General features: G+C 32.6%; 6 protein-coding genes, 2 long non-coding RNA genes and 1 pseudogene across 12 annotated transcripts; 7 read left to right on the top strand and 2 right to left on the bottom strand.

Moving 5' to 3' along the window:
* LOC122593519 overlaps positions 1-885 on the bottom strand; it is a 2,156-nt pseudogene extending 1,271 nt beyond the window's left edge.
* Positions 886-2,019: 1,134 nt separating this feature from the next.
* LOC122584819 lies at positions 2,020-7,070 on the top strand. Of its 3 annotated transcripts, none has more exons than XM_043756881.1 (6): positions 2,028-2,232; positions 2,613-4,254; positions 4,642-4,786; positions 4,880-5,024; positions 5,259-5,498; positions 6,477-7,070. In XM_043756881.1, exons 2-6 carry the CDS (start codon positions 2,619-2,621, stop codon positions 6,756-6,758), a joined length of 2,448 nt encoding a protein of 815 aa, XP_043612816.1. In that variant the 5' UTR covers positions 2,028-2,232; positions 2,613-2,618; the 3' UTR covers positions 6,759-7,070. The 3 variants fall into 3 exon arrangements, with proteins under 3 accessions (XP_043612817.1, XP_043612816.1, XP_043612815.1); XM_043756880.1 differs by having other exon boundaries at positions 2,608-4,254; XM_043756882.1 differs by lacking the exons at positions 5,259-5,498; positions 6,477-7,070 and having other exon boundaries at positions 2,020-2,232; positions 2,608-4,254; positions 4,642-4,964.
* Positions 7,071-10,001: 2,931 nt separating this feature from the next.
* Positions 10,002-15,855, top strand: LOC122606042 (BUD13 homolog). Its single transcript, XM_043779010.1, has 9 exons — positions 10,002-10,102; positions 11,064-11,278; positions 11,891-12,623; positions 12,731-12,798; positions 12,898-12,956; positions 14,008-14,111; positions 14,606-14,678; positions 14,783-14,963; positions 15,530-15,855. Exons 2-9 carry the CDS (start codon positions 11,080-11,082, stop codon positions 15,613-15,615), a joined length of 1,503 nt encoding a protein of 500 aa, XP_043634945.1. The 5' UTR covers positions 10,002-10,102; positions 11,064-11,079; the 3' UTR covers positions 15,616-15,855.
* Positions 15,856-17,889: 2,034 nt separating this feature from the next.
* LOC122593508 lies at positions 17,890-18,942 on the bottom strand. Its single transcript, XM_043765930.1, has one exon. The coding sequence runs from the start codon at positions 18,940-18,942 to the stop codon at positions 17,890-17,892; it is 1,053 nt and encodes a 350-aa protein (XP_043621865.1).
* Positions 18,943-20,927: 1,985 nt separating this feature from the next.
* Positions 20,928-27,740, top strand: LOC122579534. 2 transcript variants are annotated; one of them, XM_043751723.1, is made up of 7 exons: positions 20,928-21,135; positions 22,905-23,037; positions 23,463-23,539; positions 23,641-23,722; positions 23,809-23,918; positions 25,067-25,131; positions 27,532-27,740. In XM_043751723.1, exons 1-7 carry the CDS (start codon positions 21,022-21,024, stop codon positions 27,623-27,625), a joined length of 675 nt encoding a protein of 224 aa, XP_043607658.1. In that variant the 5' UTR covers positions 20,928-21,021; the 3' UTR covers positions 27,626-27,740. The 2 variants fall into 2 exon arrangements, with proteins under 2 accessions (XP_043607658.1, XP_043607665.1); XM_043751730.1 differs by having other exon boundaries at positions 20,930-21,135; positions 23,644-23,722.
* Positions 27,741-38,504: 10,764 nt separating this feature from the next.
* Positions 38,505-44,131, top strand: LOC122608511 (protein phosphatase 2C 29-like). The gene is made up of 4 exons (XM_043781618.1): positions 38,505-40,340; positions 41,117-41,230; positions 42,416-42,680; positions 43,706-44,131. The coding sequence occupies exons 1-4, from the start codon at positions 38,676-38,678 to the stop codon at positions 43,828-43,830; spliced, it is 2,169 nt and encodes a 722-aa protein (XP_043637553.1). The 5' UTR covers positions 38,505-38,675; the 3' UTR covers positions 43,831-44,131.
* A 2,079-nt stretch (positions 44,132-46,210) lies between these two features.
* On the top strand, positions 46,211-49,465 carry LOC122585640. 2 transcript variants are annotated; one of them, XR_006321747.1, is made up of 5 exons: positions 46,211-46,375; positions 46,686-46,739; positions 46,837-46,951; positions 48,893-48,942; positions 49,067-49,465. It is a non-coding gene; the product is annotated as an uncharacterized LOC122585640 (long non-coding RNA). The 2 variants fall into 2 exon arrangements; XR_006321746.1 differs by having other exon boundaries at positions 46,676-46,739.
* A 270-nt stretch (positions 49,466-49,735) lies between these two features.
* LOC122585641 lies at positions 49,736-64,417 on the top strand. Its single transcript, XR_006321748.1, has 3 exons — positions 49,736-49,912; positions 49,995-50,129; positions 64,395-64,417. It is a non-coding gene; the product is annotated as an uncharacterized LOC122585641 (long non-coding RNA).
* Positions 64,418-69,101: 4,684 nt separating this feature from the next.
* On the top strand, positions 69,102-71,469 carry LOC122585639 (NAC domain-containing protein 71-like). Its single transcript, XM_043757767.1, has 4 exons — positions 69,102-69,671; positions 69,833-70,110; positions 70,213-70,470; positions 70,923-71,469. Exons 1-4 carry the CDS (start codon positions 69,515-69,517, stop codon positions 71,187-71,189), a joined length of 960 nt encoding a protein of 319 aa, XP_043613702.1. The 5' UTR covers positions 69,102-69,514; the 3' UTR covers positions 71,190-71,469.
* Positions 71,470-71,510: the final 41 nt, after the last annotated feature.

The following is a 71,510-nucleotide window of genomic DNA, read 5'->3' as shown; positions in this document are numbered from 1 at the left end:
CATTATTTTTAATCTAAAGAAAAGTCAAAGACCCGATTTCATTGAGTAACTATCCAAAGGTTGGTGATTTTCCTTTAAACACCAAATGCTTGTTTACACACCCTAAAGACCACATTGAGTTTACAAGAATTACATGAACCATTGTACGGTCCCGCAAACATACATATTTATCTCTAGTAAATATAGAACAAGAAAGAAGAAATTTACGAGAGACTGAGAGAAAAAAAAAGCACAATTACGGTAGTTTTATTAGTCAACTATGCAATAATTGATCATCACTTTAATTTACATATTTTCCCAAATAAACAGTTATATTGAGACGGTTAAAAAAATTTTACTCTATATTTATTGATTAAAAAACTATAACCTACGAATAGTTTTCAAAAAGGGATTAGTATTTGTGTATATAACTAATTATGGATAAATGTCTATAGTGTGAAAAAACTAAAGTTGTGTTTATTGTATTCAATAACTTTCAAATCTTGTCTATTGTATGTATCTGACCAATAAAAAACTTACAAGTGACCGCTTATATGGTTGCCACATATTTCAAAATACATATAATATACAAGATTTGAAAGTTATTTCGTACAATAAACACAACTTTAATTTTTTGTGAGAATTTCACATATGCCACCATGAAGCTTCTTTCATATTTATCCAATTAATTTTTGAAATATCAAATTTGATTACTAAGGTTTAAAAATATCATAATTATCCAAATCATTATATTTAATCAATATAAAACATTATAATCCTTAATATATCAAATGACATTTCCAATTTACAATTTTACCTTATTTTATTTTATCCCCGATTACATAGCTAAAATCCCTAATTGCACAAGAAAGATCATCTTTACTTCGGGTCCCGAATTCTCGCCATTTTCTTCCTTCAATATCGATTAGATTGTTTGATGAAGATGTATTTATTTATGAGCAACCCTACTCTTGATCATATTGAATCACTACTCTTTTTTTCTCTAAAAATCCATATGATTCGGTAATTTTATATATAAATATATCGATCTCCTTTTATTGTTATTTATGATGGATTCCCAAATTCAGTTCATACTATACTTGGTAATGTTGATTTAATTTATTTCTGATGATAATTCCTTCTAGCTAGTTTTAATTGATGGAATTCTATTGATACGACTTTTGGTAAAGAAACACCCATGTTAATGTTATGCTAAATACTAATTCAATGTTACCACAAGCATGTATATGCTGATAACGCATAGTCACACAACATGATATGTTTTTTCATTACTATTTTTTCATGTTGGTTATTATGTCCATTCTTGAGTTGACCTTTATTCATTATTCATGAGTGTTAGTCATTGTTTTTGTTTCTGTTTTGAATATGGAATGACTATCTTTCTTTGTAAAAATGGTAACATGTCTATTTGAAAAATAACATATTAGACTTGGTTTGACAGTGTAAAAGACACTTAATGTACTATTACAAGATCAACCATTTTAATTTGTTTTATATTGCAGAAGTTGTTAAAAAGTATATCATAGAAGATGGACAATGGTATAGATACGGTTGAATCATGTAAGCCAAAATGGAAAAATATGACAGTTTGATATACATATATCCTTTTTTTCAAACATGATATACATATATCTTAACATGTTCTTTTGTAAAGTCTTTTCATTGTGAAAATGAAAGTTGAGAATTAAATAAAAAAAAGTCTTTTCATTTAATAATTTTAACGATTTTAATGTTTTATATTGATTAAATCTAATGATTTGAGTAATCATGATATTTTTAAACCTTAATGATGGCAAATTTAATATATCAAAAATTAATTGGATAAATATGATATCTTGAAACTAAATAGTGATACATATGAAATTTTTCCTTATTTTTTCATACTATAGAGATTATTTATATCCACAGATACTACTAAACCCTTTTAAAAAATATAAAGAAACATATGGTGTTTGGTCTTAGTTGGTGTTTATTCTTTGCAACTCACGAGTAAAAGGTTGTTACGTATTTATTTTCTTTAGTCAAACAAACCAGTTGGAGAGTAAACAAAAAAAGGAAAAAAATAAAAATCGGAAATTATCTGTAGACCTGGCGATAAAAAATAAAAATAGGAATGGGTTTGGGGAATTCCATTCCAAAGCCTCCCTATTCCTTTCCAAATCGTTAGTTACTTAGAGTGTTTTCTGGAGCAGTTCTTGATTTCAACTTGGATACCTTCGAAGGAAAAAAGAGGTATAAATTTCATCCCTTTTATCCAAAGTTTTTACTATACGTTTGTGTTTTAATCAATAATAGTTATTGCACTCCATCTGTTTGATCAAATGCCTCTTCAAGTTTTTATCCAATTTATCTTTGTTTTTTTCGGTTTGCACACACCGGTCCGCAATCTCGAACACTCTCTCTGAGTGTCTTTACTGATATCTTTTTACTTGTTAGATTAAATGCTGTTACTTTGAACTAATTAGGAACCAACTACGCAAATATTTATGCAATAGTTTTGCCACAAAATTGTACTGATAGATGACAGACAATGTGAAAACTTATAATCCGTTCCATTCGTGTTTTACCTTTATGCGTCAATCAAAGTTGACCTTTCCCGTCATATAGTGTAGGTAAATATGGCGAAGCAAGCTCAAACGTTCTTTCTTGAAGAATGGCTGAAAACAAATAGCGGTGCTATACGCAGTACAAACGCTGCCCTTTCTACTACTCAATCAGCCCGAGCCATCATCCAAGCATGGGCCGATCTTAGGGAATCACTTCATCTAAAATCATTTACTCAACACCATCACCGATCTTTGCAGACCCTCTTAAACTCCGGAATCTCTCTTTATGTTGCAGACCCACAAGTTAAGCTCATAATCTCTATTCTATCAGCACCTTTCCTATCTCTACCTTCCGAATCATATCCGCTTTTTATTAGACTTCTGTATGTATGGGTTAGAAAGTCATCAAAGCCGTCTCCTATGTTAATTAACTCTTCAATAAACGTATTGTTACAACTATTTTCGTCTCAATCTATTGGCAATAAAAGTGCTTTGTTCTTCACCGAAGGTATTCTTCTCTTGGGTGCTTATACTTTTGTGCCCTCTGTAACCGAAGAAACGAGAACACAATGCCTGGAGTTGTTTTGTAAATTATTGGATGAAGAATACAAGTTGGTCTCTTTGTTTGATGATCTTGTTCCCAATGTACTGGCTGGGATTGGCTATGCTCTGTCTTCTTGTGGGCACATTCACTTTCTTCGAATTCTTGATTCATTATTTGGAATTTGGAATAAAGAAGGGGGGCCTTCTATTAATTTAGTGCATGGTCTAATGGTACTGCATCTTGTTGAATGGGTTCTCTATAACTGTATCCAATCACAGTCATCTGAGAAAATTAAGACTTTCTCACGGGAGATTCTAGAAGCTCCCAATACAGAATATGCAGCGTTTTCTATCGTCATGGGTGCAGCAGGAGCTTTGAGAGCCTCTAATAGGTCGATATCTGCCGGTCTCATGCAATTGAGAAGTGCTGCTGAGAAACGACTTGAAATCATTGCAAGCGACTTCATTTCTAAATTTGGAACCAACTGGAACAAGCAGCGTAAAGATAGTGTTCTTTTGCAATGTATATCATTAGCTTTAGCTAGAAGTGGTGCTGTTTCCTCCAGAGAATCTCTTCTTTTATGCCTTGCTTCTGCAATATTGACTGAAGTTTTCCCTTTAAGTCGTTTTTATGCAAACATTCTTCGGGTTTCGGTAAATTCTAGTAACAGGGGGTTTCATGAAGTTAAAGAACATCTGAACAGTGTAGTTTTTAAGGAGGCAGGAGTGATAACCGGTGTTTTCTGCAAACAATATGCCGAAGCCAATGAAGGAAGTAAGGGTAAAGTGGAGAATCTCATATGGGATTTTTGTCAAGATGTTTACATGTCACATTGCCAGGTGGCTCTGATGCTTCAAGGGAAAAATGAAGAATTGATCCAAGATTTAGAAAAGATTACGGAATCTGCGTTTCTTATGGTTGTCTTCTTTGCTTTGGCTGTCACTAAACAGAAATTAGTCCCTAATATCCCTAAGGAGATTCAGCTGGATATTTCAGTTAAGATATTAGTTTCTTTTTCTTGTTTGGAGTATTTTCGGAGAATGCGATTGTCGGAATATATGGATACTATCAGGGCAGTTGCGGGAAGTGTGCAAGAAGATGAGACAGCTTGTGTCTCTTTTATCGAATCCATACCTTCGTATGCTGACCTGACAAAAGTTCATGGTATTACATGTTTATGATAGCAAATAACGTACCAAGAGGGGCCATACTTTGGTCAAATTTCTATTCAAATAACCAACTATATTATCCCCTAAATCCTATCAAAGTTTATAAAAACTGGAGTTATGATCAGTATCTTTTATAACTGGTTTTCTGGCGCTACGTTAACCTATTTATTATTCCTTTTACTGTTAAGTTTGAAAGCTGGTTGCCTTAAACTAAATACTCTGCCTTTTGAAACTTAATGTTTTCTTTTGGCCTAAAAGCTGGTTATGTAGGGCTAAAATTAGATCAAGGTTGTTACCATCTTATACATTATCTCATTACGATACATGATTGCCTTGTGTTTCTAAAGTAATTATTGAATACTGTTACCCCCCTGCCTTGTAGTGTCATCGAACAAAATGGAGTTTACATGGTCTAAAGATGAAATGCAGACATCAAGGATCTTGTTTTATCTGCGTGTGATCCCGACTTGTGCAGAACGAATACCTGCTGCAGTATTCAGAAAGACTGTTGCTCCCATCCTATTTTTGTATCCTGTAGTTGAACTCTGATAAAGTGCAATCTTAAAAAAATATCATTATGTATTCATATTTAAAAAGTAACACCACTTAACACATGCTAGATACATGGGACATCCAAATGGGAAAGTAACTCGAGCTTCACATTCAACATTTGTAGCTTTCATCTCTTCCGGGAATGAAGATGATAATGATAGAGTTACATTGAAGGAACAGCTTGTTTATTATTACATGCAGAGATCATTAGAGGTATTAAAGGGTTTTTTCAAATTTGTGTTTTGGGATTAGTTATTTGATTTTGCGATGTGATTATCTATTTCATGAGCTGCAACAGAACTGATTAACTCAAGCATCTGTAATTATCTGATCATTGCAATTTTAAACAGCCGAAGCACATCCACTCACCCCCTAAAAATTGACTGAGCACTGCTGAATAGTGCTGATTATGTTCTTCTTTTGATTATTATTTTCTGGAAATTGCAGGGATACCCTGCTGTGACCCCATTTGAAGGTATGGCTTCTGGAGTTGCTGCATTGGTTCGATATCTTCCTGCAGGAAGTCCTTCTATCTTCTATTGTGTACATTGTCTCGTAGAGAAAGCTACTAGCCTCTGCAGTGAAGTCCCCACTGAGCCTGGATCATGGAACGAGTATGACGAGTTAGAGCCGTGTAAGAAACTTCTGGATTTACTACTTCGACTTCTCTCCCTGGTCGATATACAGGTAGCCCTTCTGAAGTATCTCAGTTTTCCACTTTCTAACTGATACTATTATTTTTACTAGAGGTGGCAATATTGACCCATTCACTTATTAGTTATGAGTGTGATGATTGGGTTATGGATCATCACTAATGGGTCAAATCGGAAAAAAGCAGCCAAACAGGTTAAAAATTCCGAAGTTGTAGTTTTAATGCCTACAGTATTCTCATTCGTTTTGATATTAAAGATTAGATATATATATATAGGGGAAAGATAATTTGAGACCAACTAAAAAAAGTCCAAAAAAGGACCATTGATTTTCGTAAGTTACACACCACCATCATGATCTACTACGATATACAAGACTTTTTTGTAAAAACACTAAGACTTTCCGGCGACGGGCCCACCAGAAAATCATGTGTAAGTTAAGTTACACATATGTAAGTTACTTACACATGTGTAAGTTAACTTACACATGATTTTTTCTGTGAGCCCGTCGCCGGAAAGTCTTAGTGTTTTTCCAAAAAAGTCTTGTATATCGTAGTAGATCATGATGGTGTACAAAAATCAATGGTCCTAGTTGGTCCTAAAATAAGAGGTGGTCTCAAAATATCTCACCCCTATATATATATATATATATATATATAAGAATAATGTAGCCTTCAGAATATGCAGTCATTCATTATCAATTTGGACAAAAATGCTTCGGTCAACACAATCTTGCCTGTATGGAAAAAAAACTGTTCTGACCCCGGTGTGTTTTTGACACATTACTTCCCCATTTTTCCACCTCTAGATTCTACATAGATCTTCTCATCCGTAATTATATAAAATGTTATCTTTTTTAACCAAAGTGTATTAACTTTAATGTCTTTTAAAAGTTACTAGTACTGCTCATTTGATCGTGAGCCTCGTCTTTCCGGAGAAGAAAGTTACTAGTCTTGTCCATTTAGTTGTTAACTCTGAACCATGCTTAAAATCTTGTTGTACGTCTAATTTTTAGGTATTGCCGAGTTTGATGAAGCTGTTAGCACAACTGGTTGTGCACCTCCCCGAAGATGGTCAAAACATGGTTCTAAACGACTTATATGCTCAAGTCGCTGATTCAGATGATGTTACACGGAAACCAGCACTCGTGTCTTGGGTGCAGTCTTTATCTTATCTATCTTCTCAAGCTACAATCAGTAGAGCACCCAAAGAAGACCGCCAACATAGAAAATCTGGTGCAAGATCTTGGAATAAGGGCAGGCTGGCTGGCTTGAACAGGATCTTTGCACGAATTTAGTACACCGAGGGTTCATCTTTCAGAAATTTTTTTCACCACCCTGTAACTGCAGGTAAAGTTATTGTGATAGGAAAAGTTTTGTACTTTTGTTTCTATAGTTATGTTGTTGTGGCTTTCTGAATATTTGATATCACGCTGTGTATCATGCTGGTGGATGATAGCTTTACATATAGTTGGAAAAATTGCTAAAAATAATATTATGTCATAGTTTACACTTTACACGTTCAATTTTATAGCATATGAAGTGTAAAGAATCTTGTATAGTTTGGATATATGTATTCCTTTTGTACAACTTTTGTGCATTTATATTTATTGGTGTATGTTGGCTCAACAATCACTCCTGTAAACACAATTTCCTGTTTATACCCGTAGTAACATGTGGTCATTGCGATTACTTTTGTAACACCTCCCATTGTCAAACTTTAATCCAAATTATGATTCTACATGAAGAAGCAGGGCCAAGTATGGGAAACACCCTGAGGCGCTGATCAACTTTGTCTTGGGTGACCATGTTAAGTTATTAACAATAGCCGAGGATTACCAACCGGGTATTCACAACCAACTTAACCAGAGAAATAGAGAATGAAACAGCCGTTTTAAACTTTTGGAAAGCGGTTGGATGAAGAGAGGTAGAAGGGGACATTTTTCAATTATACACTCTTTGTTCTCTTGTCATTTTTGAGTACTTTTGGCTAAATATTACAGCATACGACTTATCCAGGAGTTTATCTAAAATGTAATATCCGTTTAGTTCGGTTCAATTCAATCAAATAAAAATTTCTTTTGAGCTCTAATACGTAAGAAGGTGGTGTTTATAAGTTTTTAGTCCGAATTCGAGACAACTATACAAGCTCTCATTATAATGTCGTTCATATCCATATTTTCACTAAAATCTAGAGCGTGTTTCAAATTGCTTATTTATAAGCTTTAATCTGTCAGGAGAAAAACAAACAGGTAGTTACTTGCTTATGGAAACTCGTTTAGTTCTTATATATAAAATAAGCAAATAAGAAAATTACTAATAGTAATATTATAATAGTTCCACCTCAACACCACAACATAAAAATACTATTTTTATAAGGGGAGTGATAAATCCACAACAAGTTTTTGCCATCTACAACAATGTACGCTTTGTACAGTTGTACACTCTGTAGTATAATATGTACGTTTATTGTAGATGGCAAAAAATTGATGTAGATTTATCATTCCCTTTTTTATAACAATAACTTAAAAAATTATACCCCACAATATCTCAATATCATAAAAAGAAAAAGAAAAAAAAACCCATTTTAACGCTTCCACACCACCACAACGTCGGCCCACCTAATAGTCTGTCTTGACGATCCCGGAGTGGTTGCCTTCCAAGTTCCATCTAAAAATTCGATTAACAAGAAAAAATGACACATAAGAAGAATTTGATATGGCAAGCAAAGACTAATACCTAACCTCAAAAGTATCATATATCTTGTATCTTAATTATATAAAGAGATTTGGTTTAGTTTTATAAGGTAGGGTTCATGTGAGAACTATTCATATCTGAACATTAATAGTTATAAGTATAAGTTGATAGTTCATATGTGAACAAATACGTTCAAATATACCATTCACATGTGAACATCAAGTTATAATATAAAAGTTCTCATGTTTTTTTTCAATTCATATGGTTCTCACATAAACCTTTTCTGTTTTTATAATTAGTTTTTTCATATAAGTTTTTCAAAAAAAAATACAAAAGAAAACCATTGGTTATTTTGGTTGGGATAATTCAATTTACATGATTTTTTTCCATTTTTAATTTGGTAATTCTCTTACCCGCTATCAATATATGCACACCTTTAATCAACAAGAATATGACCCGTCATTAGTCTTCATATACAATTTTACGAAACAACATTTTTTCTAATTTCACATGTAAATTATTTTTACTTACTGAAAAACAAGTTAACTCAAAAGGATCTAACACTGCATTTTTGAGTTTTTTTAGAGAGGGATAAAGAAAGACAAAATAGGAAAAAGCTATCTTTTTCATTCTCGAGTTTTTTTACCCAAGAAAAGAAAAAGAATGATAAGAAAACTCAAAGGATTTTTGTTCCAAAGTTTTCCAGCCAAATCTGATCTGATTTGGATGGAAAAGTTTGCATCTAAGAAAAAAGTACTAATCTAACCTTTCAATTTCTTGCTACCGCAACTGCTTGAGCATGGTAGGGGATTGGCTTTCTTTGTAGACAACCGTGGAATTTAAAAGGCGGAGGAGCAGAGTAGGTAGTGAAGTTTTTTAATCTTTTTGAAGGATAATACTGATAGTAGTTATTTTAATTTAATTATTATTGATGGAATCAATGATTCAATGGATAGGAATAGTGGCCGCATGGATCTCTTTTTATGAGATGGAATTTTCTCAATGCCAATTTTATCATTTCATCCAATCTTTAATATTAGTTAGACAAAATGGATCGGTATTTTTTTTTTCAAGTGTATGAATTATAATATGAGGGTATAATTGTAAATTATATATGTTTATCTTTTCTTTTCTTATCTATTCTATTTAACTCAAGAATGTCTTTTTTTAATGTAATTTTTTTTTATCATTTCTTCTTTTATCCAATCTTCTCTTTTTTTTAAAAAAAAAAAAATTCAAGAATGCAGTGTAAGTATAGTGTTGGAAAGTCGGTTTCTTTCTTTAATAAATCCAACATATCCTCATCCATAGTTGTCGACTCGTAACTTTTGACTCGACTCGAAAACCTGATTTCTGACTCGTGACTCGACTCGTAAGAGTCCGGACATTTGTATATACTACATAATAGTGTATAATTATATATATATGTGACGTATTTATAAACAAATTCTAAGTGGATTACTTTAATACATTACCAAAATATTACATATTTGATACTTTTAAGTCATAAACTTACAGTTTATCTCCAAATTCGTACTAAAAGAATAAAAAATACATATATAACATACAAAATAATGTAACCATAAATATGATATATAATATATAACCATATTATCAAACTACAACAATGATAAATTTGCGACTTGTAGTGACTCGTTTCAAATTCACATCGCGACTCGTAAGAGTCAGGAGAAAAATGAGTCACACAACGAGTCGCCTCGTTTTCGGTCCAAATCGACTCGACTCGTGAGAGAGTCGACTCGCGACTCGTAAGAGTCAAACAAATATGTCCTCACCCCCTCCATGTTTCATCTTTTTATATAAAATTCCCCTCACATCCGTTTTCTTTGAGTACTTTGTTTTCTTCCCCCCAATTCATCGCCGTTCGATTCCATCATCACAAACAATCTCAATCTTCATCTCTTTAGATTCCTCGACTTCTCAAGTAAGTTTTATTTATTTATTTATAATCCTTCTTCAATTTCAATCTTTTTTAATCCTCTTCGTTTCGATTCTAGGGTTTATTTTTTCCCCCATCCTTTTTAATTAATCTACCGGCTTTCCCTTTTTTTTTTTTATTGTAGCTTTAATTAAAACTTAACAATTCCATAACATTATCGATTAGAAATACATAAACCCCGAATACGATAAAATCAAGTAAGATGTTTACATAGATATATACACTTTTGAATAACTATAATGCAGCCTAGGCCCTAGTGTGACTTTATTCAACACATAGATTCTTCGGTGACTTTACGGCATTTGTCTCTAAAGTGTTCGTGACTTAACGTATGCGATTATATGGAAGTATTAATACAGGTTTATGTTACATGAAATTATTGTATGTAAATCGTTAAGAATCGGTCGTGTTACTTGTGCGTACATTGTTTAGGACATGCCTCAGTTAACGTAAGCACAGCCCCATTTCTGTACTTGTTTACCTTATTATGTGTTTTAAAAGGCATGCTGCATTTCTTGTAGAGCTGCCAAATACAAACTTATTTTATAAAAAAATAACTTCAAAGCTAAGTGCTACTTCAATAAGTCGAGCTGTCAAACACTCAAGGTAGAGAGCGAAGACCTAAAAAATTAAAGAAATTTGATTTAGAAGAGGTAAACGATATTAATGCACCATTTGAAATCATGGATTGATTGTATACGTTCTAGGCTTGTGATTATAAACTTCTTATTACTTGTGAATGAATAGATATAATGGGTGTTGGGTCTTATTTTTCTTCTATCGTCATATATAGTATATGAATCAGAATTCGTATTTAAAACTCCAGGACGTTTAACAATCCTAATTTTGTCCTCGATCTTAAGTTTATGTTTGATACTTTGTGTTCATATGATTTAACCTTTATTGTGTGCAAATATTTAAGTAAGTAATGCTTCTGTTAAAACAGGTGTGTAACAAGGACCATGGTTGCTCCATCATCAGGATCTAACTCTCTCAAGGAGTATTTAAAAAGATATGAAAGTAATGTAGACGAAGAGAAAAAGAAGAAGAAAAAGAGAAAGAAGACCGAAACTAAGTCGGATGTCAATAATGTTCTCATTGTTGACGAGCCGGTTTGGCAAAAGCCGGTTCAGGTTGAAGTAGAAGACGATGAGTCACAAGGTATGCCACTAAATTCTCTATATATTGTAGTTAATAGTTGATAGTTTTAGTACAATTTTCTGGGCCATTGCACAGAAACGTACTTATTAGTGGTGCTTATCAAGTCTTAGTTCACTGTCAAACTGGGTTCAATTGACTTTTTTTCTTTTCATTTTTGTAATTTCCTTTTTAATATTCTCTTTTTATTGCCGCGTCTTGCAGCTGTTTATGGCATTGAGGTGTACTCTATTTGAATGAACCTGCTGTTCTAAAAATTCCTGGTAAAATTTAATGGTGTGGCCATTGAGGTCGTAATTGTTTGACCATTTTGGTTATTTCTTCTTTCTTTTTTTCTTCATGCCATGCTACAAGGTTTGAAGATCACCTTAAATCAATATTTGGAAGTTGGCTGCCTTTTCAGGGGTCAAAACAATTGGTTACCCAAAACCGAACTAACAAAACTATGCTATTACATTATGCAATAACCCCTTGAGACCCAGACTTCAGTTCTGAGATTTTTAAACTTAAAAAATTTAGATGAAAGAAGGTTAAAATAAAAAACTTGAATTAGATACACCATTGAATCAGACCAAACTGTGAATTAACCCCTGGATTGCAATCTTCTGATTACAGATGAAGAGAAGCCTCAAGTTAATGAAGATATAGAAGTTAAAAGAATTAAACGATTAGAAGAGCGGAAAAACCGACGCCCATTTGGGGCTATTTCAGAAGATGGAAGTGGTTGGGTTCCAGTCTCTGAAAATGCTAATAGTTTGAACTCAGATGACCCTAATTCTGATATCTCTCCCCCACGTAAACGTAGAGCTCGCAACGATACACCTTCTCCAGGACATGAGCTAGATCCTTCTAGAACTGTACTAAATTCTGATATATCTCCACCCCATAAACAAAGGAACCAGAATGATACACCTTCCCCAGAGCCACATGCGCATGATATGTCTCCACCTAGAAAACGAAGGGCACGTTTCGATACACCATCCCCAGAACCTAACTCAGATCCTGATCTTTCTCCTCCCCGCAAGGGTCGGACTCGCGAGTCGCTAAACTCAGATATTTCTCCTCCTCGAAACAGCCGGACACGAGATTCGGTAAACTCTGATCTTTCTCCTCCACGGCGTGGTCAACGTCGATCCTCAAATAAAAGTCACCCACATGCATCTGTAGTGGAAGATCTTTCGCCCCCAAGGAAAAAGAGTGGAAATGGACATCAACAATCAATTCCAGCTACTGACCTTTCTCCACCAAGAAGGACTGCGAAGGAATCTGAGAGGCCAAAAACTGGTTTAGTTAGTGGTAAATATATGAAGGAAGAGATTGCAAAAACAAAGAAGGCAGACTTTTTGAGGTAATCATTTATGTTCTTTGTTTTGCTTTATTTAATTTATCAGTAGTGAACTGCTTGTAGGTAGTCAATATTGCCACCATCCTCTCACTGAATTGAGTTGCTTGTAGGTTTCAAAATATGGATCCTTCTATAAGTGGTCGAGGTGCTGAAGGCGTACGCCGTGACAAGAGAACAGGTTGGTATTGAAGTTTTCAATTGCTTTTGATGTTTGTCTTAAGGTTGACTATTTCTGGTTGAATAAATTTAGATTAAACTCATCTTGGAACCTTTGCAGGGCAACGCATGACAAAGGAGCAGATCGAATCTCTTCAAAAGAAAGATGAGAAGCCAAAGGTATCTGACCTACTTATTTTCATATATTCTATTATTCTGTGTGTTAACTCTCTAAAAGTATCAAGTTATGCATTATACAAGTTCTCGAATACTTTACTGTCATCATTATTAATTTATTATATCATCTCGGGTTTCCTGCTTTCACTGTTTCATATGAATTGATTCTAGATAAACCTTGCATCCTTCGCTAGGCCAGGTGTGCAGTATATATGCTACTTTTGGTCAAAAGTTTTGGTGTATTAAAATTGTATGTGGGAAAAGTTGAATACTTCACTGGATTATATATGTTAGGTTAATATAGATGAAAAGCCGACACCCTTGTGTGGGTGACTCATTTCACCTATTGCGCCTCTCGTCCATTTTGCGTTGTAGGAAGGGAAGTCAGCAAACCATTTTTTCATGTGGTATCAGTGATCAAATTAAAAAGGTGACAAGGATGTGGGCATATGCTGAACTTCATCAGGATTGACTAGGTTGAGAGAGTGACCTGATTGATTTTGGTTTTGGTGGTCTATAGGTTTTAGTCAAGTTTGAAGTCTTCTGGCTTTTATTATATTTAGTAGTTTTCTTGTTAGATTATTATTAGTATCAATCTTGATCAGGAAAGTAGCTTTAATTATTCAATTTGTTTACTAGCTAGAGTATAACTAGTCTAATTAGTCTGCTACTATAAAAAAGGGTATAACGAGTTTGATGATGTGTTGTTTTTGATTAGTTAGTTGTATAAACGAGTTGAGCAAGTTCTCTCAACCTTTTGGTGTTCTTATCTGGTCTAGTATATGATATACACTTGATAGTTCTCTAGTTGTTTGACGATACATATGTTTTCTAGTATTATAGCTTCTTGCTATGCCACACTACTTGAAATAATTGTAATGTTAAATGTTATTTGAATCCACAACAGTTGGGGTGTACACTCTTTGTCTTTTATTGAAAAAAATACGACATTATCTCAAAAATGATGCTATTGAATAACTTACTTTCAAGTTTAATATTTTGATCCTTGTGAAATGTTACTCATGGTAAAGTGTTAAATATTGTTTTGAATTAGGAAATAAAATTGGAATGGGGAAAGGGTCTAGCTCAAAAGCGGGAGGCGGAAGAAAGATGGCAAGAGTTGGAACTTGAGAAGTCCAAACCATTTGCAAGGACAAGGTAATTTTACACCTTTCAGTTTTAAGGGCCAAGACTTGTCTTCCTTTAATAGTTGTCTTTTAAAGTCTAATGGTGACATATCAATGATCATTACTATGCCTATTATGAAATAGCTTGTTTTATTTTCTGTAGAACATGTTAAAATTCCTTATTTAATTTTTCCACACATTTGAACTTAAGGTGGCAACTTCAACCCCTATACGCAAGAACAGGTTGGGTTGTGTTTAATCTCAAACTGGTCTAATTAAAATACTACCTACATAGGGAACCTGGCAAACGAGTTGTCAGTGGCTTAATTTCTATTTTTAATACATTAAACTTTCTGAATTCTTTTATACTATGCAAAAGTTACTTGTTTAAACCTGACCTTATTATGACCTTCAAGTCTTTAACTACCCACCCATCTTACCACCTTTACTTCTGACCATAATACATCCAGTGAATTTAAACATCTGGAAGATTTAGTGTTTTCTTTATCTTGCATGTGGCTGCAGAGATGATCCCGATCTTGACAAAATGCTGAAGGACACACTGAGATGGGGTGACCCAATGGCACATTTAGTTAAGGTAGTCACTTTAACCAAAAATCTTGGTTATTAAAATGCATATATATGTGTGTGTGTGTGTGTGTAATATGTATACTGTGTCCCTTAATAATTTCAATTCTTCAGAAGAAGCATTCTGAGCTGGTTCTTCCAGACATGGGAGATAATGAAAGGATGAAAGAATCTGGATTTATAGTTCCTCAGGAAGTTCCCAAACACAGCTGGTTGAAGAGGCGGTTAGACGCTGCACCAAACCGCTATGGTATTACACCGGGACGACACTGGGATGGTGTTGATCGTAGCAACGGTTAGTCTATTTGTATCCTTGCTCATTCACTTACCCAACATTATAACCTAGAATTGGCAAAAGATGGGTGGGTTAGAATTTGTGAGTTAAGAACATGAACTTTTTGATGTCTGAAAATATGTATAAAGTAATTAATTATTAGAAAAAAAACAATTTTGTTGGTTTTGTTAATATAAATCAACTGCATGATAATGTTTAGGAGGTTGTTTGCTTTGAACGTAGACTTTGCTTTCACCCGTTATATATCACAAAACAACCCATATTAACGCTGTCATGATTAAATGGGTCGAAATATTTGCTAACAAATTTTGAAGTCTTGACCCCAAAAATCACTGCAAATATTTATTTGATTTCCTTTGAGAGCTAGTTACCTTATTTGTGTTCCTATTTTTTGCTTCTAAAAGTTACAAGCTGGGTTAGTTCCTTGTTGATTAGCATCTCTTAAATACATTGGTGATGTTTTGTTCAGCAGGATTACCGATTATACATTTATCTTGAATGGATGAATGCAACATTTATAATTGAAAACTGTGATCAACTTATAATGCTTTTTCTTCATCGTGCAGGTTTTGAGAAACAAATGTTTAATAGGAAAAATGAGAAACAAGCGACAGAAAGAGAAGCTTACTTATGGTCGGTAGCAGATATGTAAAGTTTGGCGAAACGCAAAAGTTTGATGCTTGTACCCGCACTTAAGACCGAAATTTGTAATTTGATAGCAGACGTGTTGCATTTTGCTAAGCAAGCTTGCAAATATAATGAATGCCTAAAATGGTTGTGGGCTTAATTATATAGTTGTAATCTATATAACTATATAATGGTGGAGTTTAAAAAAACCATTTGTATATTTACATTGCATATTACTTTCTCTAATAAATGCTTAATAAATGAAGTATTATTTATTATATTATCTAAAAAAAATGTATTGATTATGAAAAATAATCAAATAAATCATGTATTGACAATTTGACTTCAGCTTAAATCTAACAATTACCATCATAAATTGCTACACAATATCAACTGAATATATATAGGGACTATGTTTAGAATGGGAAGTGATATCATATTGATATATTAACACGACTATCATAATCATAATATAATAAAATACATGTATGGTAAATAAAGCAAATACTATGGTATTAATATCATTTTCCTTCTAAAATGAGAAACAATGTTAGTATCATTACATTTAGTTAGCATAGTTGTATATTACTCGCTTGTATAATTTGTTGTAAGATCTGTATAATTTGATAAGAGTAATGATAAGTAGACCTAATAATATGCCTAAAAGTATACTTAATACATTTAAGTTTTGACACATGGATTTTACATCTTTTTTTTTTATAATCTTTATTATTGAATTTGTCATGTGTCGATCTCCCAGACATATTTTTAGGCCTATTTTTTAGACACATTAATCAATTTTCATTAAATAAATGTATCAAAAAAATATATCAAGAAGGTGATAAATTCACGACAAATTTTTGTCATCCACAATAATGTATACCTTACATAGTTTATAGTACAATTATAATATAATATCTATAAACACTTGTAAAGAGAATAAGGTTTAAAACTTTAAACATTTTTTACAATATCCCTAAACTAGCTAGTTAACCCCGGTTTAACCCAGACATATCAATCAAAGTTTTATAAAATCGCATTTTCGCCACCGAAGTTGCGATAGTCTAAGAGCACTCGTCTCCTCAAAATAGTATATCTTATAAGTTATAATTAGTTTATTAACTCGCATAATATGTGAATAATTAAAAATATGTTATGATAAAATTATTTAGACGATGAAACTTATAAGACAATGTATAACTTATTAGAGTTTTTTTCTTTAAAAATTAAAAAATATATATCTCTAAAAAACTTTTTATAAAATAACAAAAACAAAAATGTAATAAATTTTTAGAATAAGAGTGTTTATGACATCATAAGTAAATTAAAAAAAACAAACTTAATATTAAGAAATAATTTGGATGTGACAAATAAGCAATATTTATGGAATGATGATGTCACAACAATCATTTTTTATTTAATATATAAAGATAAAGATTACCCCTAACCCTAAAATAAGTAACACACGTTCAATTCACACCACTTCTTTGTCTTTCTTTCTTTCATACTATCACTTCCAAGTGTGACAATTTTCATCATCACCGACATCCCAACCATCACCTTCCGTATCTATCATCACCACACTTAAATATCGTTTTTTAAATGGTACCGCTGCAACGCACGGGCACCCATCTAGTAATACTAATACTAATTTATATTTGTTGTGGATGGTTATGGCCCAATTTATCAAATTTGACGAGTTTTTTCTAAAAATGGGGTACTTTAACAAATGTTTTGTAAAATTAGGCTACTTTTATTTTCTTTTGTAAATATGGGTTTGTCTGACAAAGAGTATAATATTAAAATTTTCATTTACACCCTTTTATTTAGTATATATGTTTTTATTTTACATTTTATATTAGCTGAAAGTTTCATGACAAATGGGTTATATACTTATATGGCCACTGAGTAATACCAATGTATGAGAGAAAAACTATCAAAATTGATCAAGTTCCAAATAATCTTACTCTCCAACCAAACATTAATATAATCTTAACCCATTCAAACATTAGCTAAATAATATATACAGCGTAGCAACATACCAAGTTATAATAAAAGTTCATAAATATAAAAGTCATATCTTTCATAATAAATAAAATAGGATTAATAGCTTCTACCTGAAATAATAGATTAGTTAAAAAAAACCTTACATCTTTTACATCTCGTTGAATCTTGGTTGAGAGTTCGAACAAGCATTCCTTTTATGGCCAGGACGACGAACGTCCATTTCATTACGAATTCGGTTTGTACACTTCCTTCCTCGACCAATCGAAACTTTTGAGTTATCTCCTTTAATCTTCTAGGTTGCAAGCAACCAATAATCAGGATGAGGAAGTGGTATAAAATTTGATTGATATTGTTGTCTGTAGGTTGTAGTAGTATACACACTGTTGATGATGGTGAAAGGGTTATCTCCTCTGTGTCGACAAACAGCTAGAGCATGTGAACACGGAAACCTTTCCATTTGCCACTTACCACATGTACATGCTTGTTGAAAATAATGGACGGTGTGTGTATTTCCACCTGTACCATTTGTCCGTAACTTGGTGATGATTCTGTACACACCTTCAGTGTACTTAAACTCTGAAAATTGATGGCTTTGTGCACGGGTGTCATGATTATTAAAAACGCGCCACATGCGAGATGGTAACGGTGTATTGCAGTTCATTGCAATCTCACTATGTTTTCTAAAAAGTTGCACAGTTCTGTTGAAGGTAAGGTTGATACAAGCCTTAATTGGTAACTGCCTGGCCCCTCGTAATGCATTGTTAATACTCTCAGATATATTTGTAGTGAGGCAACCCCATCGATGATTTTCATCGAATAAAAGACACCACTTGCTTTTATCAATCTGTTCAAGGTAATGCCAAGCTTCAATATTGATTTCTTTTATTTGTCTCTTGTATCCAAGAAACTTCCTTTCTTGGGTGGTGCTGCCAATAGCCCAACAAAACCTTTTGAGGCTCAAGTTCTCGTACCTTTTTATAAAATTACTTCTTACATGCCTGAGACAAAAACAATGGTATGCTAAAGTCTCTTTCCACTCATCAAGATTCGTCATTGCATGAGCTATTCCTTTGTGTCTATCAGAAATCACACATAGTTGTCTATCGCGTGCAACAAAAAGTCTGAAATTATAGAGAAACCAACACCAACTGTGTGAAGTTTCCTCGTCAACAATCACATAAGCAATTGGCAGTATATTGTTGTTAGCATCTTTTGTAACAGCAATAAGCAATTTCCCCATATAAGAACCTTTCAAATGAGCACCATCTATAGAAATGATAGGCGGGCATAAATGGAACGCGTTGATAGCAGGTCCAAATGCCCAAAACACATATTTAAACGTCATAACATATTTAAACGCGTTGAAGAGCTCTTTGGATCATGAAACCACTTCACAATTGTTGTAGGATTAGATGCCTCTAAAGCTGCTATATATTTAGGAAGTTCGGAAAAATTACTTTCTCAAGTTCCATAAAGAGTCTCTATTGATTTGTGTCTGCCGTGCCATGCCTTCCAGTAAGAAACATCAACATTCAAACTATTTTTGATATCTGCTTGAATATTTTTACCGGGTAATCGACATCCTTTTCAATCGAGTGAAGGATGTATGAAGAAATAGTTGCAGAGTTCAAGTTTCTATTGTTATTGCCGATACACACTCCAAAGCAGTTGTGCGTATCCACCCAACGCGTAATCTCCCACATCTCGTGAGTCTTCCTTTTTATTGCACGAACATACCATTCACATATTGGCGCATACTGAACGTTATCAGAACTTTCTGGTATATCTCTTTTGACACTCTTACATTGTGCTACCCATAACCTATCTTTACTTTCAAGAACTCTATATTCTCTATTTTTAGCTATCGACCAAAGTGTAACTGCCCTTTTGACTTGTTTTTTGCTTTCAAATTGCATCCCTTGTCGAATTTCATTTCTAGAATCGCTCCAAATATCAACACGAACATTATCTTCAAATACTTCAGTGTTATCGTCTCTTACATTGCCAACATCATTCATGAATTCCGTTACTCCTTGAGAGTACGGTTGAATCGGAACTTCACTGGCATCATCGGAGTCAGCCTCGATATCCCTCCCTGACTGACTACTATTTTCACTTTGTTGTGGGCATTTTCATCAAATCCAACATCATTTTTTTCATCAAATGTATGATTGTGAGGTAAAAAAGATGGGTCATTTAAGGTGTGGGGTTTGAAACTACAAAGGAGATCAACAAAGTTAGTATTTGATGAATGCATTTTTTTTTAAAAAAAAAATTCACTATCATCAAAATAAATAAGAAAAAGAACTAAAAGGTTAAAAATCATGAAAGTTGAAAGACATTTTAAGTCTGGATATGATAACCATGGAATTTTTTTCCGTGAAATGTAAAAGCAGATTCAAGAAAAAGAGTATTGAAAATTTGCTTATTAAAAAATGTGATATTGATAGCACTTGAATCAGTCTAAAATGAGTTGATGATAAAATTTAATTGTAATAAAGATGGTTGGTGGATTTGAAAATGTAAATACTTAATTAGTCAAGGGGTATACATGAAAAACTTGTTAAATAGAAACGTTTCCTGGAAAAAAAAAAAGGGTATATATGAAACATGTGGTATTGCATGTGGGGCACCTTTTGTCAGACAAACCTATTTTTGCAAAAGTAAAAAGAAGTATCCTAGTTTTACAAAGCATTTGTGAAAAGAACCTATTTTTACAAAAAACTCCAAATTTGACTTTAAAATCTAAGAGGTGCCTATTTGATATACTTCAAGACACCAAGGAAGTCAAACTAAAATTAACTAATCATGATCTATGTAGCACCGAAACAGATACGGCAAAGCGGCACGGGAACGATACGGGAACGGGGAACGACAAAACTAAAAAATTTAGGATACGGGTACGGCAAAGATACGGCAATAAAAAAATTTTAAAAAATAAAATATATTGATTTTATATAGAGAGAGACTTGAGACTTCAGAGATTATATAAAATTATATATGTATAATTTTATAATATATGTTTGATGGTGATAGGTGATCACGGATTAAATTTTTAATAATCATTTTTGGAACAGAAAAAGTCTAATGGTGATCTTAATTGTATAATTTAGTTGGTTTGTGTTTGGGAGTACGCATAGTCGCAAGATGGAAGTCGTTTTTAGAATACAAAAAACTCATTGAAACCCTAATATTAATTAGATATGGTATGGAAACTTCACAGAAACGTTTCGGTATATATGGAAACTTCAAGGAAACGTTTCGTACGCGTTTCATACGAGTTTCCGTTCCCATGAAGTTTCTGAAGGTGCATCATTGATCATGATCATCTACATAGAAATTAAAAATAAACAAATAACAGAACCAAATTTCTGATCGGCTCCGGTAGCTAGTAACCGCGGATATAAACCGCTGACGCTGAACGATGAGTACAGTTAAGTCAAATTCCGGCACCGGAAATGAAAATATGGTACGGATAACAATCAGAATGATCGGTCCTTCACCTCCATCTTCCTTAGACGTCCATTCTCCGATCAAAGTAACAATTCTGTTTATATTTTCATATGCATAAAGTTTTATTCCTTTTAATTTTCTACTCTTTTTTCTTAATTATATTTAATTCTTGTCTCCTCAGTGATTTTCATTATAAACAATAGCAAATTATGTACTATTATGAAGGATTGAATATACAATGTTTGCACTTCAGTTACCGAGCAATATATATATATGGTTATATCTAGATTTCTGTAAAATTTTTTGCTATTTGTAGTATTCGTAGATTTTTGAAGTTATTTTCACCTGACACTAAGTTGAGACTGTAGATATCAGATTAGGTCATTAGATTAAAGAATGAGATCTATCGGAACGGAAACTAACAAGAGGACCATCTTGACAATGATGATAATGTATAAATTAGATGTTAGAATTTTGAATAGATTGTGTGTAGAGTTGGTTATCGATCAAAATCGATATCGTTTATATTCAGAATTTAGCGGAAATTTTTTCTGTTTGCAGTATTCATGCTTATAGGAAGTTATTTGTAGCAGAAACTAAGTTGAGAAATGAGGATGTAGATGTTAGGTTAAGGAGTTGAATGAATGTTTATTGGAATTTGGAAAGGACGAAAGGTAACTAATGAGAGAATTAAATATTTCTGAACTTGAAATGAGATCGAGAATTAGCTCAATTAGGTTGGTTAGTGGCTCGGTTGTAAAGGATTTCACCCATCCTTTCCTTCATGGAGAATCTGTTGAGAAATAGATGGTGTATCTAATAGTTATACTTATTGTGTTATGTGAATCATCTAGAACTCATAAGCATAATAATGTGATGAAAACTTTTAGGTTCATTCATGTAGTCCAAATCATTAGGATAATTGCAGATGCTGCGATGATACTAGATGTCTTCTGAATAGTTTTACAGCCCTAACAGATAAAATGGTATACTCCAAGTAGAATATTTGCCGGACTCCATATTATCTTGGGCTTCATGTCCAATTGTTTATGGAGGGGGAATCTTGAACTTCTACCCATTCAGAATTTACTTACTTGATCTCATCTTCTGTATTTGGATCAATCATGTTGAACCTCCACTTGGAGTAATCTTAATAGTGTGCTTATTAGCAGCTGTATTTTGGTGTTATTTGCTTTGTTGGAACCCCAGTCAGGGAATCGCCCTTTAGGCATCTATATCTATCTCCAAAATTTGTAATTTCTGATCTACTTGTGATACTCAAAATTTACTCAGTGATGCATTACAACATATATAATGCACATGATTTTTCCATAGTATTATTAAGTGGTCATCTAATTGAGAGAATCAAACTTGTTATTTTTCAGATTTCAACAGTTAAGTTACAAGTTTAAGAGAGATTAAATAAATATTTTAGCGGCTACCATTTTATCATCCTTACATTCTTCTACTTTTTATTTTATTTTCTTATATTTTATTATTATTATTAATATTATATTAATTATTATTATTATTATTATTATTATTATTATTATTATTATTTTTTATTATTATTATTATTATATCAAAGCTTCTTCTTACTATTATTATTAGGGTTTTGCTAGTCTGTACTCCTTTGGTCAATGTTCACAATCAATTACCATTTTATCTGAACACACATGAGAAAGGAGGATTGATAAAACTGTGATATGGATGCCGACAAGTTATTCTATTGTAGAGATCCTTGATAAAATTTAATATTCCTTTAGATTAAAACTCTGCAACTTCTTCAAAGGTGAATCACTACTATCTTATGAAATATCCTGATATACTTGTTCCTTTGAAAAATGTCCATAGGTGTGTGATTTAAGAAATCTGATTGCGGGGAATGGTCGTTTGCCTTTGGAACGTTTGAGTCTTGTTTTACAAGGAAATGTGTTACATGACAGCAAATATGGCGAGGATTCAACAGTGGTTTTCAACAATGGAGGTATAAATACGTCAATTACTATTTCAATTTGGAAATGTAGGAACTCTTGTACATAAGTTCCTGTAGAGCAAGTTGTTACTACACTAACCATAAATTTTCTCTGCATACATGACGTTAGTTAAAAAAAACTATTACTTAACCATAAAGAACAACCACATTACAAGGTTTCTTACAGTGACTGGAGCACTGGATAATCCTTGTTGCTTTTGTCCTGACTAATATTTGTCAGTAATATACCTATGGTATTTGGTATACACTACTGGTTTAACTGGTTATGCTATAAGAGTCCAAATTAACATAGTGTTTAAGTTCATAATTTGAAAATGTCTTTCTAGCCATTTTTTTTCTTTGATATTCTAATACGCTTTATGAAATCTTTGATTTGATGCTGTTGTTCTTACTGCAAGTCTTCTTATATTTTCCAGATACTCTTATTGTTGCTGTTAAACCAAAAGCTCCAGCCATTCAGAATGGGTTTGAGGATGATGAAGACGAGGAATTGGTAAGAATCGAATGATTCTTTGATTTGATAGCCTTGCATGATTTTTTTTTTTGGCTATTTTTGCCACCGAGTTCTTACTGTTATTTTTTTTTTAAAAAAAGCAGAAGTTTCAACTCCCACAATTAAATAGCAGATGGAAGAGGAGGCTATTTATCCTTCTACATGATAAGTTGAGGATACCTGGTAAGCCTTTGTTTCAATGATTATTCATGCTTACAAGTTATAAATAACTAATCAGTCCTGATTATTTGTCTTTATATGTTCATTAGATATGCTTCTGGTTGCAATCTTCTCTCTCAGACTAAAGGTGTGGGCTATAATCATCATGTGGTTTATATTGGCCCCTATTGCACACAAATGGGATGTAGGACCTTTATACGTAAGTAAATCAGCTCCTTTTTTCCTGGTATATGAAGATCTATTTATTTGGTTTTTTGGTTACCTCTGGGAATCTATAGGTGGCAAAATGGGTAGGTTAGGGGAGCTGGGTAACGTGTCAAAACGGGTAATCTTAATCCAATTTTAAGCTGTATAAATCATTGGTATTCACTCATTGGTGTTCCTTATTTTTCTTACCATTCTCTATTGGACTATAACTTCTATAGGAGCTCTATATTTATAGGTGTAGGGAACACCATCCAACTAGATTTGATTTTCCACGTGTGCATTGTGTAGTAATCGAAAGGGTATAATTGGTAGCCTAAGCATAGTAAGATGACAAAACCCTATATGATATTATGAGTGCACTTGGACGTTAGGGGTATTCTTGTAAAAAGTTGTGTTTGGCTTTTATATCTCTATGTCAGTGAAATGCCTGATTTACATCACTCAAGCTGACAATTCCGAGATGCCTTAGTTCAGCTGTTAGACCCATGCATATTTTGTAGTATTGTAGATAAATCTGGTTTATATTTTATTAGATTAAGTATTTAGATTATTTGTCTTCAGTTAGGATCAATGTTAGTATATATTTCAAGTTAGGATAGCTTGTAGGGACTTAAGTTACTAGTGGTTAGGAGAATTGTACTATTATGCTTGATTTAGGGTATGTTTGGCACAAAAGCTTAGAGTTGGGGTTGTGGTCGGGGGCTTTGAGCTGGAGCTTAGAAATGGGGCTAGGGGCTGGGGCTTCTATTTCAACCTTCTTCCACTAACTTTTATTTTAAAGACCTTTCAGGGCTTTTTGGGGCTAGGGCTTTAATTTAAAATGTATATCCAAACAGAGCTGCATAATAAATGGAGCTTCTTTTTAAAAGCTTGGGGCTTTTAAGCTCCTAAAAGCCCTCAAAAGCCCCCTACCAAACAGACACTTAGTAAATTGATTTGATATTTAATTACTTTGCGTGCCATCGGATAGAGTCTGTCTCTCCGGAAAGTAGATTGTATATTTCACGGAGATACTTGTTTGTCAAGTTCTTTTTTATTGGTTTTGCTTTGTTACAGTCCAGTATGACGTGAATTCTTTGCATATTAGAAGATTGTTATAGTCTATCTCTCATTGATCATATTTTACCCCCATATGTGTAGATACTTGGAACCGGTTTTGCCATCATCTTTCTTAATCTTGGGCAACGGAAACATGGTGATATGAGGTATGTATCAATGTATCATATACATGGATTGATCATAACTGTGACTGTCTACATCATACCTCTCCCATACCCTGCACACAGTAGGATTGGGTATTGTTGTTGATCGTAATAACATGATGCACCAAAAGGTTAATTTCACACTTTTGTTCTCCACAAGTCGTACATCTTACCAGCTAATGGTAGAAATCTGGGGTGGGGGATGGCTTTGAACTAACCATTCTTGACAAAGGCCAAAACTGCCCACGTCGAATTCATGCAACTGTTTTTCTATTATTAGAAACTTTGTAGATCTTAATATGCTACGGATTAGATGATCCATTGAAATGGAGGGTCTCGATTGGGTCAAAATACAAATGGGTCGAATTTATAACTTCTATGGACATTACCAATCGACCCTTGGCCAATTGGCATCAAGGTGGCCCTACATCCTAGAAGTGGCTTCAAGTCCCCAATGGCAGAAATGTGTACAAAGCTGGTGATGGGTGTGACTGTGTGAGAGTGTGAGATTATTCCTTGCAATAAAATTGAAAAGATGAAATAAATAATTGTCATTTGTCATGAACTGTAATTCTTTTTAAATGGTTTAATACTTGTTGAGCTGTTTCTGTTGGATATTCAGGCCCCAAATATACACTCACACACTCACTATTATATTATATATATGTATATATGCAGAGCAATTAGAGAGAAAATACTTGCTGTGTTTCTTTCTAAATGAGGGTACAAAATAAACTTACAGACTACCCTATTTATACTAATAAACTTAACATGCTTTAGTAAAACTACAACTCCTACTTTCTAGCAATCATCCCACGTTCACATAACTTCTCCATGAAACTCGGTCAAACTTGACTTCTTCACCTTCATGCACGTTTCCTTATTCCTAATTTTACTATCAAAATCACACTTAATTAAAACATGACTAATACTTACTAAATAACTAACTAAAAATCAAGATTAAATCCTACATTGACCCCCTTAATCTTGATTACTTTCTTGCTTGATTCGAACTTTTCCTTGCTTGCTGCTTTCGAACCTTCTTGTTTGTTGACTTGCTTCAATGAACAGGCTACTTGCTACCCGATTCATTCTTGCTATAAACTTGCTATTCGAACCTTCATTCTTGCTATCTTGCTTGGTTCGGTTTCTTGCTTCTTGCTACGCAAACCATACGGTCCGGTCTTGCTACTTGCTACGAGTCACACATGACCCGGTTCTTGCTATACGAACTACATGAGTCCAATTACTTGCTCATTATCTTGCTGATTTCTTGCTGTTATTTTTATTACCATAAACTTGTTAACATACTCTTGCTATTATTCGGTTCCATTACCTCTATCTTTCTTTTTCATCCTTCTAATTGTTGCACACCTTCCTTGCAGTTAATCACAAAAACAAGATTAACTTATCCTACTTATTTCCTTTTCATGACCGGTCACCACAGTCACAAAAGCTCTGCTCTTTCCTTCTTCTCATCACTTGCTGTCATGTATTTCTCGAACTACTGATCACAAACGACAGCAGCACGACTGCTTGCTTACACATCCTTGGGCTGCATACTCACATGAGATGTGATATGCCGATCACACCACCTTCATCTTCCTTTCTTGATGGTTTCATTCTAACAGCTTCTTTCGTTGAAACTTTCTTAATTACCCGCTGACCAATTAAGACCCGCCTTTCTGTTTTCTTGCTGCTGTCTTTCTTACCTTGTTGATCACAACGTGATCAGACTCCTTGCTTTCTATCTGCCGTTATTTTTCTGCCCTTTCTTTTTCTTACTGCTGATCACAAAACAATCAGCCTTTCTGCTTGCCTTATTCTTCTACAGCTTTCTTCAATCTGTGATAAAAACATCACAGAAGTCTTACAGCAAAACCCGCTTCACTGCTGTTGCTTTTGCCCCGCAGCATGGGCTACACCCCTTCTTGCCACCTGCTCTCAAAACGGCCTTCTTTCTTCACCCAACGAGCCCTAAGCTCTGATACCAAAATGTTGGATATTCAGGCCCCAAATATACACTCACACACTCACTTTTATATATATGTATATATGCAGAGCAATTAGAGAGAAAATACTTGCTGTGTTTCTTTCTAAATGAGAGTACAAAATTAACTTACAGTTACAGACTACCCTATTTATACTAATAAACTATGCTTTAGTAAAACTACGACTCCTACTTTCTAGCAATCATCCCGCGTTCACATACCTTCTCCATGAAACTCGGTCAAACTTGATTTCTTCACCTCCATGCATGTTTCCTTATTCCTAATTTTACTATCAAAATCACACTTAATTAAAACATGACTAATACTTACTAAATAACTAATTAAAATCATGATTAAATTCTACAGTTTCTCAGCTAATGAAAGGCTTATTCTCTTTCTTGAACATCTACAGTGCCTATTCCATCTTCAACGAAAATTTCAGAGAACTCCCCGGGACCTTCAATGCAGATCGAGTCGATAGAGATATCCGAGCAGGTCAGTTGTAGTTAGGTGTTCATATTCCAGATCACGCTAAATTTTTGTTGTATCATACTTGTGTACAAAAGATCAATGTGCAAATCTTGGTATAGAATAAATTTAATTCCCGTTTGGTTCCAGTTATTTGTTAGAGTTCTATTCTTTCACCAACTAAACTCATCTTGGTTTGAAACCCGCAATTTTCTTTATTATAACTATTGAGAGCTTAATGAGGTGTTCTTTAAGCTAGAAAACCATCTATGACCATAGGTTATAGCAGAAAGACAAATGGTCGATTATTAAAATCCTTGTAGCATATGCATAGTATGCAGTAGCTTGGAATCTTAGATGTAATTTTGACCTCTTGATTTTTGAATGGTTCGATGTGGGTTATGTATCATCTCTAATGGGCCAAATCGGGAACTAAAGAGCATAGCGTCAAAGAAGGTGGGTCGAAACTTGAAAGTCTTCGGTTGCCTAATGTTAACGCGAAAAACCTCCAATATCATTTTATATAAAATGTCAGATTATTAGTAATCACATTTGATTCACTATCTAGGAAAAGTTGGATAATTTTGGACAATAAATGGTTCGGAGTCAACGTCAACCCAACCCAACCTAACCAGGGTCGGCATTTAAAATGCAAGTTTTTGACCCAAACCAGAATTGATCCTCCATTTAGCCGTCTGTTGTGCATGGACCACATATGTGTTACCAGTTATGAAGGTCACCCAATAATATAAATTCGGGTATGTAGACAGATACAAGTTGACAGTAACTGGGAATCAATTTGAGCTAATGGCCGAGGGCAGTGGTAACCCTTTTGGTCAATTGGCTGGTAGTTGCAGTTTTAAAGGTGAGAAAGTGATGTTAAGTGTTGTACGTATTTTAACTTGTAACTCTCACATTGACTTGCATACTATTTGAAGGAAATACATCACTGACATGTTTCCTTTTATTTATCCTCTCATTCATACATGTCTGTTTTTTTTTTTTTTTTGGTTTTGCTTGGATAAGTAGTCATTATGGTTTCTTTATTCACTTTTGTTATTGGTTAGGGTTCGCGTTTGAATATTCTGATAAAAGATTTTAGGTTCGAAACTTCTTGGGTAACATCTTTAGGGTGGCTACTGGCTAGAGAAAAAGTTTTTCACTGGCTATCCCTGTTAGGAAGAATACATCTGAATTAAAGACCAATTGTCAATGATAACATAAACAGAGTAACCCTCTAAAAAAATATTTACACAAGAACATTGTTTCTCTTAGCATTTTAAGGGGATAAAAACTTAAACGACTAGTTTGGGATAGCAGATTAGCAGGGCATGGGCTGCAATTTGATCTAATGAATAATGTAGTTAATAATAATTAATATGTTGATATGATAGCGTTCTTTTTATTTTTTTGGTTGCCACATGGGTAATAATGTAACATTAACTATTAACAAAAGTGTATGTTCGTGATTCTGTACAAAAAAGAATTCACGGTATTTGACTTGATACATCATACTATCGTAGTATCATACATTGTTTTAAGTTTTTAACCTAAAATGAGGTTATAATTTTGTGGGTCTTTATCAGAAATACGTAGTATTCTTGACAACAGACATTGAATAATACAGTGGGACATTGTAAACTGTAATGATGATAGTTGGCAAATTCGAGCTATAAAGTTTTGTGAGATCTTACCCAAAGAAAAAATAAAATATAAATATAACCTTTTTATTTGCACAGAACAAACAAATAAAAAATCAGGCACACCGAATACTTTCAAACAACAAATGGGACAAAAGAAAGACATGGAACATAAATTATAAAATTAATATTAATATTATATAATTATATATACAAAGTACATATATACGATCTGAATCAAATTATGCGTGTAGATCGATTTAATTATTGTTTTAAATAAGCTTGTGGAAGATGTGGGATTTTATATATGAAATAGAGATATATTTAAAAGTGTTAAAAGATAATACGAAGTTGACTAAAAACATAGTAATTGTTTGTAGCTGGAATGTTGACATGACGATAGAGCATTTGGACAAGATTCAACCTAGGGTTTGATTTTCATTTGCATATGTTTAACTAATCCATTGACGTGTGTATTCACATGAAGGTGAATCTAGATAATTTGAGTTATATAATACGGGTTATGATGTTGATATTGATAGTCTTAAAATTGTCATTTATAAATTATTATTTTGATGGTATCATGCGTTATAAATTTTTAAAACGTCTTTAAAATTAAATATCATAATTTTTAAACGTGTAATAAAAATACCGGTGACATACTAAAAACTTTAGTATTAAAATTACTTATGAGTTACTCCGTATGAGTTATGATCACAGACCAATGACTTTTAGTTAAAACCCTTTTCTTTTTTTTTTCATTGTAAATAGTTGTTTATAATTTAATAGTTATAAAGTTTTATTTCATAGATTTAATAACAAATTTATCTTAATTAGTTTAAAACCTAAAATTCCCCTTTTTGAAATCCTAAAATATTATGATAGTTTATATGTTGCTCCAAACCAATCATCAATAGATAGATTGGTATATAATGGAGTCTGAGACTGTGATGTCTTGGGTTTAAATCCTGATGTGAGCAAAAATGTTATCTGAAATGGATACAGGGGTTTTTCCAGTATGGATTTCCTCTGGAATTGGAGTTGGGTATATAAAAACGCATGACGTAAAGTCCTAATTTATCGTTCAAAAAAAATAAAAATAAATATGTTGCTCCAAAATTTCAAAATAATTGACATTTTTTTAAGTCTTTAGTATATTTGCAATTGATAGAAATGGAACTAAATCCTTATTTGAATTATCTACAAATTAGTTTTGCTTGACTTTTCTTTAACGTTAAAGTTGAATACTTCATGAAATTTAGTAATTTACAATCACTTTTGTTCATGATTTTAAGAATATACGAGTAGTAATTTGCGGATGTATGCCAATTATTAATGGCGTAGGAATCTATCACCAGGGGAGCCGAATAAAAACTTATGAATCGTTAGAACGAGACAATTAATTTTGGACTAAAATATTACACAAAATTATATAATACCAAAGATATAAATAAATTTTTACAAATATAACTTGTATGGAAAAGCTTTTTCACGTGATACGTAAACAATTTAATAACAGGTTCTTGTTTCTTGGGTTTTGAATATTTTGGAAATTTTGTTACAACCTTTGAACATTAGTTACGTAGTAAAAAACATCGCCAGCTTATATGAATTATATATATATTATTTTAGTTGGTTGTTATGTTCATTCAAAGTTTATTTATTACATGATTTTTTGAACATTTTACTATATAATAACATATTTTGAAATTTAAACTTTGACTTTTTTTTTTTAAGGTTTTGTTAGTGACAGCCCTTAGGGTTGTCAGTAAAAAATAATTAGATATATTAAAATTTATACCTTGCTGTTAGAAAAATCAGAAAGCGGTTTTTAATATATAATGTATAAGTTTTTAAGCATGTAATAAGTTGTTAGTGATTATATATATATTTTTTTAATAAAAGTCTTTTATGTCTTTTTTTTTCCCACTAATATATAGGAGTAGCTTTCATGTAGTAGATGATGAGTTTGGTCACTTTGATAGTTGACTTTGTAGAAAATTAGCTTCCAGTCTTCCACGTCAATTATTCTAATGCTTTTTCCTGTTCCTTAGGTTTTGAATTTCTCATTCTTACCTACATCTCATCTTTCTTTTAACCTAATTTTTGTTTTTAAATAATTTAAGTAATATGTTAGCTTGATTATTAGGATTTGACAATGCATGATAAACATATCCAAAAGTTAGTTTTATTTTTTCCTTTTTATCTAAAAAACAAATATCAAATATACAACCTCATGATAGATAGACAACTTAGATATCGTGACATTATAAACTTTTGGTTATTCAAAAATTAAGGTCGCTCTTAGTTCATAGTTTTTAATGGAATCTGATGAAATTAAAATGAGATTTCATTTTTTAGTGTGTTTAGTTGTTCAAAAACGAATGAATATCATTCAATTGAACTGTAAACATTGGAGGAATCTCATTCTATTCGTTACTTGAATCTTAAAAAAATTAAAAACATTCCATCAAATTTCATTCTTTAAGTTCAATTAAAAGATTTCATTCCTCATAAAAATATTATGTGAATCAAACGTGCTTTAAATATCCACAAAAACAATAATGATAAAATTTGTTTGTATACATTTGTTAGTCATTGTAGAATTTCTCATATATACAGAGAGATATGACGTAATAAATATTAGCCATATATTAATTATAAACAACCTCTAACGTGATATAGTGGTTAATATTTTGAGATTTTTCGCAAAAAAAGTTCCAAATTCGATTCTCTTAGTCACAATTTTGTAGTGGCCAGAGAAGGGTTTGAAAACCACCAACATATACCCCAAATATTAGTAGTGTTTAGGTCCGTCCATTGAATGGGTAGTCTCAAAATATATTAATCAAAGCTAAAAAAAATTGGAATTCAAATATATTAAATAGATGTACCGAAATCAACTTGAAAATTTGCTAGTTGAATACCTTGCAATTAAAGTCATCTCTTGTTGTGTTAAATCCTAAACATAACGTGGATCAAAGGATTTTATCTAAAGGTATTATTTAAAATTGATATTATGCTTCTCATAAGTTCTGAAGTATATCTGTCACACACAAACTAAAATGATGAATTGTCCCACCATGCTAAATAATCATACTAAAACATTCAACACCATTTAGCATTTTCCCCTGATATAATAACAATGACTAAAAAATTCCACCATTAATGAGCTAGTTTCAAAAAAGACTCAAAATAATCATAGTCGATATATTAAAATAATCATAATCTTACTCATAGCAAAATTTGACTTTTTATCTAAAAGCTTATAGAAAGATATAATCGTAAATCTTAAGTATACAGCATTACTGAGCTAATTTCAAAACGATATCAAGATAATCAAAGTCAATATATTAAAGTAATCAGAAACCGACTCATAACAAATTTAGACTTTATATCTAAAAGGTTATGGAAATATATAATCGTAAATCCTAATAGTTAATATAGGTTACAAATACAAATTTTAATATATAATATTTAGATTAGTTAAGTCATATATCACAACTTAATCAATACGAAAGCTAAAGAAGAAACATACGAAAATTAACTCCATATAAATATTGATTCCAGTTTACCCCCTTTTTTTCAACTTTAGTTAAATAAAAAGTTTACAGTTTCTTATATTCTAAAAGTGTAAACTAAATAATTTGAAAAATACATATCAATTCATCAACAAAGACCATCTCGAACGTTTTGATTTTCTTCGGGTTGTTTCACTCCAAAAAAATCCATACATGCACAACACGGAGTCGTAAATGATGATGGTTAACATGTGTTGGCTTAAGATCTTCAAGATGAACTAATGTGGTCATACTTTTTGTTGTTGAATAAAAAGTCATAACGAACCTATAATGGACAACAAACTAAATTAAAATAAATAATAATAACAATAACATAAGAATTTCATGTTAAAAATAATAATAATGATGATTAATTATGTGCAAACTATATAAAAAGAAAACCCCTTTTGTATTTGATCGCAAGTTTATTTTTTGTTGTCGTACGTGAGTTATATTATAGATTACCAATAAAACCAAAAAGTGTAAATAAATTTTATTAAACTGAGTGAAATTGTAGATTAGTGATGGAAAACAAAAAAGTGTAAATTAACTATTTTTAAGTGTAAATTGGTTATGAAAAAACCAAAAAGCATAATTAATTATTTTTAAATTAGATTAAAGTGTAAATGGTGATGAAAAATCAAAAAGTGTAAGTTAATTATTTTTAAATTGAGTTAAAGTGTAAACTGGTGATTATAAACCAAAAAGTGTAAATTAATTGTTTTAGATTGGGGTTAAAGTGTAAATTGGTGATGAAAAACTAAAAAATGTAAATTAGTTTAGATTAATATTAGAAAATTAGAGGATTAATAAGGATGAAAGATTATACTAAAGGATGGGGATTAAGGGTGACAAGTGTACTTCAAACCTTCTTTTTTAGTTATACTAGCTAATCACCCCGGGTTAACTTATAAACGCTTTACAAATTAACTGAATTATATCCGGGTAGTTTTAAAATATATTATCATGTTAAAATGTGTAATAACAACGTTAAATAAATTGAAAGGTTATGATAAGTTATTATGTAGATAATGAAACTAAAGGGAAACAGAACATGTACAGCTGTGGACACATGTTGAAACACATACGGATGATAAAAACAAAAAAGTAAAACCTATCCAAAAAGAACTATAGTTTTCTGCATATTATAACGAAAAATTAAGGTGATTAAAAACTTACATAATAGTGTGAACATTTAATAAAAAATTATATTAATGAGATATATTTATAAAAAGAAGGATATATAAAATTAATATGATGATGTTATAATTAATTAAAAAGATGAATGAGAGTACATAAATTTTAAAACTCTTATGTTATCACAATTCTTTTTTATTTATATAATATAATATAATAATTTTAAAAAGATTATTAACTAAATATGACATCATAAATAGAATAAAAACATTTATAAAAAATTTGTAGACATCACACATCATAATTGTTTTTAAAAATAGTTTAAAAAACAATCCTTCTTTATTATATATAAAGATTATAGATAGATATAAATATAGATAGATATGTTCCGTACTTCCGTATAGTTAAGGCGATAAACTCTCTTCTTAAAAGTTCAATTATAAAAACGTTTACATATATACTCGTATATTTTTTTACGTTTTTAAGTTGTTAAGTTTAGAAAGATATACATAACCATTAATTAACCAACTAACCAAGGTACACGTATAGTATTGTGGAGTGGGGGGTTGGTGTGGGCACAAGTAGTTGAACTGCCGGTGCATGACGGCACGTACACTCACACACATATAATCTTCTTTGACCCCACAACCAAACACCTACTCAAACATATATACCAATCTTCCTTTCTATGTACATGATACTATAATGTTACGAGTACATTTTATAATAGCCATTATTATTAACAAAGATATCATAACTTACGATAAGTACAACCCAAAGTAACATTATAACTTATAAGTACACTAATCACTCTTTTCCGTTTCCCTAAAAAATGGCATAAACCTTGGCAAATAAAACTGCCCAACTACCGTAGGCTCAAGCAAACCAATTAAATAGCTAGATCGTTAAAACGTACGTACGGGCAACAACCATTATATATGAAGATTGACATATGATAAAAAGTAAAATATATACTCGCATCGATCTTATTTACATCATTAAGGCATCTCCAATAACTAACTTGTTGTTTAAGAAGCTTTTGCTCCAATGAAAAGCTTTCAAAAGATTGTTTTTTTTATAAAAAAAAATTCATTATATTACAATTAAATATAAATGAGAGACTGTTTATTTTCATCAATAGGTTGAAAATATTCAACTTATTCAATGAAAAAAATCATATTTTTTAATGGTAAAAAACTTTTTAATAAAAAAGATTTTAATCAAATTACCATATGCTCTTATATATGTTTTCTAGTAGTAAAGTGTGACTGTATCATTTTGATTTTCAAGTAAATGTGAGGTCATTTGGGTTCGATTAGTAAGTTCAATTCAACTTATTTTGCTTTCGGCAAATCATATGTCATTCATTTAATTAGCGACCCCCTCATTTTGTTGGAAGTTATGAGCCAGTTCACCTTTTTAGCCGGTTATCGGTTTCTTTTTTTTTTCTTCTTCTTCAAGAGACTTCTGTTGATATTCTTCATTTAATCTTAGAGTAGTTATCACAAACTCTAGGGATTTTATGGTCATTTTTTGTTTTGATGGATGAACGAAAATAGGAAGGAAAAATTAGCCGACAAGAACAAGATGTACGTGTAATCAAAATGACACATAGACTATGCATGAGAAAAGTAATACGGAGTAATAATCATATACGTGATTTGATAAATAGTTTATGTAACACTCCGCTTTACCACAAATTATGTATTGGATTACATGTATTTATATATTATTTATATTATATAGACTTTCTTTATTTTGAGAACCATTATTTTTGTAAGAACCAATGATATCTCAAATTATGTATTGGATCACATGTATTTTGATGTTCATTAACATGTGAAATGATATAAAAAAGTATTTTGTGGAATAAACTTTAAAAAAAAAACCTTCAAAATAGCGTTGTGTGAACTTTTGAATTAATATATTCACGTTTTCGTTCACAGGTAAACAAATGGGTAGGTATTTATAAGGTTTTGAAAAAACTTTCTTCTTCAACGTACATTTTTATAAGGTTTCACATGTGAATGAACAAAAAAAAAACATGTGATCTAACACATAATTTAAAAGTTTTTAAGGTTTTTACAAAAAAAAAATAGATTATCAAAATAAGAGTCCCCATATTATTATAATATAATGCGGTTGATGGAGGTGTGCAAGATCATTTCTTACTAATTATATTAAACGGTTAGAAACTAATGATCAAATAGGTTATTTTTTATGTAGTTGTCCAAAATTGAACATACACCCTTAAATTTGACTATTTAAGTAATTTTCCTAACTTTTTTTTGTTTCAAGACATAGTTTACTATAAATCTTACGATATGAATAAACATCTATCATAGTTTACTAGGAATCTTACGAGATGAATAAACTTCTATCTTTTTATAATCTTAAATTCTTAATCACTTTGTTTACTTTAAAATGGTCAATTTAAAGAAAAGTCAAAAGTCAAAGGGCAAGTAATGTAAAAGAAAGAAAAGTTAAAATTTACTACTTAGGGTAAAAGTGAGTGGATAAAAACCAAAAAGCGAAAATATAAGAGTTTGTCAAACTTTTGATTGATATCAAAATGTAGTCCCACTAAAAAAAAAAATACACGACTAGCTCATCAAAACTACAGTAATTACTACGCTATTATGATTTTTATTAGCACGTGTTTTGAATTTAAAACGTTAAGGAGCTTTTAAACAAATTAAATTTTAAATTACTTGAAATAATTTTTTTAAAAGAGATTTAGGTTATAAAAAACCAATCATAAAATATAGTCTTTAAAAAAAAGCGGCTGGTATCCCGACCAGACTTTTGGTAATTCAACTAGACCATTTGCGCTGCAAATAGTGGTGTTTTGTCCATATCTAACTATTTGCAGCGATTACTGACAGGGGGCCGCTATTATTTTGCCAAATTTACCATTATAGACAGGGGGTCCGCACATCGCTGCAAATAGTAGTTGTGCTCGAGATACCAAAAAATAATGGTTGGGATACGATGGGCGAAAAAAAATCATGTTTTTAAGTTTATTTATGTATTTATTGTGTCTAGCTTATATGATTTTATATCTGTAAATACACATATAGATAACATTGTTATATTTATACTTCTATATCTATACTATTATATAAAGCATTTTGTCTTTTTTGAAAATTTCAATTCATGATTTGAAGTACCTAAAATACCCCTTTTCTTTACTCACTAATTTAAATATCCTTAGCTAATATACCTATAAAGCCCTTTCTCTCTCCTCAAATCTCAACCAATCATCTTTGTTTTCTTTCCTCCGTAAATCATTTATTCCTCTAATTCGTTCAAAACATTTTATTTCACAAACCGTACATCGATAAGTTATAAAAATTATATGGGTGTTCTTAAAATTTCATGTTCTTTCATTAAAGATGTCAATTGATATACTTTCGACGAATTTTTAAATTATAGGGCGGAGCCCTTACAGATAAAACATTTGGCTATGACACTCTATGACTTATTATCTCCTATGACCTATCATTCATACCATCTCACCACCGCAATGCGCAGACACTTTTCATCGTAAACAAAAGTTTAGACTACTACTTGTACAAGATGGGTGACAACTCTAGCAACTTAGCAAGTACTAGAATATGTAACCATGTAACTATGTAATTAGATGTTAGAGCTTATAGCTAGCTAATCCTATTTATAAGCACGATATTTGTCTCCAACTCTATTTTACAACATATGTCATTTTTTCTTTTAAGCACAAATGTTCAAATAAAGTCCTTTTTTCCCATTTTATTAGTTGAACTCAATCTAGTCAATAACAAATATATATTTATAGCACAAACAAAAGGAGGTACTACACTATTCTATTTCCTTCTAATATACTCGTATTTATTTAACACTCTTCCATGTATTGGTCTGTACATTTCTAGGGGGTTTTATATATAAAGTTTTATAATGAAGCAGTTTAGAGTTCTGCAGAGGGGTCATGATTTTATTCAATTAAAAGTCGTGTTTTCGGATGGTTTAGTTGGGAGTTTCTCCTCTCATTAGTTGTTGAGAGTGAAGGGGGCCATCTAGCACGAACCTGTTTAAGACAACGTAAGCTAAATTTCCTGTTACGAGCAAATGATTCACATTTAAAAAAATAAAAAAATCTTATATTAGAATATATTACTATTTAATAGCTAAATAATATCTTTACAAAATTCTAAAAATAACCATAAGAGCATTGGCAAGGTGCGAACTGAGTTTTGATGTCACCGACTTGGTAATTGGTAAACTAGTGGTGAACACCGTATTTTTATATCAATTACTTATATTATTTTTCCTGTCGTTATCATCTCCATGTTACGCGGGTATCCTCCTAATTCAACATTATATGTAATAATTTCTAGGAAAAAAAATTATTTTAAATCCAAACTCATTTTCATTGATATATTCGAGTAATTCCAAATGCAAATCATAAAAGTCCTAAAACTTCAAATAACACACTTTCCTCTGTCTTCCTTTTTAAAGTAAAAGAAAAGCCTTCCCATTGAAAATTTTTTTTTATAAAATTGTGTCTTCACCCATCCCGCAAAAACATTACAAAAAAAAAACACACACACACACAACAATTTATTTTTCCCCCCAATTAAAACCTCCCCAATGATCAACAATAAAAAGATACATATATAATACAGTAAACAATATATGTATCCGAGTAATACATACTAATAATAATAATAATAATATTAAAACAATCAAATGTAGCAGCAGTAGGATTAGTAGTAATGGGAAGTGGTTTCTCATGTTTCAATCCATCACACCACCGCCGTGATGAACAACCACATCACCACCTCATTTTCACGTCGACGGATCATCAAGATGAAATCAACAACACCACCTCCTTAGGCCATTCCTTCTGTTACGTACCTTCTTCTGCTTGTTCTTTTTCTTCAGCTCGATTTCTTTCTCCGACTAACTCTCTTCGTTTCATTTCCCCTTCACATTCTTTACGTTTTTCACCACCACATCATGAAACGACGTCGTCTCACCGCCACCTTCTTAGAGCCATTTCTGGCGCGTCTGTCAGTGCCAACACTTTAACTCCCAATATCAATTTTAATAATACTAATAATAATAACAATGATTATAATTGTGTTAATAATAATAATAATAATAATGGGTTTGAGAGTACGTCGTCGTTTTGTGCTTTACCTTTACAACCATTGCCTAAAAGTGAAACCGAAACGACGACGTCGGCCTTTTTTATGTCGGGCCCGATTGAAAGAGGGGCGTTATCCGGTCCGATGGACTCGGATGCCGGTGGAAACAATGGGGGCAGGGTGCCGTTTTCGGCACCTTTGAATGGGGGCACTAAGTTTGTGAAAAAGAAAAGGGGGTTAAGAAAAGCGTTTCAACGCCCGTGGGTTGTCCCGTTGAAAAAGGACAATGTGGGGGGCAGGGGAAGGGAGGAAATAGAGAATGAGGATGTGCAGTGGGCGTTAGGAAAGGCCGGTGAGGACCGGGTACATGTTGTCGTGTCGGAAGAACATGGGTGGTTGTTTGTTGGGATTTATGATGGGTTTAATGGTCCTGATGCTCCCGAGTTTTTGATGGGTCATTTGTGTAAAGCGACGTATAAAGAACTCGAGGGTTTGTTTTGGGATTCTGAGGAAACTTGTGTAACTGATAAATTGTGTGAAATTGGGGCTAGAGTTGGGGCAGTGACGAAAAAGGTTACGTTTGAGACGGGTGTGGAGAGGAGGAAGAGATTATGGGAGTATCTTGCTCAAGATGAACTTGAAGACGGCGGTTTTGATCTATCGGGTTCTGAAAGGTTTGCGTTTTCTGTTGATGATGCGGTTAGTGTTAGTAAATCTAGTTTAGGAGTTAGTAAACGGTCGTTGTTGTTATCAAAGTTGAGAAACGGGTTTAGTAAACGTAAGGAGCAGGGTGGTAAGTTTTTTGCTTGGAGGTTTGGGTTGGGTGGAAAAGATGACCATAAGGAAGTGGAAAACCGAATAATAGAGGAAACAGGTAACGTTGGAAGAACGGGTAGGATTAAGAAAGTTGGTCCAGTAGATCATGAGTTGGTTTTGAGAGCGATGTCACGAGCTTTGGAAGTAACTGAGCTGGCGTATTTGGATATGACTGATAAGGTTATGGATCAGTATCCAGAACTTGCAGTTATGGGTTCATGTTTACTTGTTGTGTTGATGAGAGACGACGATGTGTATGTGATGAATGTGGGAGATAGTCGTGCGATTGTGGCACAACAACAAGAGCAGCCTCAAGAAGTTGGCTCTTCTGGGACAATGAGTAGCGGGGTGGTTGTAGAGGGCATCGTTGGATCGAAAGATGGTCCTGAAAAGATGAATGATAATGTTCCTGCTCACGATATGAGGTTGACAGCGTTGCAGCTGTCTACTGATCACAGCACCAGCATCGAAGAAGTAAGCTAACATGTGTTACTGTATGTTGGTTACTACTAACTTCATTGAACTCTATTCTTAAGATTTATATAGTAGCTAGCTTATGAAACTGCATAAATTCCGATCGATGTCAATCAGTTAAAGTAATTAAGATGTTCTAAACGTTGCAAACTAGTCTACTTTGTGTAGTTACATCTTGCAGCTTTTTATTTGTGTTTTATCTTTCTTTTGTTTTAAAATTTTTACCTAGAACATAGAGTTTAACTCGTATATCATTCACTACTTTTCAGTATGCTATCTTTTATTTTATGGTTCTCGATGTTATGGTCTGATCTATGATAATTCAGATCAGTGTAATGCAAGGTTTGGCTATCTCTATCTTAAAATTTTTAACAATAAGTTAACTAGATTTGAATTTCCTCAAGTGGTTATCTTGTAAAAAAGGTAAACAAAGTGAGCTTAAAGATTCTTTCCTTAGCATCATTAGCTTTTGATTCTTTTTGATCTGGCAAGGAAAGAATAACGTTGGCGTATTGGGATTATCATTAGTTTGAACCCATCTTTTCTTTTTGGCGTGAGAGGGAGTAGACAATGTGAGAAAGCTTCCACATGACGGCCTTCTTATGTAAAGTCGTAATTGGTGTTTAATTATTAGGTGGTTACATCTAAAATGGATTTTTTGGTTCTCTCTGACCTTATTTATATCGTATAAAATGTGGTCTCTATCTTTAAACTAATACAAAGTATTGCCATAAGTTTAGTAGTGCATTCATCACAGAATCATCTTACATTTGCAGGAAATCACAAGAATCAAGAATGAGCATCCAGATGACAACCAGTGTATAGTCAATGGTAGGGTAAAAGGCCGTCTGAAGGTTACTCGAGCATTTGGGGCTGGATTCCTTAAACAGGTTAGTTGTTCGGTTCCATCTTTATAGCTCTCTCTCTCTCTTTTGTAAAGTTGGCTATGAGGTATCTAATGTGGTCGGTTTACAGCTTAATTATATGTCCGGGCATGCATCTCAGCATATCCAACATTTTGTCTTGGTTTATAAAGCAGCTTGCAAGTTCTATTCTAGAAAAACAAAAAATGTAAAAATAAATGATAATAAAAGGTATATAATTTTCTGATTTGATTTGGTTCAATAAATCTTGTGGAGAATAATATGATTCATAAAGTTTGATCAACTAAGATGTCTGACATTGCTTATTTGATTTGGTGAATAAAAATCCTGTGGAGATTTATTTTGCTGTATAAAGTATGATCAAGCTCACATCTATAACTTTACTTATTAGGAGAGCCATGTTATTGAAACCATCGGTTTTTAATCAAAATATTTCATTCTTCCATGCATATCATGCTTTTAGTTATTGTATGGTCAGTTGATATTCTTTGTTCTTGACGATATTAAAGTTCCTTAAACAGGTTAGCTGTTCGGTTCCATCTTTATAGCTTTCTCTCTTATTTGTTATTTGTACAATTGGCTATGAGGTATCCAATGTAGACAGTTTACAGCTTAATTATATGTCCTGTCATTCATACTCATTATTTTCTATTGGTTTATTAAATAGCTTACAAGTCCTATTTTAGGAAAACAAAAATTGTTAAGATAAATGATAATAAAAGGCATATAATTTTCTGATTTGATCTGGTTCAATAAATCTTGTGGAGAATGATATGCTGCATGACGTCTGATCAAATTTAGATCTAACATTGCTTCTTTGATTTGGTGAATAAAAATTTTGTGGAGATCTATTTTGCTGCATAAAGCATGATCAAGCTAACATCTTTGACTTTACCTGTTTGGAGAGCTATGTGATTGAAACCATCGGTTCTTAATCTAAATATTTCATTCTTCTAAATATTTCATTCTTCTGTGCATATCATGCTTTTAGTTATTGCTTTTGGATTGTACGATCAGTTGATATCCTTTGTTCTTGATGATATTAAAGTTCTTCACATCTATTTTAATTTCATAGATAGCAAGTATTTAATACTTCAGTTCTATTAACTCTAGAAAGTTCAGTAAATATTCATATCAGCTATTTTTAGCTTCTTAAATGAATTTGTCTGATAAGTTGACTTGTCGATACAGCCAAAATGGAATGATTCGTTACTGGAGATGTTTCGAAACGAGTATATCGGTACTGCACCGTACATATCATGTGAACCTTCACTCAGGCACCATCATCTTTCTCCCAGAGATCAATTTCTAATTCTTTCATCAGATGGACTGTACCAATATTTTACCAACGAGGAAGTGGTTTCTCATGTAGAGAATTTTATGGAGAAGTTTCCTGATGGTGACCCTGCCCAACACCTAATAGAGGAACTTCTTTTACGTGCAGCCAAAAAAGCAGGTAATGTTTTTGCCTTTGATATTGTTATATGTGGCTATGTCGTTTACTGGTATCTGTCTAGTGTAATACTTGCTTCTGAGATTTAGGCTTGAGGTGATAATATTCTGAGGGAGAACAAGCTAAAAGTATTATATGCAATGTGGTAGATGGGTCAAATATCGACCCATTCAAATGACAATCTGGCAGTTCAATGTCTCTTTTAATTGTTAATGGGTCAAAAGGGTAAAAATGAACCAGCATGTGAATTTTCTTGCAGTTCAGCATCTTTTTTAGCTATTTTTTCTGTACTCATTCACCTTATTATGAGTTAAACATAACCTAAAGTGAAAATTCCCGTAGTAAATTGCTTGAAATTTCCCCCTCCCTCTAGGTTCATATGTTTTTATTTATTTATTTTGTTTTGGCGATTGTATGCTATCTGGTATCCTCATTCGGTATAAACAATAATCATGAGAAGCTGTGTTGGCATAGATCTGATAAAAAGATGATTGATTCTGTACTGGAAGCATGCATGCTAATTTTTATGTGAAAGAAATTGATAATAAGATGATTGATTCGTCTAAAGCTTTGTATTATTATTGAATTGATATCAATTTTCTATTCATAGTTGAGACTCTAGCTATTTGTGAATATCTAGGAGTGGTAAAAAAAAGGGGTTTCTGGCTTATTGCATACAAAAATGTTACCTGTTTTACTCAAAAACTGTATAATTTAATGAATTGATGTATATTTTGTGCTCATACTTGTGGCAATAATAGTTTGTTAAAATTTCAAAGTGTTGAGCAAAATGGGATTGACTTTTTCACCTATCGCATACGACAAAGTTACTCGTCTGACTGGTGACCTGACCCGCCCAACCCCCATGTTACCACTTCATTTTTGTGGCCAAATTTGCAGTTAAGTTGCTTGACAATTATGGCTTTGGTTAGACAGTGTCATGATGTACTGTATACACATACCATGTGTCTCTTGTAGCTGCCTCTATTGTGTTTCTGTTAATATGGAAGTTTTTTTTGTCCCCACAGGGATGGATTTACATGAGTTGCTAGACATCCCACAAGGCGACCGTAGGAGGTACCATGATGATGTTACCGTCATGGTCATTTCTCTAGAAGGCCAAATATGGAAATCATCAGGAAAATACTTGTGACATAACTTTTGTATACCTGTTTATAAAACTACAAAAATTGACCCATGAGGCTTAGACACGTTAGTCGTGTAAAGTTAAACGCCTATAAACAGGGGAGCAGGCATCAGCTCGTCTCACTTGCGTACAAAGAAAATGGTGTTGGGTCAAACTGCTCAACATTTGATAGGAGACTTAAAACTGGATGGCCCTAGAAATAGTTGACATTGGCCGTTTCGGAAAGAAATTGTGTAGTTGGGGGTGGTATATATAGAATGGACATTTTTCATTTGATGATATATATATTTTTTTGGCTTTTTGCACAGATGGAAAATCTTTTTTCATTTATGAAATACTGAATGGGATATGCTGGTGGTGGGGAGGCTTTTTTCTGTTCATATTTGTTATAGATGTAGTAGAAGTTTACAGTTGGTAAATGAAGACAAATAATCTTATATAGTGGAATTTTGACCAATGAAGTTTGTCAAGAGCTTTTTGATAGATTTGGAGAATTGCAGTTCGTACTCTTCATTTGCTTCTGATTTAGAAATCAAATCGGTGTCTGCTGCTTTTGCATAAGATGCTGATACTTTACTAACTGCATTTTGTGCAGCAATCTACTTAGTACTAATTTTCTTTCCAGTTTTTGGAAAGGCCCAAGTAGGTAAAAAAAGAGAGAAAAGTACATGTGAGTTAAGTACACTATCAATGTCGACCCAAATCTATTTAAATTCATTACCAGACCTCATTGCCATTAACCCTGTAAAATGTATCAGCCAAATTTATAATCATGTTGGATTAGGAAATACTTATTTGTGTTAAAATAAAACTCTTTTTTCCCCGGACAAAGTTTTTAGGGAATACTTCTGGTTGACTTTGCACGTATACAAGGGTGTGTGTTCAAACAGCTAGGGGTGTTTGGGTTTCTATTTTTATTCTAAGACAAGCAGATCATATAAGGGTTTTTGATCTTGACAAGTGTTGTATACTTGTATATACCACCCCCTTACTCTACATTTGGGTCTTGACAAGTCCATCTTATGCTTGATATTTTGATAATATATCGAAGTGAACTATGTCGTGAAGTCTTTATTATACTCCACAGTTAATTTTGATGTTAAGGTAGTAATATTCGTACTACAATTTTTGATAAATCTACCACAATGTACCATAAGTTATGCATATCATACAACTGTTTAATGTACATTAATGGTAAAAATAGCAAATTTTATGGTACAAATATCATTGCCCTTGATGCTATGATAAATGTTTAACTTTGAAGGAGGTATCTCATCCGTTCATCACTCTCATTATAAAAATCTCACTTAGTAAAACCACTTCCATTCATCATGTTTTGAAGAAACAAATAATATATATCTATATATATACTATATTATAAAGCAAATTCATTTTTCAACTTTCAACATTCAATTCAACAATATACACATATTAATGCATAATGTACCATACATCACTGCATACAACTTTCTCCCTCCTCCATGAATCATTTTATTCCTTTAATTCTTTCAAAATCTTTTATCTCAAAAACCGTACATCGATAAATTATAAAAATTATATGGGTTTTCTTAAATTTTCATGCTCTTTCATTAGAGATGTCATTCGATATACTTTCGACGAATTTTTAAATCCGAATGTGGAGCCCGTACGACTAACGCATTTGACTATGACGCTTTGTGACATATAACTTTCTATGATCTATCACACTTTATGACATATCACCCTCATCATTTTACCGCCGCAACGTGCAGGTATTTGCTCTCGTATATATATGACATTCTTTTCAATAATGAGCTTAAATCCATTTGAAAATATTTATTCTCTTTCATCAAACTGCATCTTAATTTTCTATTTATACATCATTCTAACAATCAATCAAAATATGATATCAATCTTACAACACCACCTCCTAATTTCTATTAATTCATCCAGTTACGTATGCACTAGCTGATTTAAAACATTATTATTATTTTTTTATCTATTGTAATAAACTTTTATGATATGTTATTATAAATGACTATTTATTATGCAGTCAATTATATTATAATAATTCACATTTAACAACGGTATAACTTATGAATTATATCTGGTAATGAAAACATGATATTAATGAAGGGGATAACAAGTATGCTGCTAGAAGAATCATACTTTCATGATTTTGTGAGAAGATGATTTTGTATTTACACATGTGATTTTTTAAGAGGAAGATTACGATAGGGAATGAAAATGAAAAAAACTTTGTAATATTAGACCGTTAATTAGAAACCGCGTAATATGAGTTATGAACGCGTAATCTGGCGTATCACATATCCAAACCGACGTTACTGTATTATATGATCTGATATCCGCTCCCTCCCTCCCGCCCGCCCGCCATTCATTCATTCATTCTCCGTCTGTCAATACTTACATCTGTATATCTATATCTACAGAGGGAGATATTAATTAGGGTTTACACTTTATTATATCAACCAAGAAAGTGGAAATCGGCGGCTAGGAGGAATTCACATTCACATTCACATTAATGTGATTGCATTGCATACAATAGGAGGAGGTTCTTCTTCTTTTTCTTCTTCCACATCACTTTAATTAATTAATTAATTAGGGTTTTTCTGACTTACCATCGAATATATTACTAGGAGACTAGGGTTCCGATTAATTAGGGTTTTTTCTGTCATCTATGCTTTTTTCCGTCTGGATAGATTGCTTGTTTCCTCCATCCTGTTCGGATATATATATACACATATACACACATATAAGTCAGAATAAATAGTTGTTCTTTCAACTCTACTACTACTACTACTACTATTTTCACGGTCTTCTTTCTCCGATTATAATATTTTTGATTGGTTAGGGTTTTGCAGGATTCAAGGACTTGAGATTCCTTTCATGTTGATTTTCATCATCTATTTTAACCGGTAAGTTAATCTATTTGTTGTTTGTGATTTTTTATTTTATTTGTCTTTGGCGTTTATTCAAGTTAAATTTCTTGTATTAATGTCAAAAAATTTGTAGCCGATTGAGAAGATTCTTCATGGTAATCAATTCGTCTCGGTTACTTGCAATTGGTTGGCTGTGTCTAATTCCTTTTCTCCTACTTGCCTTAGTTACTGTACTTTGGATTCATCGGGTAAATATTCTGATCTAAATTGTTTTATTGTTTTACTTTGCCCGTGTTTAAGTGATTCTTGATAATCAATTAGTGGTTAAATGAAATCCTCGTAAAGTTAGGGCTGGATCATTGTGCAACAAGTTATTGTTGCTAATTTGTGGTTCTGTGAATTTATTAATTACATTTCAAGTTTTGGCATAACCTGTAGGATGTGTGCAACTTCATGTCATTCCTGGTACTTCATATAATACTGGTTTCTATTCTGATTAAATGGCTATCTTATTTTTTAAAGGCTTTGGACAGTTAATGTTTTCACTTGATCTTTACTGATAGGTATTCCTGGTCCCACTTTAGATTTTGATTACCAGTCCCTCATTTTTCAGTATTCATGGTTCTACTTTAATTTTTTATTACCAATCTCTCTTTTGAAAAAAAAAAAGTATTTTGAGGTTGATCGTTTGTATCTAGGTTGTTGTAGCAAGGATTGCGTTCTTGATATGGGGATTTTCTGTTTATTTGTGTTGATTTTGATTTGTTATATATTTTAGTAATATACAATATTTTTAGTATAATTCATGGTATGTACAAATTATTTTCTTATGATTACCCATATTTTATTTGATGACATTTTACTTGATGGGTTTTTCAATTGCTTTGGCATTCCTTATCTACAAGAACACCTAAACACTTGTTTTTAATGCTCTTGTACTCTGAGGCTTATACTTGAGCGTTTAATCAAGTGTATTAGGCCGTTTTAACGGGGATTGCTTTAGCTTCTGAAGTCTGTTAATTTTTGTTGTTTTGACGTTTTCAATGATAGGGTTACACGTCCTTACAGTTTTCCATTTTCAGTTGCTTTTGTATGTTCCAGCTACTATAACACCTAATCACACGTTTCAAATGCTCTTGTACTTTGAGGCTTGTACTTTGGGTGTTTGTTTGTGTGTATTTAGGTGGTTGTTTTAGCGGGGATTGCTTTAGCTTCTGAAATCCCTTAAGTTTTGTTGTTTTTAACGTTTTCAATGATGGGGTTACATGTCCCTATAGTTTTCCTTTTTCAGTTGCTTTTGTATGTTCCAGCTACTATAACACCTAATCACACATTTCAAATGCTCTTGTACTTTGAGGCTTGTACTTTGGGTGTTTGATTGTGTGTATTCAGGTGGTTGTTTTAGCGGGGATTGCTTTAGCTTCTGAAGTCCCTTAATTTTTGTTGTTTTAACGTTTTCAATTGTCCCTATAGTTTTCCTTTTTCAGTTGTTTTTGTATGTTCCAGCTACTATAACACCTAATCACACATTTCAAATGCTCTTGTACTTTGAAGCTTGTACTTTGGGTGTTTGATTGTGTGTATTTAGGTGGTTGTTTTAGCTTCTGAAGTCCCTTAATTTTTGTTTTTTTAACGTTTTCAATTGCCCCTATAGTTTTCCATTTTCAGTTGCTTTTGTATGTTCCAGCTACTATAACACCTAATCACACGTTTCTAATGCCCTTGTACTTAGATGGCTGTTGTAGCAAGGATTGTTTTAGCTTTATTTCTCCTACTTATGTGTTTTTGACATTTTTAACAATGTGGTTACATATGTTTTAAATTTTACAATTGCTATTGTATCCCCGTATCAGAACCCATGCTTTTTATGAGCCTACTCAGATTAGAACTATTTAACTCTCTTTCATCTATCGGCCGGCTTTAAGCAACCTTCGCATTTCCTGCTGAGATCCCTAGTCTTCAAGTAGGAATTGCTTTGGTTTTATGAATTCTTCGTTTAGGTTATGCTCTTTGTTTTGGTTATAGGTTAGAGATCATGGTCCTTGCTTCCATCCGGGCAAGTATCTTATTCAAATTTTGGCATAACCTGTAGAATATGATGTGTATAACTTTGTGTCATCCCTGTTCCCTGGTACTTTGTATAATACTGGTTTCAACTAACTAATCAAATGGCTGGCTGTTGTTTAAAGGCTTTGGACAGATAATGCTTTGACCTGATCTTTGCTGCTGGGTACTCCTGGTACTTTAGATTTTGATTATCAATCTCTCATTTGTAAAGTAGTATCGGTTATTAATGATATTTCTTTCTTTAAGTTTTCTAGTTATCTTTTTATATGGATATGCTTTCTGCTTTCATTTTGTAGGGTTTTGTTAATTGAAAAGGATCTATGGCCATTAGTTAGTGTCACCTCGTAATTGAATGGTTGCAGAATCGGCTGGGTTAGGGTTTTGTAGGTTCAAGGATACATGATGTCTTATGTTGAATGTGTATCAGTGGGAGAGCTACTGGTTATTGGTTGTTTTTTTGTGCATCTTATCTTATGACTGTCAAAAGAAGGTGCTGGTGTATATGGTAGATCAGATGGCATTCGTTTATGGTTTTCCTTTTCATAGGTAGAGTAAGGTTTAGCTTATTGTTGCTCTTCTTTGTTTACTTCTCGTTACATTTTGATAATATCTGATGTTTTTCTAGTCCTTGTTGGTTGTCAAAAGATTCATGGCTTTAAGCTCAATCAATTCCTGGCAATGGGATAATTTTCATATCTGTTTGAGAAGGTATCGTTTGGTATTATTATTATGCAAGTATGTGAGAGATTTTTAATCACTTTCCCATTGAACATTTTATTATTATTATTTTTTTGGTACTAAACCTTGCTAGTGGTTTTGGTTATAATAATATTAAAAAAAAAAATTGTCGCTGAAAAATTATCTTGTTCTCCTTTTATTTATTTTACATTAATTAAGTTACCTGACCATGATGAATTGTTCTTGTTGCCTTCTCATGTGGTATATTTGTCAGGTAATGAGGTCATTTTGTGTCTAGTAGTTATGATTACAATCGAGTAGTGTGTAATTAATGATGTCAGATTGTAGGTTTGAAAATCAGTATCAGTTGAATAGTTAATCCTCATTGGTGATCTTTCCTGCCTTATCATTGGACCTCTTTGAAAGACCACATTTTGGTACAGTGGAGGAAGATTTAGTACAATGTATTTTTTTTGGTGTTATTCATTCAATCTGTTAGTGTTATCGTAATGACAATTGGTTAGATAATTTCTTGTGTGTTTGTAGGCTTTGCTAGTTATGGAGTGCCAGGGCATATATTCTATAATCTCCTAGCAAGGGGATGGTTGCATCTGATCTCACTAATACTTCCTTAACCCTGTTTACATCATCATGATAGTATCTTCTTTGTTAGATAGTAAGGTATGTTCTCATATCATTGTATATATATTATAAGCAGTTTATGACTAGCAACTCTATACCAAGATCCGGGGCAGTCCTTGCTTTTTTTCACAGATTGTAGTGAGATTCACCCTAGTCGCTATTGAGGTTCACCTGCTTTGACCCCGGGCTTGCAAAAGCAAGTCAGCTCTTGGTATTAGTCCGCTCGCAAAGCGAGTGGGGCACCAGAGGTTACCATTAAAATAAACTTTTGTATTGTCATTTTTTTTATTACTATCAAAAGCAATTAGATCATTTCTTTTAGGTTTTGGTGGTTATTGAAAGACGGAAGGGTATCGGGTAACTGTAATATAAGTGTTGTGTCATATATCATACTACAATTGGAATTTGGATCATTGTTAAAATTTTCATGAGGGGTTGCGTTCATCTAGCATCTATAGTTTGTTTTCTTAGGATCATGTGGAACCAGAGGTCCTCTCATATGGTGGAGTAAGATTTGGTTACTGTTGAAATTTGTGAAGTTTTTGTTGGATGAGAAGGATCCTTGGCCATTAGTTCTTTATAATTAGTAAATTAGATGGGTGTGTCACTATAATATAAGCGCCGTGTCATATACTCATATATTATTCTACATATGGAATGACGTCTGATCATTGTTAAAATTTCTCGAGGGTTTGCGTACATCTATCATCTTAGCTTTCTTTAGGATCTTGTGGAACCAGAGGTCCTTCTCATAGGGTGGAGTAAGATTTAACTAAAAGTTGCTCTCTTTAGCTATTGTTTTTGAAATTTGTTTATTTAACCATTATAATACAGTTTTTTGTTGTTTGAGAAGGATCCTTGGCCATCAGTTCCTTGTAGTTGGATGAGTGTGTCAGGGCCTCTTTGTTCTACTTGCTTTAGTTATCTTATATATTTTGGGAATATCGATTTGCAACTATTTGTTAGAGCTTAATTAGGCTACTGGTTCATAAGTTAATATCCAAGAAGTTCATGATAACCAATTATAGGCATTATCTTTATAATGCAATATTTTTACTTGATCATTTCACATATAGCTTAATCAATGTTTATCTTTGTTTGATAAATCATCATCAGAAAGTGTTGCCAATATAGCTCATGACTAGTTTGCCATACCTGGTGTTAATCACTATTTAAACCATGACTGTCAGTTCTATCTGTGTATATGAAGTTGGGGGGCTGGGGGCATAAGTGAGATACTGCTATTAGATGGATGTTATCATTGTGAGGTATCCTAGTACTTCTGTGTTCTTGTTTGTTACATATCATTACGTCGTAGGCCTCTATTAGGTTTATGCTATTATACAGGCTCTGTTGGTGGGCACTGGGCAGATCTACGGACCTCAAGACTTGTTAAATAGGGTGTTTTTGTTGCACTACTTAATTGGGGGGTGACTTCTTGCCGCTAACTTCCAGTTATCGTATAGGTTCTCATTTGTAGGTCTTCATTGTTTATAACAATTTGTAGGCATCTGTTAGGTTTATGGTTTTTATATCGGATTTCTTAGTGGCCAATTTCTAGTTAGGGTGTTCATGCGGTACTATCCGAGTGGGTGGTGACTGGCATGTCGCTAACTTCCATTTTTGAGAATTATCAGTTTGATTTCCTGGCTTTCTTTCGCAGCTGGTTTTTTCGTTTTCATGTGTAGATCTTTATTATATATAGCGATATGATCATAAACAGTTACAGGCTTTTTGAGTCTATAGTTAGTTTTTGTTAGAAGGTGGACAGGAGGAATGGTATGTTCTTTGTTTCGTTAATAGGTTGTTGAGCATGGTCCTTGTTGCCATTTCATTGGCAATCCCTAACTATGTTTTGGGTTTACCTTTAGATTGTGTACGACTTTTTGCCGTCCCTGTCTCTTGGTACGTAATATATAGTATGGCTGGTTTATTGTTTCTAGGCTTTTGACCGAATGACGGTTGACTATATCTTTGCTTTTGTTAGCTTGTTTAAACATGGTTCTTTTATAGATCTATGGCATATTGCTGTGTCATTGGTTTTCATTTTATATCTTTAGAGGCATGCAATCATAAATTCTTGTATTATTTTTGCTATCTGGTGTATTGCTGCCATCTATATTTTTGTTATTGGATATCCAATGATCCTTGTACCATCTGTGGTTTCTTCTTGCTTGTTTCATGCACTGCTGGGACACTAATTGGATTTCATATTTCTTTGGTTATATACATAAGGGTTAGGTTTCTCGTATCTTGGGAACAACCGGATCATGTGATTCATGTCCCATTTAGACTTTTTGAAAAAGGCATGGGCTTGTTATAGAAGCTTCTGGCTTGTAACTTGCTATCTCATTGGTTTTCTTTTTATATCTTTAGAGGCATACAATCATAAATACTTAATATTTTTGCTATCTGTTGTATTGCTGCCATCTATATTTTTGTTATTGGATATCCAATGATACTTGTACCATCTGGTTTCTTCTTGCTTGTTTCATGCACTGCTGGGACACTAATTCGATTTCATATATCTTTGGGTATACACATAAGGGTTAGGTTTCTCGTATCTTGGGAACAACTGGATCATGTGATTCCTGTCCCATTTAGACTTCTTGAAAAAGGCATGGGCTTGTTATAGAAGCTTCTGGCTTGTAATTTGCTGGATTGTAATCTCCGCTTTAGATTGCACTCATAGAACATCCAAGGATTGACCTTTTCTAGGGTGGACAATGTAGTTGGGTTATAATTTTCGCTTCAGATTGGAAAGCCATCTGTTTTAATGTAGATATATCTCATTTTTGGGTCATGGATGTGCCAGGTTATTACTAGATTTTTTAACCAGGTTCTTGGCTCATCTTTGGTAATAAACTGATATATAAACGGAAACTATATGCTATGGCGATATTGTTTTTGGTCCATAAACGATTAGGGTATTTCATTGTTATTGTAGTAGCTTTCATCGGTATTTCAGTTTCATTTCTTGCCGCATAACGTGTAGGGTAGTATCTTAGTGATAATATTATTCTGTGACTGTTTTCTTGTGGTTTAATGCGGATTTTTAAGGTTACTTTCGCAATATGTTGCTGGTAGTTTGGCTTGCATTCTTTGGTGGCTATTCAGTTTCTACTATCATGATTCTATATGTTTTAGATGATGAGCGGTTCTTGATTTTGCTCGATCTATTTGTGTGCTTCAGATACAAACTGTATTTGTCACGCTTCCTTTGTGATTTTGTGGTTCATTTTGTATGGTTATGTATTTTGTACTTTTGTCGTTGCACTGATGAGTTTGAGTTAGCTGTTTGTTGATATGTTTAAATGGCTAACACGGTTGAGTTAAACTGTTAAAGCGTTGCCAGTTTGCGTATTTACCACTGCTGGCGCTTTTATGTTTCTTTTTCTAGTGTTAACGGGCCATGGTTTTCCTTCCCTTTTTTTTCTTGCCAGTTCCAAGTCATACATTATTAGTAGAATGTAATGTGTACTTCTATCACAGGCTTTTCGGTACCCTATTTGATCAGTATTCAAACTGTGACCTTTTTTTTGTTTTACCTTGAAAGCTTGGTGGCACAGGCCATAATATTTCAGGACCATTTCATGTCAATTGCCGCATGCACACTTCTGAACAATGTTTAGTTTTTCTGTGGTATTAAATTTGTTTGGTTGTTTAAATGTAAATGGGGACTTCTTGTTACACTTTTTCTTTGTTTAGAGGTCATCTTTGTCATTTTGCTGAAAGGTTGCTGGTTTAGAGAGCAGCTGTTTTGTTCATTGGTTGGTTTAGACATTTGGGCTAGTTGAGCAAAAAAAATCATTCATTGCTGCCCGTTGAGGCTTTTTATTCTTCGTGGGGATGGGTTCTTTCTTCTATTCTGGCCAAGATTAAGTATGAAAGATATTAAATTTCTATTTCCCGGCTACAAGTCATTGCCCCCCTCTCTTTCTAGTACATTAGATTCGCCAGTGGTTTTGTGCAGTTAGTTAATCTTGCAAGGTTGGATCACGTATCCTGGCTAGCGGAACTCATTAGCTCTTTACAAGTTCAGTCTATATTCAAATAATTTGTTTTTCAACAATAGTAATAGAGGTCGTCAGTTTGTCAATCTGTTTTTTGCTTTCTCTTTCCATGCTCTGATGAGACGCATTGCATCATCATATCAAGATAGAATGTGGTGTCTTTTCTTCTTCGCTACTATATTCATTCCTTCCTTTCTCATCTTGTCCTTTGCTACTATTTTGCTCTTTCATTCTTTTCTCCTTGCTACTATTGGTTTGTTAAATACAGCGTTTCTATAGGATCTTGATATGAATCTGATAGAATGATATGAAATAAAAGTATAAGGGTGTTAAGTGTGTTTTTTTAATAGTTGTTTCTTATTCTTGGTAAATACTTGTTCACCAAGTTAGGTTAGTATTAGGTTAAGTCTATTAATAAGGCCTCGTAGCCATTGTGTTTAGGAGGAAAATATATGTCGGTTCTTTATGAACTATTAGGAGTTGCTGGACTAAAACCAGTTGTGGAGTTGCTGGAGCTCTAATCCAGTTATTTACCTATCACTCAATTATCGTTTCTTTGTGTTTACTGCTGTGTTACTTCTGTTTCTTCTGCATAATCAGTTTGGTTCATATCAGATCGAAGGTTCAACAGAGGCAGTACCACATAACCTTATTTTACCTCTAAAATTTTGGTATCTGGGTCCTTTGTTATCTTTTTGTAAGTCCTTGCTCAACTGCTGATTGTGTAGGCTACGGAGTACTTGTGTTAGCAGAAAGTGCCTTTTTGAACTTTTTGTGTGCTTCTATCTCTTCTTTCTCATTATACTTCCGACTTCAACTTCTTTTTCTTTTTCACGTGATGTTATCATCTAGTTGATTTTGTTATTATTGGTGGTGCGAGATTGGCAGAATAGTTTTTTGTTTTGGTTATTCAGCTTTGTTTGCTCGTAATGAGAAGTATTTTTTTTTTTCTTTCTATAGCTATGTTTTTGTAGCTTGGGCATTGGTCATGAATTATGTGATATATAGTTTAGATGACAAAGCTGGATCGTAACTACTTTGGGTATATAATGATTGGGTTTCTGGTATCTTTTTGAGAGGCAACAACCATATTAAGTCCCTGGTAGAGTGATTGAATGGAGTTATGACCTTGTTATAGAAGTTTTCAGCTTGAAGTTTGTCTGGATTATAGTCCTCGTGTCAGATTTTGCTAATAGGACATGCAAGTATTGACCTTTCACAAAACTTGATTGAGACCATGTGCTCTGTTTGATTTTAAATGCATATCACCTTTGATTCCATATAGCTGGTTATTATCTTCGATCACTATTTTTAATCTGTAAACAGGAATATGAATATGTTCAATTATTGAGTGGGTATGCTGTGTGAACTTTTGCCTTAGAAAAATTAGTTTAAGTATGAATGTATGGTGTGCCTTGGCCCTTCTTTGTTTGTTTCCATGTTTGTGGATTTTTATGGAGTAAGCGTGGGTATGGTTATTTGATGCTTTAATAAGGAACGCAGTATAGTGTAATGCTTTATATGTATGGTGTGGCTCTGTAGCAGTGCCAAGTCGGTTGGTTTTCTTGCCAAATGCCTGGTGTTTCATTGGTGTCTTACTTTGTTGGTATTGACACGTTTTAACACTGCATGTGGTGTGTAGACTCAGCCGGTCCCAAGCTCAGATAGTGTGAGGAGGGTCGAAAGAGGTAAAACACTAAAACCTTTTATACTTTGCTTGTTTCTGCTAGTGTAGCTGTTGGTCCGCATATCCCGTTTGTGCATTGCCTAAATCAACTACAGCATAAGTCACACTCCTACATTTAGGTGGTTAGTTTAGCATGTGAACGTTATCTTGGCTAGAAGTCTTCCCAAATAATTCTTTGAGCGCATCAATCAAGACATGGTTGTCATTATAGGTACCAAATAGGCTGATATAGTGATGGTTCAAAAGGTATGTTCAAATGGGTATACTGGTTATTTTTTACTTTTTTATTTCTTATCATCTTATTGTTGTCATGACACTATGCTGGTATATATTGGTCGTTTGTAAAAATCGTTCGGCTGTTTCTTATGCAAGGTTGTAAATAACGTTTCGCGGTCACTCGGCGGTCGACTACCTTTAAGGTTAAATCTCATTTCGCGGAGTTATAACGGCGTTATAACGGAGACTATACAATATAAAGGAATTTATATAAAAAATATACATATTAGCAATTTTCTAACAAAATTAGTCAAAAAGGATGTCTTTTGACCGTTAAGCGCCGTTAAATCTGTTATTTGACCGTTAAATCCCGTTATAACGGCCGTTAAGGCCGTTAAATCCATTATTTGACCTTTATTAACTCAGACCTTGAAATTTACCCTCCAACCCCCTTAATGTAACGGTGGACCTCCGTTACCGTTATAACGGCCGTTAAGGCCGTTATTTACAACACTGTTCTTGTGTTGTCTATGGTCCTGGTTTAGATGGTGTCCCTCCTTTACTTGAACGGCCTGATTCAGCCCTTCATAGGAATCAATGGGATAATGAAAAATTGCTCAAGTGGCCCCCCGGGCTTGGATTCCCATAGGGCCAACCATGGGTCTGTGTCAAGGCCTACTCATCACAACCTTTTTACATTTGGTGAAAAGATATATCTGGATTTACTGATTTAAAGTGTATAGCTATGTCCGGGATGCCATAGTAATTTGGTACATGCAGCCATTTGATATGTACAACCATCATGCATACGCCACCCTGATATGTCTAGCCATCCAGGTAAATGTTTGTCTGGTAATTATATACTACTATCCTTGTGTGGGGCACTAAATTATCCCACACCTATGATCAGATTCTTTCCAATATGCTATATATATATTTCATGCCTTTGTAAGTTCAGATCAGTTTGTATCTGTCACACTTTCTTTTATGATTCTGTGGTTCCTTTTCTTATGGTAATGTTATTGTGATTCTTATTTGTAGTGATGAGGGTGTGTTTATGTAAGGATATGTCAGTTGGCCATGTTATGTTATGCACCTCTTCATATATTGCTTTCATTCTGTGCACTAATATTCTATTTGGCCCATCTTTTTGCTAGTTACCTTTTAAGTCTACTACAGCTTTTAAGATGAATGCACAGGACCACCTTTAAAGTTTAAACGTTCGAAATTTCATGATATACTTTTGAAATTGGATATTACATTAGAAAAGAGGTTCTAAAAAGTGTTTTTGTTGACTTTTTGGTTGTGGCTTGAGCAAGAATGATGCATATTAATCTTGTTTACAGGTACTAGAAGGCTTTTGTTTATTGGCAACTGTGTCTTATGTTGTCTATGTTTCTGGTTTAGATGGTGGCCCTCCTTATTTGAGCGGCCTGAGGTAACCCACCTTATCACAACCTTTTTACATTTAGTGAAAAAGACATACCTGGATTTACTGATTCAGAGTGTACGGCTATCTTTGGGATGCATAGTAATTTGGTACATGCGGCCATCTGATATGTACAACCATCGTTACACGTTACCCTGGTATGTCTAGCAATTTGGTAAATGTTTCTGTCTGGTATATAATGCTATCCTTGTGTGGGGCACTAAACTATCTCACACCTATGATTAAATTCTTTCCAATATGCTATATATTTTATACACCGCTTATCATCAAATATATTTTTCTGCTTTAAAATTTTGGTCAATAGACACTTTTTAAGTATGCTAAAAATTATATATGTAGTTTTAAGCTTTTGGCATTATAGTTCATCAGAATAATAAGAATAGTCAATAAATTTTTTTTGTGAATATCCGAATTCTCAACATTAAATTAGAAATTTCTAAAGCTCAGACAAATAGCAAATTTATTTTATTTGTGTGATAATTTGATTGATTTGGAAGAAAGTTCATATGGATGCCAAGTTAACCCACTTCTGAATTGGGCCTGTGGGCGGGGCCGGGGTTCAGTTTTCTATCAGGGTACAACAAAACAAACCGTTGTGGGTTAAACGGCTGGAGATAAAAGCTGTTTACTACCATGCTCACTTCACTTTGTTCCGGCAACGAGAATTTAAGTTGCTGAACCCGTACACATGGAATTGATGGTACTTTCTAGCGATTTTGCAATATATTATTTCTCAACAACCCTTTCAAATTAATCGAGACATTAGTAGGAAAGTTGATAATCTCTCTGTTAGTTTGAATAATATGATAGATTACAGTATTACACTACTAAAAATTGTCTACAGAAGTTGATCTATTTCAAAATTTTGAAAGTCATCTTTGAAATTAAGAAAAGGGTTCTCTCTAGGTATTTTTCATGTCCAGTCTACTATTAAAACAATATATAAAAGTTATCTCGGGTTTGTTTATAGATTGTATTACAATCACAGGATAATATTAAGCATAAGACTGATAAAGACGAAATGTATCACCGAGATGAAAGCTATGACTGATTAAGGAAAATATATATTTTTTTTTTGAGAAAATTACATTTTTGTTTCTCAACTTGACAAGATTTTCAGCTATTGCCCATAAGTAAATTAATTATAAAAAAAACCCTGAAGCTGGTCTCTTTTTTTTTTCTTTTTCCAGTTTACACTCCTTGCCCTAACGTCATTCATTTTTGGCCGTCAACTCCCTCACGTGACAAACACGTGAAAGTATTTCAGTCATTTTCACCTTTAAAACCAAAAGTGAAAAAATAAACAACTTCACAAACGAAAAATATAAAGAATCTAGATTTGAAAAAATGAACTCTTATATTACCTAGGGGAGCAAAAACCGAACCGAAAAAACCTGAAAAAACCGTAAACCGAACGAAATTAATTGGTTTGGTTTTTGTTTTCCAAAAACCGAACGGATTGGTTCGGTTTTTGGTTTCATATGCCAAAAAACCGATCAAAAACCGAACCGAACCGATACCATTATATTTTAATTTATTTTATATTTATATCATATTACTTTTATATTTATTACTTATAATTTGTAAATATGTTAATATATATTTAAACTTTGTCTTTCTAGTGTACGAATCTATATAAATTATATGTTTTAGATGAAAACGTACAATAAAATCAATACGTTTTATAAAAGTTATATCAATTTTAACACCTAAAAAGTATAATTAGTTACTAAGTATATCTATATTTTAGTTTCTATATCATAGTTTTTTTTTTGTTAACAATTGAATATTAAATATATAACATCATAAACAAAAAACTAAATTTAAAAAAAAAAAAAAAACCGAACAAAAACCGAAACCGTTCCAAACCAAACCGAAAAAACCGAACCGAACAAAAACCGAATCCAACGGTTTTGATTTTTTAAAAACCGAATTGATCGTTTCGGAAATCGGTTTTAGTCAAAAACCGATCCAAACCGACCCATACTCACCCATAATATTACCCATGTTTTTTTCAATTCTCATTTTCTTATTCTTTCATCATCCTTATTCTTCCTAAAACCTAAAATTTACATCCGATCTTAATAAAACCTATTTACAACAACTACAATTTTATAAATTCTAACAAACATCAACTATATAAACATGTATCTGGTCTAACCTAAAATGAATCATAGTTAATCTTACAAATTCTAGCCCAAAATGAACCACAATTAATTTTCATTTGTTTTTGTATACTGAGGTGATGGTGATAGGTGGATAAGGTGTCAATGAGGGATGCAACACGATGGTGGTTGTGCTCATGGTGGCCGGAATTTGGCGGTGGTTGTAATATATGTTTGAGTTTTTGTATTTTTTAGATCTATAGATTTGGAATACTAATAGACATATATTTATATAGTTGATGTTTGATAGAATTTATAGTATTATAACTAAAGTAGACTAATAAAAAAGGACATTTTACAACTTAGACTGCCTTTTCAAAAATATTTAATTTAGACAAAAGACCCGTGGGCTACATAAGAATACATCATGGATGAACCTCACCCAATTAAGTGAAAACATGTGGATGGTGGGGGGCTGCTGTACTTCAATAGCTTTATACATATTACAATGTATACTCATTTTTATATCTCTTTAACATACTGACATATTACTCATGTATGATGCATTATATACACTTCTTCTTGCTCTTTTTTTGAACAGCATATACTCTTATTCTTGTTTAGTTAGCTGCTTCAATATATTAAACAGATTAAGCTACAACCAATAAAAATAAATTACAAACGCAACAACTTGAAGCTTTTCCACTGCGCAGGCAAATGTTGGCTATCAGGCAATGATCACAAACAAACTCACTAAGTGCAAGTAAAATTTCTCTCCAATGCTACTACTTCTTATTCAACAAAAAAAGGTCTTAAAATAGACTTACAAAGTTACAAGTGAATAGACGTGGAAATAAAAACATTATTAAAATGCTAACTAATCCTACTAGCTAGTCAACATGTATTGAAAGAGCCCACGTACTCCTTTTCGTTTGCATCACAATAACAATCTGGACCAAGATCTTTAATTTCACAAACAAACGTCCCCAAATTAACCCTTAACCCCGTATTAATCGTGCTCAACCCGGAACCATTTGATCCATACCCATCAAGATTAATCCAACAACAAATACATGCTCAGCGGTAACAGTCGAGTCATCAATGTAGTTGGCCTGCACAAAGTACCCAAGAAATGTATACAGAGAAAACATTATATTGGATACCCATATTTAATGAATACAAAACATGTATGACTCGAACAAAATAGAACTTATCCTCAATTAATGTATCTTGAGCTGTATAATTATTGACATAAACCGAAAAGGTCTTAAAACTATAAGAAAAATCAGTTTGTTTGCTGACACGGTTGCGAAGACATGACTGACTGTACCCCTGCACCAACAGTTGAGCTCGATTGAGAAAAGGAGGGTGGTTCGGTAACAAGAAAGAAGGAGGAGGTGTGGGTTTTGTCGCACAATAAAGATGAAATCAGAAAGGTATAAGAGATCTATCACATGATGTTTGGGTATATGTATATGTGAGAGATATATGATATAATAACGAGTATATCATATGTATAAAGCTATTGAAGTACAACATTCCCCACCGCTTCACTTAATTGGGTGAGGTTCATCCGTGATGTATTCTTATGTAGCCCACAGGTCTTTTGTCTAAATTAAATATTTTTGAAAAGGTAGTCTAAGTTGTAAAATGCTCTTCTTTATTAGTCTACTTTAGTAATTATCCCTATTATAATTGTTCTAAATGAGTTTTATTAAGATCGGATGTAAATTTTGGGTTTTGAGATGAATGAGGATGATGAAGGAAGAAGAAGATGAGAGTCGGAAAGAACATGGGTAATATAAGAGTTCATTTTATTTTTCCAAATCAAGATTTTTTACATTTTTCCTCTTTGAAGGCTTTTATTTTTTCACTTTTGGTCTTAAAGGTGAAAATGATTAGGATACCCTCACATATTTGTCACGTGAGGTGGTGACTGCTAAGAATGGATGGCGTTATGGCGCGGAGTGTAATTTGAAAAAATGATCAGGGGTTTTTTTGTAATTAATTCACTTAAGGGCAATAACTGAAAATCTTGCTAAGTTGAGGGACCAAAAATGTTTTTTTTTTAGAATATATCAATACTCAATAAAGCAGCATGGTTGGATCAGTGGTAAACACCCTTGCCTCTGGAAACAAAGGTCATGGGTTCGATCCTCATCCCATACAAAGGTTGGAGGGTCTTTTCTACCATTTAGGTAGAAACTGGAAGCAGCCTCTCTACTTAGGTAGAGGTAAGGTCTGCCTACATCTTAACCTCCCCCATACACCGTCGAAGTATTGAGCTCAAAACCCGCGAAAGACGGCACTGAGCAGTTACTTATTTACTTACTTACTATCAATACTCAATAAGGTGTTGCCTAATGGGTGTGATGATGCAGTGACTTATGTTGAAGTTCTAAATGATCAAAAAGTCACAACCAATCTAGTTTATGTACCATACAGTTACTCTTGAACTTTTTGCAAAAGATGATATTCTAAATTAGTGCATTATATTTCAAAGTCATACCTTTGAATTAGAATTAGTACAATTTTTCCAAGTATTTTAGAAGTCTATGGGTGCATAACTACATTAAGTTTTAAATGTTGATCATTTATTGTATTAAAATGCTAATTCACTACATCATTTACCCCATCACTTTGGCTCATATCTTAGCAATGTATTTCAAGTAATTTTGTGCCCTAATGTTTAAAGCTTGCATCTCATGTAACAAGTCGATACTATCATTGTTGTGATTGGAATTATTCTTTGACTAAAAAAAAAATAATGTATTTTAGTACTTTAAATTTGGTTGATTAGGTTTTTAGTACCCTTAATTATTAAGGGTCAAAATAGTACCCTAAACTTGAAAAGTTGGTATATATTGGGCCTTAAATCAGTCACATGATATGCATGTTTGTTTCTGATTAGTTTATAAGGCTGAACGGGGAGTCCTGGGGAAGGAATAGGTACCGGACCGGTACCGAAGGGAACATCGTCCCGTGGTACCGGTAGGGTGGAGAGCGAATGGGGGAGCATGGTGCCGGTTTTGCTGCCGATGTTGGCTGTGTTTTTTTTTTTTTAACTACGCTGCCATATTTGTATATATATACATACATATTATATATATATATATATATATATATATATATATGGGGATGAGAATATAAGGTTGTCTGGTATCTAAGCTTAGATGTGGAACACTCACATATTGTTTTTTTAATCCATAAAAATCATGGGGGTCCATGCATTTATTCATTAAACAAGAAATAATAAAATATTAGTATGTGAGGGGTTCCACACCTAAGCTTAGGTGCCGGACAGTCTTATATTCCATTTTTTCCATATATATATAGGTTGTAGGTGCTTTTGGGAAAGAAAGACACACAGCCACAAGGACACATATATTCATCTATATATTAAGTAAATTTAATTTTATAATTAATACCCGAAGTTTAAATTACTTATAATATTGGTTCAAAGTCTTTTTATTTTCCTATACATTGTATTATTATTATTATTATTATTATTATTATTATTATTATTATTATAATAAATTAGTTTTAGTTATTATATAGAATAAAGATAAATAGAAAGTAAATTAAATAGAAAAGGGTGGGGAGGGAAGGAGAGAGGTGGTGAGGCATTCCTAACATTAGGGAGCGAGCAGGGAGGAGGAAAAAAACCGGGGAGGGGAGGGGCGGCGAGGCGCTCCCCCCACCCTAAGGGTTTTAGGTTCAAATTTTTCTCCACCTAAGCAAAATCAAGTAGTAATATCACCGTTGAGTTTTTTTCAATAATTTTATCTACCTTATGTAGTTATACCCGTTCATCAAAAATTTTGGACATAATATTTAGTTTAGATAGATTTTGTTATACTCTTTCACCAAAAATTTACAGAGATTTTGTGATTATATTTCAGTCTTTAGTTTTTGTAGTTTCAAGAATATTATTTACTTTTCCTTGTTAAACTTTTGCAGAAAGAATGATAAGATAGCATTTTTAGGCTACACTATTGTGTGTAATATAGATAAGGTAACAGAATATAGAAAAAGAGTCGAATCGAAGTGATCATTTACTACAGATATAAAAAGCTTTTTTTCTCTTCTGGCCCCTTGAATCCTTCTGGAAAAAAAGTCAATTGGATTTGAAGCATTGTAATCTGTTACTTTGTTTCACTGTTAACTTTTAGTTTTACCTTCTCTATCTATGTTCATGCATAATCACCTATTTGTTTGACCAATTTGATAACCTTATAGATATAAAACCATATAATCAAGTTTTAATTACTGTTAATGTTTTTCAAAAAATTTATTTGAAAAAGAACAAATAGCTACTACCTGAAAATGAATTATATAATATGAGTGGATAAGGTATATAGTGTGAAGGTATTGGAAAAAATTCAACGGAATTTATTACTACTTGATTTTGTTTGGGTGAAAGAAGAATTTGAAGTCAACACCATTATATAACTAACTTAGAAATAACGATCGATGCATATCATGTGATAGAGTTAAGACCTAATATATACAAACTTTACAATTTCAGGGTACTGTTTTTCATCCTTAATAAGTCAAGGTACTAAAAAACGGGAACTAAAATACGGGTTGGGTTGGTCAAATGTGAACACATTGGGGGTCACTTAGTTTATTTAGCAAATTCTAATTTGAAAAACTTAATTTAGTGTATGAGCGATAAGCCTAGTTTTGAAGTAGTCATCCAACATGATGTTTCCGTTAAGATTATAACATGGCACATCGTCATTCTCGTAGAACATGATATCCTATGTGATATTTTATGCCCCTTGATATCCAACATCCTATAATAGTAGATTTGTGAAGTGTTAATTATAGGTGACATGGATTGGATACACATTTTTTTTCAAGCATAAGTTGTATTAGCTCTTCTTCATCGTTTTTTAGAAAACTACTCGTGGATAAAAGGATGGGAGCATGGACAACCAATGTCTTATGTGGTTTCATCAAACATTATTGTATTCTTTCCATATATTGAGAACTTTTACAATAGGCTTAATAGTCTGTTCATTGGGCAATAATATGACCTTTGTCACACAAGTTGTAACTTGTAAGGGAGTAGCATTGTGTGTATAGTAGAATCCTCCATTTCAATAAAATTATTTACTAGGTGATATGGACTTTTTTTTTTTTTCCGTTTTATATCTGTTAAAGAAGCTCTTTTAAAAGACCAATAAATTACTTTTTTTTTCCGTGGATAAGTAAGTATATGGTACACTTATATTGATGTCACTCACCAGTCACCCATCAATTTATAGGATAACACATCATCTGCGACACCATTGGACAAAGGCCGGAGATGATACTAGTGTCTATTTTCTAGTGCCATAACATGTTTATGAAGTTTGGGGGCTAGCTAGTTTATGTAAAAGATAATCATGTGAAGATATAATAACCAACAAACTTCGATCCATTAATAAGATATTATTATTATACATTAAGAGAATCGAATTCTTCAATCGCTAGAACCGCATTTTATTCGATATAAATTGCATTCCACAACTGTCATTGACTTTGCTTATAGTAACACATACCAGTATAATGACATCTAATCTAAATTTGACATTCTAAATATAGGTGTAAATATTAGTTCGCTTTTGTTGAATATTATATAAAAAAATTTTGTACAAGAAAGAAACTTGTCACATTACGATGTCTTCTATCCTATCTTTCCATTTTTGGTTTCTATACTCCACTCTTTCCTTTTCCTACAAGGAATGTGGCAGCAACGAAAAAATCTTTAGCCTAAACGTTGTTGTTTCACAGTTCACCATAAACGAATCATTCCTCTTATATGTAGAAGTACGTAGAACCATTAATTTTTTGATTTCTTGTCACTTTTTTCTTTCTACTTTTGTAATGGTTTAGGGGTTGGTTAGGTTATATGTGTCTTTCTCAATCTTCGATTTCTCATTTAGAAAAGAATTAAACTCTATGAGAACACCCTTGATTGGTTTGAAACTTCCAACAACAAAAGTAGCTTTAACTTAGGGCCTATTTGTTTTTTTCATCATTAAATGACTAAACTGATAAAGTGACTGAATAAATAATGCATACCTATTAGTCTATACTAGATTAAGTTTGTTTTTTTTGTTATTAAATCAGCAATATGTGAATTACTATGAAATTTAAATATTTATAATAGTATATTAGTATATATACAGTACTAAGAAACTAATAATTACAAAAATAGCTTACTCTATTGGTCACTAGATAATTGATAAAGTAGATGTGAAATGAAGAAAAGTGAGCATATATAAAAAGCTTGATGTTGTAGGTTATAAAAAAGTGCCCAATAAACTCAATAAACCCCTTTTAGGATGATCGCTTTAAGTTAAGACCTAAAGTGGGACTAATGTTAGCTAGGACCTTTTTAACACTTGATACTTTAATAGATAAACATATTTTAATGATAAAGATAGTGTTTTTGTTCTTGTTACTTCATAGACAATGATTTGAATTTGTCTAGATTTGCACTTCATCCCGTTACAAAATTACAAATCTACAGACCATACATTTTAATAAGGGCAACTAGACTACTACTTAAAATATTTGGTTATTGTGATTTATATGTTGAAAACCTAAGTTTTAATTAGATTTGTTTAATCGCACTCTTATGAGTATCGGTCTTATGAGTATCGTTACGTACATATACAAATTGTACCTTAAATACCATGATCAGGGATGTCATTAGAAAGTTTTATTTTAATTTTACTTTTACATCACTAATAAATTAAAAGAAAATATTAGATAACGTCAACTGTAATTAACATGCATAAAAAATTAGATATTTCATATTAAAAACTCACTATTTAAATTTTATATATATATATATATAGTATGCACTTTAATTACATGCCCAAAATTAAACATGACAATATTTAATAATATATGATCAATGAATTGAGAGTATTAAAATTAGAAAGAACGAAAATTGAAAAGTAAATCTAAAAACGAGTGAAGAAAAGGTGATTTATGGTGCCGTGTTTAGCTTTTGGTGGGAATAAAAGGTTTGGGTGTGGGATCCACCCGTCTTCGGAATAAAATTAAGGCTTTCAACTTTCGGAATAAACGGTTTGGGTGTGGGATCCACTCGTATTTTGTTTAGTATTTAGTTTCTTTTTTTCTTATTGGTGATAAAAATAATGTTTCCAAGTAATAATATGTTATGCTACAACTATCCTTTTTTATTTATAACTTGTTAATTAATCCAAGTTCAATCAGGACATATTAATAAAACTTTTGTAAAAAAAAATTTTCGTTACTGATTTCATTTTTAACATAATTGTATGGATATCTCCAATTTAAGTTACATAACTATATATCTAACAAAGTATGTTGTAAAAGTATAGTCTTTATATATCTATATAAACTTGCATATTAAGAAAACAGTGATTATACAACTTAAGTTGTGGATATATATAATTATAAGAAAAACAAAATGATTTTATGATATTAAAATCATTCCATTATATAAGAAATTAAACCGGTAAAAAGATCATATTGTTTATTTAAGCTAGATATATATAGTTATATGATCTAGTATTTTTAAAAGGTTATGTTTTCAATATGAATATGACCAAAATTCATGTTATAAAAAGTATCTAAAGGTTCATCAACAATTTGGCAAACAGCGATGCAAATAAATTTAGAAAGATAAATTTGAAGGATAATATCCCCTTAACAATGACATAAAGATGGCATACTTGGTCTCAACGATGATTTTTTGTTGATTGGTTTAAAGTGAAGGTTCGTATGTGTAGTCACACAATCAAAAACATCATGGTCCATATTGATGTCTTCATCATAGTCCATTAATGCTTTATAATAACAACACTGCTAAGTAATGTTGAACTTATCTCGCATGTTGTTGTAATAATTTCTGGCATTGTTCGTAACAACTTATATATTAAGGGGTCGGGTATTGTAAAACAAGTATGAAAGTAAAATAAATAGGATAAAATCTTGACCTTTAAATCATGATTAAATTGATGCACGAAAATTCACGAAGCAATCGATGCACGATGATTTTCAGTGAAAAAAACCTGTTGTTTTATCTGTTTTATTTTACTTAAAACCTATATATCAAAATACTATGTTTTAGTTAGTTTTCTTTTGCCACTCGATCTTATGGTTCTTCAAGAATCATCCATGGTCGTTGGTAATTTATTTAGAAAGCTTGCCTCACAAATGTTTCTATAGTTTTATAGATATTTCAGTTGAGTACTAGATTTTAGACCCGTGTCCAACACTGGACACGAGACTTACGACATTATTAATATTAGATATTAATACATGTAATTCATAAAAGTTTATAAATTCAAAGTTGAATATATAAGTGGTTACCAAGTGTTCAATTCTAATGCTAAAAATATTAAGCTAATAGAAAGAAAACTAATATGATAAAAGAACATTAGAAGGATATACCATCCTTCATCATTTGAAAGATTTCTTTATAGACAAAATTTGTTGTAGTATTTTTGTGTTTTCATCTTTGTCACATATTAACACCTTAAAGCCCCTTATCGACTTAACTCGAGATACTGCAATGTACAATTGTTCGTGTGTGAAAACCGGGCTTTGTAAATAGAAATCAATTTAAATAACATTGTAAAATTAATTATTTTAGTTTTTAGTTTTTTATTAATTAAATAAAATTATGTAAAAAACTAAATAATGACATCAGCGAGAGACAACTTGATGAAATCGAGCGATATGATTGGTTAATAAGTCATTAGTTCAACTGTTTTTTCAAATATATTAAAATTAAAATAGCACAATTACTATTAAAATCTTAATATATTTGCATTAACTTTAATTTTTTTTTAATTAATTATATATATATGATAGAAAATATTATTGGATATATATTAGTTATTATTTTATTGGATAAATATTAGCTATTATTCTATCGGATATATATTAGTTATTGTTATATTTGTTTAATATATTAAAATTATCGGGTAAAAAATATAAATTGGATATATATTAGTTATGGTCCTTGATAATTTATTTAGAAAGCTTGCCTCACAAATGTTTCTATAGTTTTATAGATATTTCAGTTGAGTATTTGTTTGTTGAATAACACATAACAATGTATTTGCATTAAAAAAGGAATGGAAAAACCGATAAACGGGTGAAATTATGTTCGTTCAAAATTTGTGAGTACTTAAAAATTGAAGATTTACATAGCAGTTTTCAAAACTTTGTTTTATCCACTCTAGAATGTTTAACTAAGTTTCGAATTTAAAACAATTCTTTTTAGGATTAGGTCATCTTAAGGTATGTGTTTGGTATAAGGGAATTAAAATTGTTACAAAGTGAAAAACTATGTAAGTTGTTTTGGAATCAAAATAATATTTACTAATGAACATTAGTGGTAGTTACTTTTTCTTCATATATATTGTTGGTCCTTTTATGAAGTTTATGGACTATTTTACCCCTCACAATTCTTATATAAAGACCCCTATCACACTAGCTAGAACCTCCTACACTACAATTATACCTTCTTCATTGCACCAATCTTCTTCAAAGAAGAATCTTGACAAATTAACTACTTCATTAAATACTAACCAACTTTTTCAAAAACTCTACAACTTTTTCAAACGTTTTACCATGCATTAATCTTTTTTGAAATCTAAGCAATCTAACATTTGATCATTATCTTTTTTTGGGGGGGCTTATAATCACACACAAAAAAAAACACATTGAAGTTTTTAAAGAAAATGATAGTGAACAACGGATGCATACTAAGAAAGTTATTTGCAATTCTTGAAAAAAAGTTTTGTGTTGAGAAAAGTTTCTATTTCTGGATATTTCAAATTTTCAATAGTTACAATTTGGCTACTTAAATTTCTAATACTATCTCTTAACTAATTTGTTTACTAGCTTTAGCTGCAATTTCTCTTGATCATATAGAAAAAGTTTAGGAAAGAAAAATGGAAGGTGCATCATTGCCACCAGGGTTTCGTTTTCATCCCACGGACGAAGAACTAATCGGATATTACTTGAAAAGGAAAGTCGAAGGTTTTGAAATCGAACTTGAAGTTATTCCGGTTGTTAAGCTATACAAGTTTGATCCATGGGATTTGCCTGGTAAGCTGCATATATAGTTTCACAAGCCTAATTTAGAGTTTAATTAACTTTGTGTTAAAGTTTGATTCTAGCTTAGTTTATTATATTTTAATATAGCTAGTCTTGGCCTTTATGTTTTAATATGTTATCTAATTAATTAATATATGAATGTTGAATGACAGATAAATCATTCCTTCCAAAGCAAGACATGGAGTGGTTCTTTTTTTGTCCTCGTGACCGAAAATACCCAAATGGATCACGTACGAATCGAGCTACAAATGCTGGTTACTGGAAAGCCACAGGAAAGGACCACAAAGTCCTAAGCCAATCAACTATTGTAGGATACCGCAAGACCCTTGTTTTCTATCGTGGACGAGCTCCATTTGGTGATCGAACTAGTTGGGTCATGCATGAGTATCGGTTATGTGACAATATTATTCATGGGACACCAAGTTTTCAAGTAAATTTGTTAAATGAGTTTTGACCTTGCTACCTTTAGCTATTGAATGCTTTACAAATTATAAGGATTAGGTGCTAACTAATTCACTTGATTTAACTGCAGGGGCCGTTTTCTTTGTGTCGTGTGATGAAAAGGAATGAGCAGAAAACAAGCTATTTCAAACGTAAACCGAGATCAAAGGGCACTGGAGGCAGTTCAAAGATTATAAACGAGCCAGTGGGCAGTGAGAGTAATTTTTCAAGTCCTTTCACTTCTTGTTATCAGACAACGCGTATTTTAAATGAAACAACTTCATTGAAGAGTCCTAATGATCCTTCTAACTTTTGGGTCTCCCCTGCCTTAATTCTTGAGTCTTCAAAGGTATCAGATACAGAAAACTAGCCAGATAGCGCTAAATTCGACAATGATATAATTTTTTTCTTCTATTTTTTGTAATATTAATGACAAAGCAATATAGAGTTGGCAAAACCAGAGGGTGGGTCACATTGGGTTGGGAAGAATCAAAATGGTCTCAGTCCAAAATGGGTCAACTTTAGCATGGTTCAAAAAGGTTAGGATATTAGGAACACACCAACAATTTTTCTCCTTGTTTCAAACTTTATATGTGATTTATAGTAGATAAAAATTATAGATTTTATATATAATAGGAGTACTTTTTTTTTGTACTTTTCATATAAAAAATATATATTTTTGATAGTTGTAAGTATGCCACTCACTTTTGACTAGTTTGACCCATTCAACCTGGTTTCTTAACATTAAATCACAATCCAAATTGAACCATTACTAAATCATCATCTACCTCTACTATGTAGGAACAATTAGAAGGAGGACAAGAAAGGAAAGCAGGAGAAGGGCAAGATGGGAATTTTCTAGGAAATGATTTTCCGCAGCCAATGATTCCAAGGCAGCCATATGACCAGGCTGGGTTTTCGTCAAGTTCATCATACTCGAATTTTACAGAGGAAGATGAGCTGATTCGATTTGGATGTATGTCACCATATTCGGGAGATGAAAGTTTGATGGGACTCTTTGGAAACGAAGATCATACTTTGTATGAAGGTTATGAGTGGACTAATTAACTCACATATCCAAAACACTGTCAAGACAAAATTGAACGATTTACCTTAATCTTTATAGAGTGAAACATTTGAGAAGTCTGTTTGTCTGTTCGAGTATAATAGCGTGTTTAAGGTTGATGGTCATACCTTCTTTATGTTTCCGTGTGGTATACAAGAAATGTAGTCGTGACTTCTGATCACTTGTATAGAATTTCACCAGGAGTCGATGTTATTGCAGTGTGTATCTTCTAAATCTATGTATGTATAATAAGCTTCATTTAAGGAAGCCGTTTGCTCTGCACTACTGTTTCCAAAATAGTGTACATTTAAAGATACGCATCA

The sequence above is a fragment of the Erigeron canadensis genome, chromosome 1 (genome assembly GCF_010389155.1).
Source record: "Erigeron canadensis isolate Cc75 chromosome 1, C_canadensis_v1, whole genome shotgun sequence".
NCBI classification, from domain to species: domain Eukaryota; kingdom Viridiplantae; phylum Streptophyta; class Magnoliopsida; order Asterales; family Asteraceae; genus Erigeron; species Erigeron canadensis.
This window is presented reverse-complemented; position numbering and strand designations above follow the sequence as displayed.

What these genes read in the sequence shown, in the direction of transcription:
- LOC122584819 (XM_043756881.1), top strand. Translation starts at nt 2,619, where the DNA reads ATGGCGAAGCAAGCTCAAACGTTCTTTCTTGAAGAATGGCTGAAAACA. An exon ending in TGACCTGACAAAAGTTCATG is followed by an intron (nt 4,255 to 4,641) that starts GTATTACATGTT and finishes CCTGCCTTGTAG; the next exon opens with TGTCATCGAACAAAATGGAG. An exon ending in GTTGCTCCCATCCTATTTTT is followed by an intron (nt 4,787 to 4,879) that starts GTATCCTGTAGT and finishes AACACATGCTAG; the next exon opens with ATACATGGGACATCCAAATG.
- LOC122606042 (XM_043779010.1), top strand. Translation starts at nt 11,080, where the DNA reads ATGGTTGCTCCATCATCAGGATCTAACTCTCTCAAGGAGTATTTAAAA. An exon ending in CAATGGCACATTTAGTTAAG is followed by an intron (nt 14,679 to 14,782) that starts GTAGTCACTTTA and finishes TCAATTCTTCAG; the next exon opens with AAGAAGCATTCTGAGCTGGT. An exon ending in TGGTGTTGATCGTAGCAACG is followed by an intron (nt 14,964 to 15,529) that starts GTTAGTCTATTT and finishes TTCATCGTGCAG; the next exon opens with GTTTTGAGAAACAAATGTTT.
- LOC122579534 (XM_043751723.1), top strand. Translation starts at nt 21,022, where the DNA reads ATGAGTACAGTTAAGTCAAATTCCGGCACCGGAAATGAAAATATGGTA. An exon ending in ACGTCCATTCTCCGATCAAA is followed by an intron (nt 21,136 to 22,904) that starts GTAACAATTCTG and finishes AAATGTCCATAG; the next exon opens with GTGTGTGATTTAAGAAATCT. An exon ending in AGTGGTTTTCAACAATGGAG is followed by an intron (nt 23,038 to 23,462) that starts GTATAAATACGT and finishes TATATTTTCCAG; the next exon opens with ATACTCTTATTGTTGCTGTT.
- LOC122593508 (XM_043765930.1), bottom strand. Translation starts at nt 18,942, where the DNA reads ATGACGTTTAAATATGTGTTTTGGGCATTTGGACCTGCTATCAACGCG.
- LOC122585639 (XM_043757767.1), top strand. Translation starts at nt 69,515, where the DNA reads ATGGAAGGTGCATCATTGCCACCAGGGTTTCGTTTTCATCCCACGGAC. An exon ending in ATGGGACACCAAGTTTTCAA is followed by an intron (nt 70,111 to 70,212) that starts GTAAATTTGTTA and finishes ATTTAACTGCAG; the next exon opens with GGGCCGTTTTCTTTGTGTCG. An exon ending in TAATTCTTGAGTCTTCAAAG is followed by an intron (nt 70,471 to 70,922) that starts GTATCAGATACA and finishes TCTACTATGTAG; the next exon opens with GAACAATTAGAAGGAGGACA.
- LOC122608511 (XM_043781618.1), top strand. Translation starts at nt 38,676, where the DNA reads ATGGGAAGTGGTTTCTCATGTTTCAATCCATCACACCACCGCCGTGAT. An exon ending in ACAGCACCAGCATCGAAGAA is followed by an intron (nt 40,341 to 41,116) that starts GTAAGCTAACAT and finishes TTACATTTGCAG; the next exon opens with GAAATCACAAGAATCAAGAA. An exon ending in GGGCTGGATTCCTTAAACAG is followed by an intron (nt 41,231 to 42,415) that starts GTTAGTTGTTCG and finishes TTGTCGATACAG; the next exon opens with CCAAAATGGAATGATTCGTT.